This window comes from Oryctolagus cuniculus, chromosome 5 (genome assembly GCF_964237555.1).
Source record: "Oryctolagus cuniculus chromosome 5, mOryCun1.1, whole genome shotgun sequence".
NCBI classification, from domain to species: Eukaryota; Metazoa; Chordata; class Mammalia; order Lagomorpha; family Leporidae; genus Oryctolagus; species Oryctolagus cuniculus.
The window spans coordinates 31,662,841-31,734,929 of record NC_091436.1 but is presented as its reverse complement, the minus strand read 5'-3'; the positions used below and the strand labels follow the sequence as shown (position 1 = coordinate 31,734,929).

Below are 72,089 nucleotides of genomic sequence, written 5' to 3'. Positions count from 1 at the left end.
TCCATCCCCAGGTTCCTGGCCTGGTGCAGGAGGGCTCAGGTGAACGTGCAGGTACAACCTGACTTCTCCCTCATGGCTGCTGATTGACACAGCCTCTTTCACGAGAGGAGAAAGGAGTAGATTTGCCAAAATAACTGTAGATGTGAACCATGTGGCCCAAGAGGCAGCAAGTGGGTGAGAGAGGGAGAGAGAGAGAGCAGGAGCCCTTAGCTCTATCTCACTCCCACTTCCCCTTCCTGGTCACTGCATAGTTGGGTGGCGCTTTACTCCTGGCTGCTGGTGAGATTGCTTGTTTTCTCCCTTCCCACCTTTTTGGCATCTCAGTGCCTTTGGAGGAGTTTCTGTTCCTCACTACCAAAAGAGCCCTGCCTTAGAAGGCCGTGGAAAAAGGTACAATTAACCACGGAACCCTGACAAAGGAACTGACCCAAGAGTACGGTGTCATAGCAAAACTGGTCGAGATATTCAACGCTGTGACTCATAACACGAATATTGTATCAGTTAAACCCAATCCAATAGTTACAGCAAATCTTTAGACATGCAGAGAAGACCAAGTGCAGACAAGCTGAGTGACTTAAAGGGCACATTCTCAGACAACACTCACACACAACACACATACTTCTATTCATGCATATACACATCTACATAAATACACATATACACAAATGCAATCACACATCTACACACATACACATGCTGCTACATGCACATACATACTTGTAGATGTATACGCAAGTACATCCACACATACATACACGTCTACACAGATACACACATCTACACATGTACATTCATTTACACAAATCTACATGTGTACATACATTTACACAAATACTTGCACACATCTGCACACATACACATATACACACAAATGTCACCCCCTACACAAACATCTACATATATATGTATATACTTACGTATACATATACACAAATACATGCTCACATATACACGCATCACAAATACACTAATACATCTACATACACCTAGAACTACTTACAGATATACATGTACATACATTAATACAAATACATCCATAAAAACACACACATACTTACATATCCATGTTCACACATATACACATTCACATACATACAATTCTGGTGGTGATGCAAGCAGTTATTTATCAATGATGGAGAACATGAGAAAGAATTTTAGAAAGCTAAGAAAAAATAAGAAGAGACAAAGCAACAACACAGAGGACAATGTTAGTTAAATAAATAGAAGAAAAAATACCTCTTATCCATCTACCCGAACTTACCTTTTTCAGTGAACTGTTAATTATAAAAACACGATATACTAATTCATAGTAATTTTCCACTGATACATTTCTTCCTGTTTGGGCTCTATATGGGAAATCCGGAGCTTGGAGAATAACCAGTGCAGATCCATTAGCTTGGGTTATATTCACCACTGGAGGATCAATTTTTGCTGGAGAAAGAATAGGAAATTTTGACAGGTTATTTATGAATGTATTATTGTGCACATTATGCATATGATGCATCATGATTAAATTCAGAAATCTGGCAAAAATCAAGATGCAGATTCACTGATGACTGGGGCAGCCCAAATATCTGGGGTGTTTCTTCGAAGATACTTCTGTTTGCCGAGGATGGATGCTTTCTGCTTCAGCTTTAAGGCATTGATTAGTCACTTCCACAGTGCTCTGGATTCTTTTAGAAAATTAAACTTATGAAGTTATTTGCAGGGGAAATCTTAGAGAAAGGCCTTCAAGATGTGAAATTCCAAAGCAGCTTTAAGCCCATTTGAAGACATGTCACTATAACATAAATTCAACAGGATCACGTCATATAGTATGAACAACTGGAAGAATCAAAACTGAGAATCTGGTTCAGGCATTTTGTTTCTGATAACCAAGTCATTATTGACTAGGAAATGGGGTTATATAGTCACTTAAATTTTTTACATTTTTTAAATTTATTTAAAAGACAGAAGGGGACACACAACATACAGAGAGAGAGAGAAAGAGAAAGAGAGAGAGGGAGAGAGAGAGGGAGGGAGAGAGAGAGAGAGAGAGAGGTGGAAGAAGGGAGAGAGGGACAGAGATAGCACTCTGATCTGCTGATTTACTCCCCAAATGCCTGCAATGGCCAGGTATGGGCCTCTGTTAGAGTCAGGAGCTAGGAAAACAATTGAGGTCCCCACATGGGTGGCAGGAACCCAATTACAGGAGCCATCACCACCACTTCCCAGGGTCTGGGTTAGCCGGAAGCTGGAGTCATGAGCTGGTACCAGGAATCAAACCTAGGTGCTCTGATGCAGAACACAGTTTTCTCAACCACTAGGGTGAATACTTGCCCTGATAGCTGCTTTAATTGTTCCCATAATCACTGCGGTATTGCTAAGTATGGATTTTATTGTTGTTTTCTTGTCTGGTATTCATTGTAATTTTCAGTTTGTAGATTCATATCTTATCTTATAATTCTTCAAAATTAGGTATTATCTCTGTCTCCTCCTCCCCCCACCCCGCACAAGAGTTCTTCAAAATTTTTATAGAAAAAATGGAATTAATGGGGCCAGCACTGTGCCTTAGTGGGTAAAGCCTCTGCCTGCAGTGCTAGCATCCCACATGGGCGCCAGTTCAAGTCCTGGCTGCTCCATTTCCGATACAGCTCTCTGCAAAGACCTGGGAAAGCAGTAGAAGATGGCCCAAGTACTTGGGGGCCACCTGCATGGGAGATCTGGAAGAAGCTCCAGGCTCCTGGCTTCTGATCAGTGCAGCTCCAGCCACTTGGGGAGTGAACCAGAGGCTAGAAGACCTCAAAAATCTCACGGTGTTTTAATCTGTGTGCCCCTCAACAGTAGGAGCTCTTTCTCTCTTTATTTGTCTCTCTTTCAAACAAATAAATAAAAAGTAGAAAAGAAAATAAAGGAATAGTAAAGAAAAGAAAATAAAATGAGTCCTATCTGAAATCCTGCAATTATTTTTTAATCCAAGAAGTTCTGAGGTCAGATAATATTGAAATCTTATCGAGCTCTTTTAAGTTAAGTGACTTGGGTTCTGTTTTGCTTTGTTTTAAACTTCGCTTTGTTTCCTGATAGATTTCAGGAATCAGAACTTCATAACATCCTGCTGCTCAGAAACAGGCCCCAGGGGAGCCAACTTGGCTCCTTAGCTTGTGTCAAACTCTGGGAACACGCTGTCCTAAGACCCTGGAAGCATATTTTTTAAAACTGGCTTTTCAGAAAGCCTTAGGAGAGATTGGAGGAGAGGACAAAGCTAGAGGGTGAGGAGACAGATGAATGGGCAGGACTCCTAACTGTTGCTTCAAGAATAGCTCTAATTTTGACTGTTGTTTAGAGGAGGTTTCTTATTCTTCTACCAACAAGGTCTTGGAATAAAAAAGATTTTCAACACTGTCCAAGGCTTTTCTTTGAAAGTGAAGCTAGTCATAAAGAAAAAAATGCAAACCCCTCTGAACTTGACACTATACCAATTTACTTTTTCTTTTTTTTTTCTCTCTCTTTTTTTTTTTTTTTTTTTTTTTTTTTTTTTTTTTTGACAGGCAGAGTGGACAGTGAGAGAAAGGGAGACAGGGAGAAAGGTCTTCCTTTACCATTGGTTCACCCTCCAATGGCCGCTGTGGCCGGAGTGCTGCAGCCAGCGCACCGCGCTGATCTGAAACCAGGAGCCAGGTGCTTCTCCTGGTCTCCCATGTGGGTGCAGGGCCCAAGCACTTGGGCCATCCTCCACTGCATTCCCAGGCCACAGCAGAGAGCTGGACTGGAAGAGGAGCAACCAGGACAGAATCCGGCGCCCCAACTGGGACTAGAACCCAGTGTGCTGGCACCACAGGTGGAGGATTAGCCTATTGAGCCGTGGCGCTGGCCCCAATTTACTTTTAAAAGTCATCAATTTATTTATTTCAGAGGCAGAGACACAGAGGAACAGAGAGAGGAGAGCGAGTGAGCACACTATCATCTGTTGGTTCACTTGCCAGGGGCTGGACCAGACTGAAGCCAGGATCCAGAGACTCAATCCAGGTGGCTGCCAAGAGAGGCAGGAACCAAACTAGTTGAGCCATTCCCACTGCCCCCAGAAAGCTGGGATCAGACGCTGGAGCCAGAGATTGAACCCAGGTACTACAATGTGTATCATGGATATTCTAAATGGCTTCTGAACTGCTGGGCCAAATCCCACTCTCACCATTCCAGTGTAGAACAAAGTGACCAATGTCTTTGACTACTTTTACCTGACTGACCTAATGGAGCTGACAGGAGGAGGCTTTGTATGATAAGTAATTTTTAACTTGATCCCATTTCCAGACTGGAGTATGATAATCAAACCACTCTTGCAACTGCCCCTCACGGTGGCCATCAACTTAGTCATGCAAGCTTCTGCTAACTGGAGAGCCAGAAAACACAAACTGAGTTTTCTGAGTTCCACTGTGGTTAGCATTTTGGGCATGATCCAATTAGTTTGTCTCTAACTGGACATGCGCCAGTTAGAAGAGGTTTATGGATGAACTCCTGAGTATTGAGATCCAGAATGTGAACATTTCTGTTTCCATCTGAATGCACCCACTGGAAGGAAGTTTTTAAGAATTCTAGGTGGGGGTGGCATTGTGGTACAGTAGGTTAAGCTGGAGGGCCAGTATGTGTGCTGGCTACCCTGCCTATGCAGCTGGGAGGCAGCACTTGATGGTCCAAGTACTTGGGTTCCTACCACCCACATGGGAAATGTGGGTGGAGTTCCTGGCTCCTGGCTTCTGCTTGGCTTGGCTTTGGCTGTTGCAGGCATTTGGAGAGTGAACTAATGGATAGAAGACAGCTCTCTCTCTGTCTCTTCCTCTTCTGTCAGTCTGCCTTTCCAGTAAGTAAATAAATAAATCTTAAAAAAATATCTAAGTGGGTATGGAGTAGCAAGGGACCTAGAGGAGCCAAAACAATCTTGAAAAAAGGAGAAGAAAGTAGGACCCATATCTCTCATTTTCAAAACTTCCCACAAATAATAGTAATCAAGAGAGTGTGCTACTGGCACAATTGTACGTTGTATAAAATTATACAGTGTATAAAATTGAGTCTGGAGATAAACCATTCTCCTAGGGTCAACTGATTTTCAACAAGATTTTGAGTCACTCAATGACCACAGAATTGTCTTGGTACTGGGAAAACTAGATAGCCACGTGTTAGGGGGAAAAAAAAGACATGGAATCCCTACTTCACACCACACACAAACATGAACTCACAATGGATCCAAAACTTAAACATAAGAGCTAAAACTATAAAACACTTATAAGGAAATGTAATATAAATCTAAGAAAATGTGAATGTGCCACCAAAAGCACAAACAACAACAACAAAATAGACTGGACTTCATTAAAAAGAAAAATTTTTGTGCTTCAAATAATCTCACCAAGAAAGTGAAAAGACAACTCACAGAAACTGATAAAATAATTAAAAATCAAGTTAAAGATAAGGCACTGGTATCCATAATACAAAAGGAATTCATACACCTCAAAAATTCAAAGATAAACAATTCAATGAAAAGAACAGACATGGAGCAGGCATTTGGTCTAATGATTAAGATGCAGGTTATATGCTTTGTCTCATTGCCTGGCTTTGCCCTGACTTTAGCTTCCTGGTATTGCAAATCCTAGGAAGCAATGGCAGTGGATAAAATATTTTCCTTCTGCCACTTACATCAAAGACCTAGATTGAACTTGCAGCTCCTGGTTTTAGACCAGTCCAATCCCAGCCATTGTGGAAAGCCCCACCTTCTCGTCCTCACTTTCACTCTCCCCTTTTCTGCTTATCTATCTAGCTAGCTATCTACTTTCTCTCAAATTAAATTTAAAAAAAAGGGGCAAAGGGTCTGAACAGAATGTAGATTACTGGTTCTTTAGGACTGGGGATCTGGGGTGATGAAGGGATAGGATAGAGGATAGTCAAAGGGTCTGGAGTTTCTTTCTGAAGTGACAAGAATGTTCTAAAATTGACTCAGGGTGATATGTGTACCTATCGGTGAATATCATGAAGCCACTGAATTATATGTGCTATGGATGAACTGTAAGGTGTGTGAATTATTTCAATATAACTATTTATAAAATCCAGGTGGATGCAGTGACAGTCCATTTTCCCCAAGTCCCTAGTAACTGTATGAACTCATGAGCAAAAGCATCATGTAAAAGGGATGGAGGCTATATGGAGACTCAGCAATATCGAATTCCTCTTACCAAGGCTGGGCTGACATTGCTTCCCAGCAAGGAAGACCAAGACTGAACCCCTGATAAGTGTCATCCTCCAGGGGCTCTCATCAGGGTTTTTTGGTCCTTTCCAACAGGGAAGGGACAAAAGCACTAGAATAGACACTCTTCTGGCTATCAATTTTTTCTTCATTACTTCAGTATTTTCATTAACAGATTCCTCTCAAATACATGTACCCAGATGAGTGTGTGCCTTATTCATGAACATGGTACTCCATGGTACATTGTATATAACAACTAAATTAAGTTAATGTGGTAGAAATGAAGCAAGGTCTTGTAGGAGTATTTAGCTGTATCAAATACCTCATCCCTGAAAAATCCCTGGCTTTATTAGAAGGTGAAATGGACAATTGAAAACTCAGTTTGACAGGCAACATGTTGTGGGATGGTATGTGACTGGGTATATGTTCTAGGGCTTTGAACAGTGTATGTTGATATTTCTTGCATACACAGAACTTGCTGGTCTAGTATACAAGAAATGGAAGTGAGGGGGAGCACCATTCATACTCAGGGAATAACTCCTGAAATATTTTGTTTTCTAACTGCTTGAACTTTAATTCTTCTGTGCTGCAACAAAAATCGTTTCAAAGAATTGGAAGTTGGAGATGCCTCTCCACCATTTGGAGCTCCCCAATCCATTGAATCCACAAAGAGAAAATGAAGTTGTTCTGTCTGGGGTGATGAGTTCTGACCACCAAGGGGAAACAGAGTTAGAAGTACCACAAGGGTCAGGTAGAAGGATGCTTTGTGTACTGTGGTGTACTTCCTACAACTTCCATATTCAGTAAGAAAAGTTAGTATAAGATTATGTCAAGATGACACAGGAAAGGCCAAAAGGACTCAAAATTCCTCATGGATGAGTTCAGGTACTGGCTGAAAGGAGAGTGGACACTGAGTTAATAATGGGGGCTGAAGGGTCAGATACTCACTACAGCTTCATGATTAGTAGCAATTATGAAGCTTGCAATAAACACCTATATTTATTTTCTATTCTGTTATTCATATCATTACATGGATACCTTAAGCACCTTTTTTTCTCTTTTTTTATACAAGGTCTATTGGTAATGGTGAATTTTATAATTCATGTCTTAGATTATATTTTTCTGCAATTCTGACTAAACCAGAAGAAGAATAAACATTATTCAGAAATCGATATTGAGAGAGAACTTCAGTTCTCTCCTTTAGAAGGGGGTTAACTAGAAGTTATAATTTCCTCAAAAGAAAAATTCTTCTAGCATGAGTATTTTGGAGAACTTAACCCTCATATTTGGGGAGGTATTGGGCAACACAGCTTCTTTTCTGTTATCTACAAATGCTTGTTTTTAGAAGCTACAGTGTGACCACATGGTAGAGGGAAGGCCCTGCAGTTAGATGTAGCAGAATTTGAATCCTAATTTGCACAAAGCTGACCAAGAGACCTGGCCCCTGCACCTTGGTCTCCTGGGATGCCAGATGAGGGTATTAGAAGCTAAGTCCTGGAGCTGTTGAGGGCATCAAATGAGCTGCTGGTGGATCTCAGTAAGCACAGAGCCGGGTGCCCAGACACACTAGGGTGCCAAGGACAGGAAGAGAAAAGCAGAGAATGTCCAGGGCACTCACTTTCCCACAAGGGCGTGAAGCGCTGTGACATGCCCCAGTCTGAGTGGCTCCCAGGGCAGGCTGCCTGCACTCTCCCGTAATAAGGCTCCTGTAGATGCGAAGTCTCATTGGTCAGGTCACAGAAGAGTTCTCGGATGCCCCAGCAGTCCTGTTTGTCTTTCCATTCACTCTGTCCATACCTGTAGAAGGGAAAAGTCAAAGAGCTGACTTTTTGTTTCTCCAGCCTATTAGGTTTTTGACTTTCTTCTCTTAGTTGTAATAGTTGGGTGGAAACCCACCTTCTAATGCTCATATCAGCACCACTGGGAGAGCCTAGACCATTCTTAAATATCTTTAAAAGCATTGCTTCCTGTTAGCCCAAGCACTCTCTTGCTGATAAATATGCTCAACCCTGACATCCCCTGTAGCCCTCACATAAGCGTTTTAATTTTTTTTACTGCTCATCAGCTTCCATTGTTGAGTTCTCACTCTCCATGTCCTTAGCGCTTCTGAGGGTTCAGCTCCTTGTGGTTTTTCCCCACTTCTCACAGACTTGCTGTTGAGTAATCTGGCTGATTCTGAGAAGCTGCTACCACTTTTCCTCCCAGCTTATGCTTACCCAACACACAGGGTTAGTTCCGTCATCGAGAAATGAGTGGAAGTTGTAGTGGGGGCTCTAAAGGGAGCCCTGTGCCCAGGGGCTGGGCGAGAGGAAGGGTGGTTAGGTGAAGAGGCAGGCAGGTTGAGTCAGCCTGAGATCAGGAGATGGTGTATCAGCCTAAGGGAAAAGTGATGGCCTCACTTCCTTACCTGCTCCACAAGTCAGAGCACATTGCTGCCTGGGAAACAGCAGGAACGGGAAGCTGGGGAGAAAGGTTTCCCCGAGTACTTATTGATGGACTTGGAGTCTGACTTTGTAGCCGTGTAGTGGTGAATGTTGATGATACCTGTATTAGGTTATCTATATGATGGCCACAGTTCCATTGTGTCAAATTAAAGCAGAATTTGGAAACAAATAATTTTAAAAAGAATGTAATTAAGACACACATTTATTTTAAAAAATTGCTAGTTTGGCCCATATCTGCATCTGAGTTTTGGAATTTTTAAAGAAAAAAAAAAAAGCTGAGCTCTATTGTCTTCCATCTCATGTTCCATCTGTATCTCAAACTAGGCCAGAAGAGGAATATCCAAAAAATAAACAAACAAAAAAAACACTCCAGGAAATGTATGTGATGTGTAGAAAAGCCTGCCAGTTTCAAGTTAGGAGTGCCTGTTTCCAGGCAGGGATCCAGGAAAGGATATGATCCTATCTGAGTTTTTGCACCCATCCAACAGGAGTAACCGAAGATCGCACGAGAGGACTGAGCAGTGGCATGTTTGTCTGTGTCCAAGCTTGCAGTATTCATTCCGTTTTGAAAAGCATTTTCAAATCAGTAAAGCCACTCTAAACAACAACTAATTAAAAATATGTTTGCATACTCCTTCCATGTTTGCCACTGCTTTCATCTTAGTTGAGTATTGCTCTGTGCCAAACAAGTTGTTTCCAGCATTCATTCAACAATCAAGTAGAATGTTGCCCTTTTATCCATGGGAGATATAGTCTAAGGTCTTCCATGGATGTCTGTGACCTGGGCATAGGCTATGTTTTTGTCTTATAGATTTGTAACTCTGAAAGTTTCTAAGTTAGGCAATAACTGATAACAAAATAATATAATTATAAACATATGCTGTGATAAAAGTCTTGCCAATGTGTTTTCTTGTTCTCTCAAAATATCTAATCACCCTGTACTCATAATTCTTTCCACCTGTGATAATGTGTGATGAGGCAAAGCATATGGGATGTGATGAAGTGAGGTGTAGCCGTGGTGATACAGTCAGACACTGTGAGAGGATTACTTGAACATAAGCACTGCAATATTGCAGCAATGAAGCTGATAACCCAAACTGTTGTTAAGTGTGGAGCAGGTGGCAACATACACAGTGTGAATGCTCTGGACAGAGGGATGACTCACATCCTGGGCAGGTAGGAGCAGGACTATGTGGGATTTCACCATACTACTCAGAACAGCATGCAACTTCATGATTTCTGGACATCTTTGTTAAACATTTTCAGACCATGGGTAAGTGAAGCTGCTGTGTTGAGAGCCTACCATGTGCCAGGCACTATTGTAGCGCCAAAGGCTGGGCCTTTAAGAATTCAGTGGAAGTCTCTTTAGGCTGAGGTAGCTATTGGCCCCACTGACTGCAAATAGTCTTGCAATTTGGACTTCCTGGACAGCTTTCACCGGTAACAAGTCATTTCTACCCCAGCCTCTGCTTCTTCTCAACCTCTCTGAAAAGGGAAAGTGCTCGTATTTGAACACTCTTGCACTCTAGGATGTGTTACTCCGTGGCCTTCTCTATTGGGGGAGGAAGCTCAATTTACTTACATTTTGTGTTGCACGAAATAGACATTGCTGTTGCCAACACACATCCTCCCAGGCTGCCAGTGCAAAACATTGTGGAAATTTTTGGACTTAAATTGTACCTTCTGAGGCTTCAGAGATCCATGGACTGGCTGAGATCCTAAAATAGTAAGAGAGGGGAAAATATTGAACATTGCTATGGGCACCATTGTTAACAGAAGTTTTCAGTGTGATCAGTGCATCAGGGGTCCCTGCAGCAGCTACTATTAAGTGCAGGTGGTGGAGGTGGAGCCTCAAACTCAACATGTTGAACCTTCAATGACTATGATGCAGAGCCAAGTTTCAGAACAATGTGTGTTAGGCTATAAAAAAAAGTATGCACTACTAAGGCACATTCTGAGAGGTAGCAGGTAAAGGCTCAAGCATTTGGGTTGAGTTCCTGGCTTCTGGGTATTTGGGAAGTAAACCAGTAGGTGAGAGTTAGTTTCTCTCTCTCTCTCTTCTCTCTTTCTCTCTCTCTCCTAAAATAAATTAATACAAACAAAAATAAAAATAGATTTGACAGCCTTCTACCCTATTCCCCAAAGTTGCAGAGAAAGTAAACCTGTTGAAAAAATGTTGTCTTTAGCTCCTTCCCAGATAGTAATAGGCTATGATGACAGAGGTGACAGACCCACACCAAGACCACTTACCTGCCTTCCTAGGAGCCAGTACATAACCACCACTGTTATGCAGAGTCTGCCTGGAATTAATTTGGCTCCCAGAGTTCAGCCCAGCTCTCCAATCCCCTTTCTCAGTTTCTTGCTCAGTCTCCCTATCTTGCCTCCAGGTAGATCTGCCCTTGATGTCCCACTCCTGAATTGCTGTTCTTGTCTGCCTGGCTCTAAGTACTTAAGCACCCTACTGCAGAGGGACACTGCTCTAATCACTTGGCATGTATTAACTCAGTTATCTTCACAGTGACCCACAATCCCCATTCTATAGGTTAGCAAGTTGAGGCATGGGAGTGTTAAGTAAATCACTCAGATTTCCTAGCTAGTAAGTGGCAGAGTTAGAACCCAGATGCTGACAGCTGGTTGAAGTTTAGATACTGGTAACCATGATGCTATAATGTCCCTTGAAGGCAAGCAAAATTCTGCAGAGAGCAGTGGGTGGACAACTGTCCTGTATGAAGCTTCTTGCACACTCAGGAGTGCCTCCTTTGTAGTAGGTACCCATCAAGGACATGCAGAATTATGCAGACTGCAGACAGAACCTAATCCCATGCCTGCTCTGAGCCTTTGGAGACCTAAGAAACCTGAAAATTCGACAAAACCCAGAAAAGTACCACTGCCATTTTTAACATCAGCTCAAATAACAAAGCTAGAAATCATTAAAAAATAACAAGGCGCTTACCTCCTATACCAGTCAGGAAGAAATGGATGAGGAGGCCCAGGAAGCAGTGCTTAGGCATCATGGTCCCAAGTGTGACTGACTGCTCTGGCAGCCAGGGTTTCTTTCAATGGGAAGATGGCTCAGAAGAGGAAACTGAAAAATCCACAGCCCTCTCCTGGGTTCTTCACCTTTGGTTAAGTGGTTCCTTGAAGCAAATTTGTTACTTCATACTAAGAAGGAACTTCAAAATGTTCATGGAAAATGGAATTAAAGATGTTCATTCAGGTGCAAAGCTTTTTTTTTTTTTTTTTTTGAAATAAAAAAAAATCTAAGAGACCACTGTTGTGGCACAGCAGGTAAGCCACTCCCTATGTCACTGTGGTGCCAACATCCCATTCCTGGAATGCCAGTTCAAGTCCCAGTTGCTCTGTTTCTGATCCAGCTCCTACTAATGCACCTGGGAAAACAGCAGAGATGGTCCAAATGCTTGGGCCCCTGCCATCCACATGGGAGACTCAGATGGCATTTTAGGCTCCTGGCTTTGGTCTGGCCCAGACCTGGCCATTGCAGCCATTTGGGGAGTGAACCAGAGGACAGAAGATCTCTTTCTCACTCTTGCTCTCTGTCACTCTGCCTTTCTGAAAACAAAAACAAAAACAAAAACAAAACAAAACAAGAGAAGAATCCATGTATTTTTAAAAAAAATAATATACGTGAATTTTGAAGGTCTATCATATTATTTTAGGAGTACTATAAAAGTGTAAGAATCACTTCCAAAAGTGTTTGCTGTAAGTCACTTTTATAAAGAAGCTTGCTTTTTCTAGGGCTGTGTTAGCTGTGGAGAAGCAGAAGACCAAGGCTGGGCAGATTGTGCAAGTTGTATGCAGGTGAGTGAATGAAACAACTCAGGAGGCCCTGAGGGTATTTGGCCCAGCAGGCAGAGAGGCTGCCAGTGACTAAGACAGGGTAATTTGAGTGACGTGCTTGCAGCCCCAGATTTAGGACACCTGGCAGTGGCTCAAAGCAGGTGAGGCCTCTTGAGTCTTCCTTTTCCACCCTTTTTGATAGCTCTCCAGAGAACCTTCCTGGTTTGTCTCGTATCCCCTGATATCCTCTAGCTCTGCCCTGGCCACCTGGCTCGTGGTGGTATTGGGCTCCACCTAATGCCTCTTCCTTTTCATTCCTACCCCCTGTTTCCAGCAATGCAAAGAGTTTTGAGCCTATCAAATGAAATGATGGCTTACAAGGAGGAATGTGGGAGATAATCATTTGAGACTGTGTGAGATCTTTTTTCTGTTTCCATTGGAAATTGCATCTCTTCTTGGCCTATGCTTTATTATATCATTTTTCTTACCAAATTGTTTTTAGCCACATGTTTTTAGGGACAATCAATTTATACTTTAAAGCATGAGAAAGTAAAAAAAATACTTTTTGTTGTTATTAAAAAAGAGACTGTGGGGTCAAAAGAGGAAGTGCGTTCTGGTCTCTTTCTTTTTGTGTAGTCTCTTTCAAGTTCTTAGAAGAATAATCCCTTAAGTAAGGAAGAGTGATAGTTCTTGACCATACCTGTCCACCTGTCCATCCATTCATCCATCCAATAACATTTAACAAATATTTGCTTCCCTACCATGAATGAGGTATTGCTCTCAGTTGCAAAGACTTAGCAGCAAGTAAGACAAGATTTTTCTCTTGCCTTCCCAAAGCTTACTTCTAAAGGTGGAGAAGAAAGTGCTATGGCAGCACTGTAACTTCTATTTATCTCCTTATCTGTCTCTTCTTCTTCTTCTTTTTAAACATGTATTTATTTATTTTAAAGTCAGAGTTACAGAGAGGAAGAGAGAGAAAGAAATAGAGAGAGGTATCTTCTATCCACTGGTTCACTCCCCAGATGGCCATAACAGCCAGCACTATGCCAGGCCAAAGCCAGGAGTCAGGTTCATCATCCAGGTCCCCTATGTGGGTGGCAGGGGCCCAAGCACTTGGGCCATCTTCCACTGCTTTCCTGAGGCCATTAGCAGGGAGATGGATTGGAAGTGGAGCAGCTGGGACACAAACTGGTGACCATATGGGATGATAGCATTGCAGTGGCAGCCTAACACACTTTGCCACAATGCTGGTCCATCTTTTTTCTTTAAAAATATTTATTTATTTATAGTTATATATATCTATCTATCTCTATATATCTATCTACCTACAGAGAGAGGGGCGCGGGCGGATAGGGGGAGACAGGCAAAAGTTCCCATCTGCTGGTTCACTCCCCCAAACACGTATGATAGCAGGGATTGGGCTGGGGGCAGACTGGGACTAACTCTGGGACCCTGGAGCTGTACTCAGGTCTCCCATGAATGGAAAGGGCCCAACTACTTAAGCCGCCGTGTTCTGCCTCCCAGGGTGCACGTCAGTAGAAAGCTGGAATTGGGAGTGGAGCCTGGACTCGAACCCAGGCCCTCTGATAGGAGACGCTGGTATCTTAACTGACATTGTAACTGCTAGGCTAAATGCCCATCCTTATCTTCTGCTTCTTAAATAAGAGACAAACATTTTCAAAAGCTTGCTTGCCAAACCACTTTGCTGCCTGCTCCTAACCACAATGATTAGCCAAGACCAGACATGTAGCTGGCAGGGGGCATGCAGAAGAGCTAAGTGCTGCCGATGTGGAGGAGGCCGAGTCTGCAAGACAGCACGAGGGACGACCTCCTGTGCAGAGAAGCAAGCAGAGGGGAAGTTGTTCTCTCAAGGGCAGAAGCCACACTCCTGCATCTCCAACTCCATGTCCCAGCATCTGTAGACAATGATTCTAGATACTTGGTTGCCTGAGATTCAGAGGCCTTGAGTGGAGCTGAGGCCATGCAGGGAAAACCTCGTTTGTGGTCCAAGTGCCTTAGGGCAGAGACTGGAAGCCAGAAGGCCAGGCCACCACCGACATCACATAGCCAATTCCGCAGTTCTGTGAGGACAGCTGTGTGACGTGCTTTTTGGAGCCAGAGCCACATGGAGAGGGTCATGAAGAGATCACCAGAGCTTCCAGTGCCTACCTGCTGCATCAAACTTCAGAATCCAGCCTCCTTATCTCCACCACATGAAGTTTTCCTTGCTTCTAAGGAAACTCAAGCTTTTAAAGAAGAAACGTGCAGCATTTCACTTTCCTGGTATTCCATCCCTTCTAGACTTCTTGGCCTCCTCTTTCACTTACTTGCTGATGTTGCCCCCTGAACTCTAGGCTTTGCATAAATGGGGGGTGATAATCTGGTGTGGAACTGCTGGTTTGCATGATCTTCAACACCAGTAGATCTTGTCTTGAAGTGAGCTAATTGCATCAAGTTCCAGGTAGAAAAAAAGAAAAGAAAGAAAATATTCTAATTCAAGGTTTTATATATAGAACATCAGAAAATAAAATTGAAGTTTCTACTGACACTGTAGAACAAATAAGGAGAAATTAGGGAGAAAGGGGAAGACTATATGACAGTTAAGGACTGAACTTTCCAAAGATGTGAGCTTTTGTGTTGTGTTAAATTTCAGAAAGCAAACTGGGCCTGTCACCATGCAATGTGCTCCTTAATTGTGTAATATCACATCCTGTGTGAAAGCCAGCACTGCCAACAATGCCTCAGGGTAGATGAAAAGATAAAATAGATTTTTATTTTCCCACCAATTTGGAAGAGGAAGAATTTGTACATAATGGTGTCAAATGAAATGCCATTTGGTTTGAGAAGAAAGAAAATCATAGTTAATGAAGTCTCTGTCTTGCAGTAGTCATGAAATGCAGGCTCCAGACTCATTCTCTGCCTTCGGTTCCCTGCCCTCCTTCCCCCAGCTCCCTCCTCTCAGCAGGGACCTTGACCCTGACAGTGGATGCCTCCAATGATTGGGTCTGCTGAACACTTGACCTCAGGCAGATAGGATTCTTTTTCCTTCCTCCTTGTGACTTCCAGCCAACCAAAAATTTATCTAAGCAAGATATTTTTTTTATTTGACAGGTAGAGTTAGACAGTGAGAGAGAGACAGAGAGAAAGGTCTTCCTTCCATTGGTTCACCCCCCAAATGGCTGCCATGGCTGGAGTGCTGCACCAATCCGAAGACAGGAGCCAGGTGCTTCCTCCTGGTCTCCCATGCGGATGCAGGTGCCCAAGCACTTAGGCCATCCTTCACTGCCTTCCCGGGCCACAGCAGAGAGCCCGGGACTAGAACCTAACGCCCATATGGGATGCTGGCGCCGCAGGCGGATAATTAACCAAGTGAGTCATGGCGCCGGCCTGGCATAATTTTTGTTTTTAGGTGTGACATGGGATTTGGGTCACGATTTTTATGTTTTTAGAGATGCGTATTGGAGTACCATAGGTGAAGTAGCATACTGTCTGGGATGTGTTTTGAAATAAAAGCTGGGGTTAGGGAAGGGGTGACTGGCCACAAGATGACAACTGTTGAAATGGGAATTGCTCACACGGAGGCCCATTGAACTGTCTGTGTTTGTATATATTTAACTTTTCATAGCAAAAGACAAAAGATGTTAAAACTTCATCCAGGGACAAGTGTTGGGTGCAGATGTGAAGACACTGCTGGGGATACTTGCAACCGATATCTAAGTGCCTGGGTTCAAGTCCCTGCTCTGCTTCCAATTCCAGCTTCCTACTGATGCACACGCTGGGAGGCAGCAGGTGATGGCTCAAGTACTTGAATCCTGGCCATCTGTGTGGGAGACCCTGCCCTGCGTAGGTTTACGGGCTGGCCGGCCTACCTGCCTGCCTGCCTTCCTCCCTCCCTCCTTTCTAGTGTATATTATGTTTTTGTGTGTCTATCTCTCTACTTTTTAAATAAATGAAAAAATGAAGTAAAAAATATTTTAAAAAGCTTTATCTGTGAGATGCATTTTTTTTTTGTTTGACAGGCAGAGTCAGACAGTGAGAGAGAGAGAGAGAGACAGAGAGAAAGGTCTTCCTTTCTGTTGGTTCACCCCCCAAAGGCCGCTATGGCCAGCGCGCTACGCTGATCCGAAGATAGGAGTCAGGTGCTTCCTCCTGGTCTCCCATGCAGGTGCAGGGCCCAAGCACCTGGGCCATTCTCCACTGCCTTCCAGGGCCACAGCATAGAGCTGGACTGGAAGAGAGAAGCAACCGGGACAGGATCCGGCACCCCAATCGGGACTAGAACCCGGGGTGCCAGTGCTGCAGGTGGAGGATTAGCCAAGTGAGCCGCGGCGCCGGCCTGTGAGATGCATTTTTAGAAACTCATTTTGGGGGCCAGCGCAGTGGCTCACTTGGTTAATCTTCCACTTGCAGTGGCGGCATCCCATATGGGCGATGGGTTCTAGTCCCGGTTGCTCCTTTTCCAGTCCAGCTCTCTGCTGTGGCCCGGGAGGGCAGTGGAGGATGGCCCAAGTGCTTGGGCCCCTGCACCCGCATGGGAGACCAGGAAGAAGCACCTGGCCCCTGGCTTCGGATCGGTGCAGTGCGCTGGCCGTAGCGGCCATTTGGGGAGTGAACCAATGGAGGGAAGACCTTTCTCTCTGTGTCTCTCTGTCTATAACTCTACCTGTCAAATTAAAAAAAAATGCATTTTGACCATTGTAATGCCTTTTTAATGGTAACAATATCCACAAGATCTAGTAATTGTGCTGTCCTATGATCCTCACATGCATTATTATAGCTAGTCCTCCCAACAGGCAGAGCTTGGTGTCATTATCCCCATATCACAGATGGAGAGACTGAGGCACAAGAGGTGAAGACAACTACTCCAAGACTCTCTAGCCAGGGGTGACAAAATGAGGTGTGGAAGCAGGTCTGGCTAACCTTAGCATCCGGGGAATATTATAAAATCTCTGATGTTACTCTTTACTTTTTAAAAAAGATGTATTTATTAGAAAAGCAGACTGACGGTGGGAGGTGGGGGAAGAGAAGGAGAGACAGAGAGACCCTCCATCCCTGGTCCACTCCCCAAATGCTGTCAATGGCTGGGCTTGGCCAGCCAGAAGCCAGGAGCCCAGAACTCCATCTAGGTCTCCCATAAGGGTGGCAGGGGCCCAAGCACTTAGGCCATTTTCTGCTGCTTTCCCAGGTGCACTAGCAGGGAACTGGATCAAACTGGTGCTCTGATAAGGGATACTGACGTCACAAGGGGCCACTTAACCACCTGCGTCCCAATGCAGGCCCCTATTCTTGTCTTTTCATTATTATTATTATTATTTATTTATTTATTTATTTATTTGAAAGACAGAGTTACAGAGAGAGGTAGAGCCAGAGAGAGAGGTCTTCCATCCGCTGGTTCACTCCCCAAATGACCACAACAGCCAGAGCTGAGCTGATCTGAAGCCAGGAGCCAGGATCTTTGTCCAGGTCTCCCACACGGGTGCAGGGGCCCAAAGACTTGGGCCATTTTCTACTGCTTTCCCAGGCCATAGCAGAGAGCTGGATTGGAAGAGGAGCAGCCGAGACACAAACCGGCGCCCATGTGGGATGCCGGTGCTGTAGGCTGGGGCTTTAACCCACTGTGCCACAGCGCCAGCCCCAGCCCCCTATTCTTCACTTACAAGATTCATACCATCAAGGGACAGAATGATCTCAAAGAACAGTAGGCTGTTCACCACTGTAGTTATGTACGTACTTAAACAAATGCTCACTGGACATCCACTGGGTGCCAGCCCTGGCTGGTGTCAGGGATGCAGAGAGGAAAAGGCCAGCAGAGCCAGCCGTCCTGGAGCCCACATCAGTTCCTTCAGCCAGATCTTAGAAGCAAAGAGCCACCTGTTCCTTATGCTCCTACAGAGAAATGTTTACAGACTGGGGTGGAGTATTATGTGGTCAGTGTTTATCGTGGAAAGGAGTCTGAACCAGGCCCTTTCCCTCAGCCATGATTTAGCGAGCAGATGAGCATCTTTAAGATTCATTACAGGGGTGGGTGTTTGGCCCAGCCGTGGAGACACTGATTAGGATGCCTGTGTAGTGGAGAGCCTGTGTTAAATTCCCGACTCCAGCTTGAGACTCTGGTTTCCTGTTAATGCACACCCTGAGAGGTAGCACTGATGGCTCAAGGAATTGGGCTCCTGCCACATATAGGGGAGACCCGGGTTGAGTTCTGGGATCCCAATTTAGCTCTGGAGTAGCCCTTGGCTCTGTTGCAGGCACTTATGGGCTGAATCCACATATGGGAGTGTTTCTCTCTCTCTCTCTCTCTCTCTCTCTCTCTCTCTTCCCTTCCCTTCCCTCCCTCCCTCCCTCCCACCCAGCTACCCAGAGCTGCCGGGAAGTTTCCCGTACATGTGAGCAGGAATCAAGCTGGAATCAAGATGTGTGGAAGGGCAGGGTTCTCCACAGGTCCTTGTCTGGTTCTTTTCTAGATCCTACAGGAGGGATGTTGAAATAATGGGAAATCAGCAATTTTACAGACAGCATAGGTGGTTGAGGTAAAACCAATTCATTGAACTTGGCAAGCTGTTAATGCTGTTTTTTTGCTTTTGCTTTTGTTTTGGTCTAGTTCTTTTGCCATCTACAATGCCATTGCTTTGTTCTATATATTTTATTGATTTCTGGTCAGTTCTGGCTTGCATGAGTTTCTGTAATACTGCAGAAGTTTTCAAATTTTCTAGAATCACAGAAACAGAAATGTTTCTTTAATATGTTAGACAAATGATATAATAATATACGCTATATATAAAAAGTGCATATATGTGTCAAATAAATTATATTTTTAAAAGATTTTATTTATTTTTTTTGAGAGGTAGAGTTACAGACAGAGAGATCTTACATCCACTGGTTCACTCGTCGAATGGCTGCAATGGCTGGAGCTGGGTTAATCTGAAGCCGGGAACCAGGAGTTTCTTCTGGGTCTCCTACATGGGTGTAGGGATCCAAGCAATTGGGCCATCTTCCACTGCTTTCCATGCCATAGCAGAGAGCTGGATCAGAAGAGAAGCAGCTGGGAAATGAACTGGCATCCATATGGGATGCCAGCACCACAGGCCGGACACTTAGCCTATTATGCCATACCACCAGCCCCAATAAATTGTTTTTATAAATATTTTTATTTTATAAACATGCAGAGAAATTTACTTATATATGCTTATTTATAATTCTATAAAACATGATAAAGGAGCCAAACGGATATGGACAGATGTCAGAGGTGGCGATGGAGACGATCTGTTTAGCCAACAGAAGTTTACTGAGCCCTTACTCTGTGCCAGGCACTGTCCTAGGTGCTGGCAATATGACCATGGCTTAGATAAGTTTTTGTCCTCATTGCGCTGACATCTCAGAGTTCCTGGGGAACCAGGAGGCAGATGATAAAGCAGCAGACACAGCACCCTGTGTCAGGTGATGATCAAATGCTATGGAGGCAAGGTCCAGGGGAAGAGAGGGTGGTAGGAAGTTGCCGCTGCCAGTAGGTGTGAGGAAAAGCTTTGCTGTCCAGGAACTTGGGAGCTGGGCACTGAGCTGGGCCCTGAGCTGGGTGGGGCAGGGAGCCAGGTGGAAGGATGTCCAAGCAGATGGCCCAGCAAAGCCTCTGCTCCTGACTGCAGCTTCCTTTTAGTGTGCACACTGAGAGCCAGAGGGGGATAACCATGTGGGACACCTGGATTGTATTCCCAGATGCTGGCTTTGGGTTGGCCCAACACTAGGCATGGCAGGTGTTTGGGTGAGAGAGCTCACCAGTGGGTGAGAGAGCTCTGTGTCCTTCACCCACTCTCTCTTCTCCTCCCTCTCTAATAAAAAAACCCGCAAAATCTTCGTAGTAGTTAATATGGTATTGTGTATGTGGGGGAAACCAATGAGGTAGCACAGGTGAAGCCCTCGGCAGGGCACCTGGCACACAGTAATGACTCAGTATATGTTGGTTGTTATTTCTTTCTCAGCTCCCAGATTACAGAGCTTTCTTTTTTTTTAAATTTTTTTATTTTTATTTTTTGACAGGCAGAGTGGACAGAGAGAGAGAGACAGAAAGGTCTTCCTTTGCCGTTGGTTCACCCTCCAATGGCCGCTGCAGCCGGTGTGCTGTGGCCAGCGCATCCCACTGATCCGAAGGCAGGAGCCAGGTGCTTTTCCTGGTCTCCCATGCGGGTGCAGGGGCCCAAGCAGTTGGGCCATCCTCCACTGCCCTCGCTGGCCACAGCAGAGAGCTGGCCTGGAAGAGGGGCAACCGGGACGGAATCCGGCGCCCCGACCGGGACTAGAATCCGGTGTGCCGGCGCCGCAAAGGCGGAGGATTAGCCTAGTGAGCCGCAGCGCCGGCCTAGATTACAGAGCTTTCTAGAGAATCTCAGAGCATCTCCCAAACCCAAGCATTTCCCTTTAATAAGGAACTCAGTACTGTTTAGCAACCTTTCACCATCTCAGCGGCATAGACAATCATCAGATGCTAACCTCTGACTTTATCTTTCCTTATCTGCTTCACTCCCTCATCCTCCCCTTTAGTTTTTAGCTATCTCCAAAATGTTTCTATTTGGTTTATCTCGAAGCACAAATTAAGCACCCAGGAAAGCATTTTCTACCCTAAGCTCTCACTGCCACCAAACATGAGAACAGTGAATGTGGGCTGCTGAGATTTATTAGGAAAAGCGTGAAAGGCACAATCATCAGCCTCCACTCCCTGGGCAAGCGACTTAACTTGCTGAGCCTGTTTGTTCATTCACACTCATTCATTCCCCATGGGCAGCTCCCTTAGAAAGGGGTGAGAAGAGTTCTAGCTTCAGAAAGTGGGAGCACAGAAGGGCAAAACATAGAGAAGTATTAATTAATGCTCATAAATTAAGCTTATTTGGAAATATGGTCTCTTGGTACCTGCAAGGGATGTGTTCTTGGGTCCCTCTCAGATACTAATGTCCAGGGGTTCTCTAATGCCTTATATGAAATGGTGTACTATTAGCACTTGGCCTATATACATCTCTAGACTACTTGTAGCACCTAATACAATGTAAATGCTTTGTTAATAGCTGCTATATTATATTGTTTAAGGAATAATCACAAAGAAAAAAGTCTATGTATGCTCAGCACAGATGCAATTTTTTTCAATTATTTTTGATCTTTAGTTGGTTGAACCCTGGGATACCTGCACATATAGATGGCCAATTGCAATGTCTTTGCAGAGATCAAGTTAAATAAGATGGGGTCATACTGGATTAGAGTAGGCTCTCATCCACTGACTCATTTCCTGATAGAGACTTGGACACCAAGAAAAATAGGGAAGAAAGCCACATGACAAAAGAGGCCAGAAGGATACAGCTACAAATCAAGGAACGCCAAGGATGACCAGCCGACCCCAGGAGCTGGAAGCAAGCACTTGTTCCCTCCCCTGGAGCTTTCAGATAGAATCTGGCCATACCCAAATCTTGATTTCAGATTTCTGGTCTCCAGTGGTGAGAGAATACAGTTCTGTTGTTTGAAGTCATCCATTTGTTGTAATTTTTTTTATGGTGGCTACAGGAAACTGAAAGTAACAGACAAATCCCTACCTCATTCATATATGAACAAAAATCTGGATAGGAAAAACATTAAATGTAAAATGAAACCATAATCTCAAAATATCAGAAGAAAATGTGGATGAAAATTGGTATCTTCTTGGTATCTATGTTCCTTAAGAACATAAGGAAATGATGAATAAAATAAAACATTCAATGCAAGATATTATAAAATTAACATGTCTCTTGTGGACATTCAGGAAGACATAAGCAGCCCAGAAAGAAATGGACAAAGGACAGGATTAGTCAAGTCACGGAGGAAGGAGAATTACCTAGTATTGAAAACACACACACCGCGGCTGATGAGTAAAGAAGCATCAAGGCATTTTCCCAGTAAGACTGGTGTCAGCGCGGGTTAGCTGGGGCAGAACAGGTACTTCATTCGCATCTGGCAGAACACTCTGGCACAGTCCTCTTGGGTGGCAGCAGCTACTACCCTATCCTTGGCATTCCAATTCTTTTCATGTTTACTTTTTTCCCTATTGTAACTCATATACTTTTCATTAAAAGGGAGATTATTCTATCAAAGAGAAAGTTCTTTATGGGTTGTGATACATACTAGAATGTTGGCTTGAAACGTTAACTCCAAAAATACCTCCAAAACGAGAAAGACAGTTACACTGCAAATGACGTCAGTGTTGACTGCTTTTTATTTCCACTGGTAAGATAAAATTGGCACCTGATTTTCATTTCAATTCTTCAGTAAGGAGAAATACATTTTCATGGCTTATTTTCTAATTTACTCATTAAATTATATTAAAATTTGTTTTGCCTACAAACTCACATGTAGGATTCATGTGAGTCCTATCCTAATCCTTCTATCCTCTTAATAATTCCAAGAACTATTGTAAAACAGGTATTAACTCTTGGCTTGCCTTTCACTGGGATTCTCTTTTCAGACCACACACCTGTCAAAACTCCTCCAGGGACCTGCACTGTAGTGCAGTAGGCTAAGCCGCTGCCTGCAGCACCAGCATCTCATATGGGTGTCAGTTTGAGTCCTGGCTGTTCCTCTTCCAATCCAGCTCTTTGCTAATGGCCTGGGAAAGCAGTGAAAGATGGCCCAAGTGCTTAGGCTCCTGCATCCATGTGGGACCCAGAAGAAGCTCCTGGCTCCTGGCTTTGATCATCCCAGCTCTAGCCGTTGTGGCGACTTGGGGAGTGAACCAGTGGATGGAAGACCTCTCTCTCTCTCTCTGTGTCTCCCTCTCTCTATAACTCTGCCTCCCAAATAAGTAAATATATTAAAAAAAAAAAAAAACCTCCTCCATCCATTCCTGTGTATCTGATCCCCACCTTTATTTCAAAGACTCCTGAATCCACAAAGATTAGATATGAACACTTGAGAAAATAATTCTATAGGATGAAGGCATGGAAACAAACATTGGAGAAAAACTATTCTAGTCAGCTTTGAAAGACTGCCTGAATGTGAAGTAAACAAACACAAAAATAAGTTTTAGAATTTTTTATTTAACAATCTCTAGACATTCCATAAAAATATATACATGTTCCTCTTTACATCCTCTATTAGTTTGCATTTGAAACCCAGTTTTGAAAAGCTTTCAGGATTTCTTCCGAAATTAGTCATCTGAAAATACTACAAATGTACATGTACAAAGCCGAATCCCATGTCGAGGCACAGAGACTGAAAGCTCCCACTGTCTCTTCACACGGTGAGAAAGGACCCTGGGACATGACCTCCAGGGGTACAGGGGTCCTGGAGCACGTTCACGGTTAGTGCAAACTCATCTAGGGAGGAAGGCTCGGAAGCGATAGTGGCGATTTTTCTAAACAGTGTCTGTAGTTTGCAGACCATATGGGACAGTGCACAACAGAATGCTTACATATTTCTCCAAAGCCAAACAGGCCGTTTGGTTAACAAGGACTAAGATACAGTTTCTGAGTTCATTTTTTTTTTTTTTTTTTTTTTGGTCAAGAAATCGAAGCAGAGACACTGTCCAGGAAAGCCAGGTCCTTCAGAGCTGGTGTGTCTTCACGGATCTTACGAGGATTCTTTGGCATCTGTTGCGAGTCTGTAACCAATCAAGGCCTCCTTAGGATGCTCTCCCACAAGCAGGTCCACCATCACATGTGGTTTGTCGTAGCCAAAGGAGCTTGGGCCGTTTCTCAGTGGTAGGGCCTCTTGTCCTTGCGGCTTTATTTCAGGTTTATGATTTGTGGGGAACTCTGAGTCTGACAGACTCCCTGACCCCGCAAGGCCACTGTCAGAGGCATTTCGGGAGTGATACGAGTTCAAGGCGACGCTGTTGGCTGCAGACAGGTCGCTACCTGAATGGAAAGAATTTTCTCTCTCTGGTGGAGTCAGGGGCCTGGCAGGGGCCACATCCGAAGCCACCTCCTCCACAGCCACCACTTCAGCAAGGTCTCCCGTGTGCCCAGCTGATCCTGGGCAGTCTGCTCCGTGCGGGCCCGGCCCTTCCTCTGGGGACAGCTGCTCTTCACAGAGCACCTTCTCGTCTTCCGGGACCAACGGCTGGCAGGAGGTGACAACCGACATGTATTTTGAGTCTGGTTTCGTCTCCGATGTGGCGTTTCTGACCACAAAGAGCTAAGGGTAGAGAAATCAATTGGAGAGAATAAATTGTTAACCTTCAGCAGATCAGCCAGCAGTAAATTTAGAGTAACATTTCTGAATGCCAAGTCTTGTTTTTTTTAATGAAAAGAACCAGATTAAGATCAAAAACTAAGTTTTAGGATTTTTAAGAGTGATTCAGTGTCTCACCAACAGGTGTTGCTTTTCATATATGACCTGGCACGTGGATGCATGTTATATTTGTAATGGAAGCACAATTACTTGTTTTTATACACTGTTTTCATTATCTGTCTACATGATTGTCATTTTTGGTGGCTGATCTTATTTCTTTACACTGATAATTTCTTCAATAGATATTAATGTGTTCCAATGTTTACTAGTTACAGAATGTGCTGAATATTTCATGCCATTGTAAAATGCCTTTCCCAGAATGAACTTTCCAGAGTGCAGGAACGGCAAAGGGCCCGCGCACGGCTGGCACTATCACACTGTGTGCGCATGTATGATCATCTTCCCCCAGGCTACATTCACACCGGGTCACACGAGCCATACTCCTGCTGGCACTACTAATAGTGTGAGTTTGCCTTCTCTAGTGAGTGTAAAACTGTATACTGTGAGGTGGCTTCATGTGCAACTCCCAGCAAGGCTGTTACCATTCATACATGAATTGCTTGTTAACTGCTGGCAGTTCTCATCCACTTAAAGACAATGCTTTTACAGCAAATTTCACTGCACCCTTTGAACCTCATAGATACTATCCTTGCCATATTTGATTCAAATAATTATCGTTCTGTCACCTTTGAAATGTCAGACATTAAAATGTCAGACTCCTGTGTCAGTCTCATTTTTGGCCATTTTCCCCTCTATCCTCCAACCATAATAAAGCATTTCTGGCTGGCGCCATGGCTCACTAGGCTAATCCTCCACCTGCGGCGCCGGCACACCGGGTTCTAGTTCCAGTCGGGGTGCCAGATTCTGTCCCAGTTGCCCCTCTTCCAGGCCAGCTCTCTGCTGTGGCCAGGGAGTGCAGTGGAGGATGGCCCAAGTGCTTGGGCCCTGCACCCCATGGGAGACCAGGAGAAGCACCTGGCTCCTGGCTTTGGATCAGCGCAGTGCACTGGCCATGGCGGCCACTGGAGGGTGAACCAATGGCAAAGGAAGACCTTTCTCTCTGTCTCTCTCTCACTGTCCACTCTGCCTGTCCAAAAAAAAAAAAAGCATTTCTGTGTTTGCAGATCTTCAAAAGTCACACTGTATGGGCTCTGAGCCTGAGCATACACTGTCCCTCAGCACCTGAACAAACTCCTGGCTGTCCCTCAAGCCTGACCCAACATCATCGCCTCTGGAAAAGCCACGACCTCCCTCCTCACCCTCACCACGTCTTTACTGGCTCCGACAAGTGTCCATGTCCATCGTTCATGCATCACACTCTGTACCCCTGTACACTGATCTTTTCTTACCAGCCTTGTCTGTGCTTTTGCCCTGAGAACAGAGACGGTACCTGGTGCACAGTACAAAGTGTGTGGTTTTGGATGCGTGGTAGATGGAGTGATTTAGGGCAGGTGGGATGCTGCTGACCATCATTCCACTCTAAAAACAAAATCTCAGGACCTGCCCCCAAAGGTTCAACTTAACACTTAAAATATATTCAGGTAACTACAGAAAACCACTGTAACACATTACCAAGGACTTGGGTAACTTTATGTTTGTCCGCTTAAGTGGACTGATCTTCTTAACGCGATAGCATGCGAATACCAGGATCACTATTACAAACAGCAGGACAGCAGCCCCAACAGGAATCCAAATAATATCTACAGAGAGGGAAAAACCACAAATGAGAATTGAGAAGAAACACTGCTATTATTTCTATCAAAAACTCTTGGTGTTAAGAGACTCGCTGCACACTGAGACCGGAGGCAGGCAATCTGAAGGAGAAAACAAAACAAAACGAAACAGGTATTTGTCCTAGAAGGGCTTCTGAGTCTCCCCAGCCCTGTCGTTCCGTAACTCCTTGCGACTGTTTGTCATGACCAACCCAACACAGTTAAAACAGGCTTTTCATAACAGTTTCCTTCCAGCCTCAAACATAGGGTGTTTCCAGGGTTATGCTTTCCTCTGAGTTAAGAAGGCAAAAAAGAACTTAAAAATCTCCCTCTCCGGGGGTGGGCATTGTGGTGCTGTGGGGTAATCTGCCACTTGGAACTCCCATATTCTATACTGGAATCCTGGGTCCAATTCTGACTCCTGCACTTCTGATCCAGCTTCCTGCTAATGTACCTGGGAAGGCAGCCCAAATACCCCAGTTTCTGCCACCCACGTAGGAGATCTTGGTGGAGTTCTTGGCTCCTGGCTTTGGCTTGGAGGCATCTGGGAGAGTGAACCAGTGAATGGAAGATCTCTCACTATCTTTCTCCATCACTCTGCCTTTCCATTAAATGAATAAATAAATTAAAAAAAATCTCTCATTAAAAATAAATTCAATGTTTATAACTCCTAAAATAACTTGGCCCCATTCATCAGATTTTTCAGTTATGCTGATTTATTTCAAGATTACAAATACTTATATAAAGATGCACAGGTGCACACATGTGCACACACACTCACACAGAGACAGGAATAAAGTCCCCTTGATTGCAAGTGAGAAACAAGAATAAAGTAAAACGGGGAAAACTTACATCAGAGCACACACTTCTATAATCACCATTGTGTGTTCTGCCCTGATGCTGCTTTTTATTTTCACAGTGCAACCTTCGGTGTGACTTCTTCCTCAATTCTCTCTTTCAGATTAATAGCACTCCACATCCTGGGGCACTCGGCCTCCCTGACGGCACTGTAGTGTCTCTAATTTCTCTAATTCCTATTCCAAAGTTACTTCTTTGAGATAGGCCCTGTAGACATGACTACTTAATGAATGCTTATTTCACGCTTATTATAGGACATGAAAAAGACTTAATCCTTACAACAGTGAAAGATAAAATGACACAACTCAGAAGAATAATATTCGAAGTCCCACAGGTTAAGAAAGTATAGGGTGTAAGGCACTGTGACAGGCAGGCAGGGAGTGCTGTCACCCAGCCATGGTGGTGCCACCTAGTGGCCATAACACAGACCTGTTTAAAACTTAAAAAATAAATAAATTTGGGACATTTACATTATTTTAAATTTTGCACATTAAGTAGGATTTTGTTTCAAGCAGCATAATTCCAATAAGCACAATATATACTGTATTATCTTAAAACAATTATTTGGTTTTTAAAAATATTTAGTTGTTTATTTGAAAGGTAGAACTACAGAGAGAGAGAGAGAGAGAGAGAGAGAGAGAAAGAGAGAGACAAAGAGAGGCTTCTCCATCCACTGGTTCACTCCCTAAGTGACTGAAATGGCTGCAGAGGGGCCAGGCGGAAGCCAGGAGCTTCCTCCAGGTCTTCCACAAATATGTAGGGGCCCAAGCAATTGAGCCATCCTCCACTGCTTTCCAAGGTGCATTAGCAGGGAGCTGGATCAGAAGTGGAGCAGCTGGGTCTCTAACTGGCACCTTTATGTGATGCCGGCATTGCAGGCAGTGCCTTAACACACTGTGCCACAGTGCTGTCCCTGTTATTTGAAAACTTCCTATAATGGCTGAAAAGTTATTAGCATCAAATTTTAGGTGTTTGGCCAGATTTCTCAGTCTAGATTTCAGTCTTTACAAAGTAATGTGTACTATAAAATTTCAGTACATCTTTTAGCCTTGGAAAAACATTCAACAAACATCTTAACAATATACAAAGTCACCAAAGCATGATTTATCATGGTGAAAACCTATAAATAATCTCTAAAGTCTAAAAGCTGGGGAACATTCAATAAAAATAATACAATTTACATATTGAAATAATCTAGATGAGCATGTGAAATCAATGGAAGGATTTTTATAATATACGCTTACAGCACTACACAAAATTACATACATATAACACTAGGACCATGGTTATATAGCAAAACTAAAGAGAAACAGTATGGAAACAAAACACCAGGGGTAGGTGCCTGGCATGGTGTTTAAGGTGCTGCTTGGGCTGCCTGAACCCCATCTGGGAGAGGCTGGTTCAAGTCCTGGCCACTTTGCTTCTGATCCAGCTTCCAGCTAATACACATCTTGGGAGGCAGTAGACAATGGCTTAAGTATTTGTGTCCCTGCCACCCATGTGGCAGACCTGGACTGAGTTCAAGGCTCTTGGCTTGGGCCTGGCTCAGCCCAGGATATTGTAGGTATTTGGGGAGTAAAACCACCAGACAGATGGAAGATCTCTCTCTCTCTGTTTCTTTCTGTCTTTCAAATAAAAAGAAAACAAATAAATCCAACAAACTTTGTACAATGGGTTATTATTTTGGTTTTTTTTTTTTTTGGATAGTGGAAATACACATAATTTTTTTTTTTTTACATTTCAAATTGTTTATATTAAAGATCTGAATTTTCAAGCATTTCAGTAATTGCAAGAAAAGTCCAAAGTCTTTTTAAAGGTACCTACCCACTTGAGAATGCCAGTTCTAAAGGTCTATTAAATGTATCCTCCCAGGGCTGACGCTGTGGCTCACTTGGTTAATCCTCCGCCTGCAGTGCCGGCATCCCATACAGGTGCCGGGTTCTAGCCCCGGTTGCTCCTCTTCCAGTCCAGCTCTCTGCTGTGGCCCGGGAGGGCAGTGGAGGATGGCCCAAATGCTTGGGCCCCTGCACCTGCATGGGAGACCAGGAAGAAGCACCTGGCTCCTGGCTTCAGACTGGCACAGTGCTGGCCATAGTGGCCATTTGGGGGATGAACCAATGGAAGGAAGACCTATCTCTCTCTCTCTCTCTCTCTCTCTCTCTCTCACTGTCTATAACTCTACCTGTCAAAAAAAAGAAAAGAAAAAAAAGAAATGTATCTTCCCACAAAGAAAGATAACACAATAAATGATTTAAAATGTTATAAAAGTGACCCGTAATTCAATATTCAAACTGTTCTGTATTTATTTCTGGATATTAATTTCTGTTTTTTGTGAACAGGATTCATAATGTTTTGCAATGTTGATGTGACAAACTGAATTCTGGCTACTCATAATCCTGAAATTATGTATACAGTTTTATGTGTCTGTTACATTGTTTTCTTTCCTGGGTCAAAAGTCTATCATAGGATTTTCTGTATTGGTTGTTTTGGATTTTTTAATGCCTGAGAAACTATTCTTTTTTAAAAAAATAGATTTATTTATTTATTTGAGAGGTAGAGCTACAGACAGGTTGAGGGAGAAACAGAAAGGTCTTCCATTTGCTGCTTCACTCCCCAAATGGCTGCAACAGCCATAGATGAGCTGATTGGAAGCTGGGAGCCAGGAGCTTATTCCGGGTCTCCCACATGGTGCAGGGGACCAAGCACTTGGGCCATGTGTCAGTGCTTTCCCAGGCCATTAGCAGGAAGCTGGATTGGAAGTGAAGCAACTAGGACATGAAACGGTGCCCATTTGGGATGCCAGCACTGCAGGTGGAGGCTTAGCCCACTGTACCACAGCACCAGCTCCAGAAACTATTCTATTTTTAATGTTGAACATCTCTGAGGAATGGAACTTCTGAATATTTTAGAAAGGAATGTATTGAAATTGCAGATAAATTTGTCTCTTTTCCACATTACTCCATTTTAGCTGTCATTCTCCACATATTTTTTTAAATGGCAAGAACTTACCATTTATACTACGATTGAAAATGGCAATACAGACTTCTTTAGACTTCTCCGTTGTAACATGCCACCTGCCTGAGACGCCTTCTGCTGAAATGCAATACTCGGCGTTCAGCGAGGACACTGGTATACTTAACTCACACTGGGTCTCATCGCAGGGGTCGCTAACTTGTTTTTTATCTGTGTTCTATATGGAAAAAAAAGAAAAAAAGGCAATGAAAATGCATGGCTTCTTTCAATCTGAAAACAAAACAAAACAACAACAACAACAAAACAACAAACAAACCCAACACCATATTTATCCTGGTCAAACACCTAAAGAAAACACGGATGATGAATACTGAACATGACTGACAACAGCTTTGCCATCAGACAAGAGGTTCAGCACAGCATGATGACGTGTATCCATCAAAATCTTCCTTGCAGGGACTGTGAAGTTTAACACCTTGAGGAGCAGGGATATTCACTGCAGCTGTTAAACCAACAGACGTTCCTTCGTCCAGAGACAATGGCTGTTGTGGACCCAGGAGGCCAGATCTGAGTCTCCCAGGCCATGCCACGGAAGGGGAGTTAGAAGTTACTCTGCAGCCACAGAAGATTCGTGAGCCGATTTGAAGCAGTGGAGTAACATGAGGGGCTTTCTACTCGAGGACGACCCTGCTAGCAACCAGAGTGATACTCTCCGGTCTAAACCAGACGGCACTCTGCTGCTCACCTCTCTCCAGAGGTGCCACATCTCCCTGGGGGTTCAGTGAAAACCTGGCAAGCCTGCAGAGACCTACCCCAGTGCGCCAGCCCCTGCCCTCACTGCTCGCCGGCCCTGCCCACTGGCCTCCCTGCTCCACCCCTCCCAGGTGGGCTTCGATCCTCCAGGGTCTCTGCTGCGGTGCTGGGCCGAAAACGCCCTTCTCACCCATGTCCACGGGGCTCACTGCCAGACCTCCTGCAGCCACATCTCCAGTTAACGCCCCCACCTGCGCTGCCCAGCCCCTTCCCTGCTGATCATCTTGTCTGTGTTACTCCCTGCTGTCCTCCCGGTGCCCAGGAGGCACACGTAGGCGCCTGAGAAGTATCTGTTACATAAATGAGTGGCAATGCCATGGAGAATTGATGGAACAGAATAGCTCTCATCACCAGTGCCGGAGTAATGTCATTGTACCCCCACAGCTGTAGAATTGACTTTTTCTTTCAAAAATATTTATTCAAACTACAGCTGCCTGTTATTTTACATCACCACCATTGAAGAAGAAGAAAATTCAAATAGCCTCATCTCAGCAGTGGAGAAATGGAGGCACACAGGGTACAATCCTGCATTACGGCCACGTGCTAAACGAGGCCAGGAAAAACTGAACACTCAGAGTGACTCAGTCCACACCAGAGCCTTCTAATGACATTCCAACATACTTTTCTCTTACCAAAATCTACGCTTGCCTGAATTTTCAGAAATGACTTAAGCTAGCTACAGACTAATTTTCATTTTGGAAAAAATGAAAGAGAAGCACATACCTCACTGCCCTTCACTCTTATATACACATGGTACTCAAATGCATAGCAGGCACTGTCCTCATCATACATGGCTCCCAGCGTTTCTCCATTGATAACAATTAGAGGATGAAATATATTAATAGCAATGTTGTTGTCCACCTTCCTAACGTTGAGTGCAGGTGGTCCAATCTTTCCTGGGGGAAGGAGGGGTGGTATCATTAGTGCTGGCCTTGGAACTTCAGAGAACATTTCACAGGAGAATCAGAATCAGTGACTCAAACTACTGATTTTTCATTTCTGTTGTTCAACAGCAGGACTACATTTAAACCACTCTCCACAAAGATCTAGAAGATATTTTAAGTATCCTTAGTAAAGAAAACTTTAATGGACTTCAGGCCAGAACCACTCTCATCTTAGCTCTTCTTTAGAAGTTTAATTTCATTTCTAGTTCTACAGGAAAACAACCGGTCATAAAAGTCAGGGGCTTGATATAGTAGGCGCTCCATCAAGTAAATTTTTCCTTTATCCCTGTTTCTGTAGATTAAGAAGCCTGGTTTCTATATTTAAAAAAGTCTTCAAAAAGGCATTTGGTTATCCTCCCTCACTAAAAGTTCTATAAAAGTTTACTAAACGCAACTTTTACTGTGAGAACCAGAGCTAGATGTTAACGTATCTGACAAATTTTTTTTTATGTCTTTGACGTGTAGGGCTGCGTCACTGAACCATTTATTTGTCACATATGTACTGCACCCCTCCTGGGCATCCTCAGGGCCTAGCATGCTTTCTGGCACATACTAGGCCCTTGATACATCTCTGTGGGAGAAAAATGACACAGAGCTGATGTGCTTATGAGACGACAAGGGCATGGAGTCTGGAGACTAGCAACTGGTGAAAGGTAAGGAGAGGAAGGGCCTATGGCAGAGACGGAGCCAGCACAGCCTGAAAAGCTGGGTGAGCACTGGCAAGGCGGCGGCTGAAGGAACAACGCAGGGAAGCTGAGGGAGGAATGGCGTGGAGCTGGAGGAAAGGCCCCAGAGCCCTAGACCACTCAGGAGCTGTCGAGTGCCTGAGCTTTCTTTTATCCAGGAGAGAGAGGCTGTGGCCCGGGAGGGCAGTGGAGGATGGCCCAAGTGCTTGGGCTTGGGCTCCTGCACTTGCATGGGAGACCAGAAGGAAGCACCTGGCTCCTGGCTTCAGATTGGTGCAGTGCCGGCCGTAGTGGCCATTTGGGGGGTGAACCAATGGAAGGAAGCCCTTTCTCTCTGTCTCTCTCTCTCTCTCACTGTCTAACTCTGTCAAATAAAAAAAAAAAAAGGAAAGGAATGACAGAGAAAATTGTGCATGAAAGGGTGGTGCAGAGGACAGCTGGCCAACACTGATCTGGACTTGCACGCAGGGGCCATGTAATGCTTTACAAGGGGCAAGGCAATTGCTGCCTCTTAACCCTGTTCTGTGGGGCTTGGAAGACAGGAAAGATACTGATGGTATTCCTCCAGATGTTTCCCTGGCTTTGTGATTATCTTTGGTAAGTATGAACAAAAGCAAAAATATACCTAGGACATGTACAAGTGCTTTCAAATTTCAAATTTGCATGTGTATACATTCTACTTACCTTGTTTACATAAAGTGAATTCCTTTGACTCTGCATACATGGATTCCCTTTGTCCGACCCTAGCTTTAACTCTGGCCCACAGAGGACTTGATGGATCATCAATTTGGTGAAAAATATTACAGTAGTGATGAGAGATATTAACGCAGGCATCAAGCCACACTGCACTCCTAAAACAGAAAGGAATACACACAATAGTAGCTTTTATTATCGTATAAACTTGAACATTCCGTCTGTGCTTTGTTCATCATTCAGAGCATGGAGCTGGTATAAAGAGCTGAATAAGAACAGGATGGAGAAGTTCACACAAAGTAGGAAGTCCCTGCTCTTTGGTTAGAAGTATAGATATCTTAAGCAATTGGGGGTTATGGCCATCAGATGCCACCAGTGGAAAATCTGAGGATAATCTGGATTCCCCCCAAAACTTAAGTACTAATAGGTTACTGTCGACTGGAAGCCTTACCAAGAGCATAAATAGTTGATAAATATATATTCTGGGGGCCGGTACTGTGGCTTAGTGGGTAAAGCTGCCGCCTGCAGTGCCAGCATCCCATATGGGCACCAGTTTGAGTCTTGGCTGCTCCACTTCCGATCTAGCTCTCTGCTATGGCCTGGGAAAGCAGTGGAAGATGGCCCAAGTCCTTGGGCCCCTGTGCCCATGGGGGAGACCTGGAAGAAACTCCTGGCTCCCGGCTTCAGATGGCACAGCTCCAGCCACTGTGGCCATCTGGGGAGTGAACCAGCAGATGGAAGACCCCCACTCCCCAGCTTCCGCCTCTCTGTAATTCTGACTTTCAAATACATAAATAAGTCTTAAAAACAAAACCAGATATTCTGTGTTATATATACTTTACAGTGGCTAAAAAAATGTGAAACCATGAGAGGTCACTTTTTACCAAGATATACAATTTAGAGAGATGAACTGCTCAGAGAATGAGTGCTGTATACTGTTTTAGGCAGCTACTCAGAGTGCTAGAGCTTACCACAATAGCAATAAGAAGTGGCTATGAAATTATGACAGCAGTACAGTAAACCATAAGGTAATTTTATGTAGTTCCCACCTAGTACTGCATCTTTATGTGTGTTCACATTTCTCTTGACTGTTAAGGGCACCATGTGTGGGCTAGAAAGTGCAAGTGAAAATTTTGGTAAATTTTAGCTTTTTTAATAGACTTGTGCATATTTCGTGGTAGTAAATTATAAGGCAGACTATATTTGATGCACTTATGACATACCTCACCTTTTCCTAAGTTTTCCAACTAGGCTACATGGTTCCTCTAGGAGGTTTTTCAAATTGTTGAAAAAAGTCCATGTATTGGCAGAATCATGCAGTTCTAACCTGTGTTGTTCAAAGGTCAACTGAAATACAAACTCCTTTACAATGAAGGTGTTCAATTCAAAATATAGGTCTTCTACAAATCATATCTGTTTTTAAAACTGCTTTTTAAACAACTCTAGATTGCATTAGGAGAGATATTACTTAATTATAGAATCAAACACATTTCAAAGACTCCTAACAGTTTTAAAAATTTTTTGTTTGAATTTTATAGCTTTCTACTAAAAAACATACACCCACACACACACTCTCCTACACACTCACTAGAGGAAGATGACATCTTGCCTATCAGCTTTGTTTATCATGCCTTAAAATTTCACAAGTTAGTGGTGCTTCTCTACTTGGATTTTGACAGGAAGAAGAAATAGGAGGCAGGAAGTATTGTGCAAGATGTAATTACAACTTTACCAATCTGGAATTCTGTAAGTAGTTCAGGAAGTTCTGCCACATGGGAGGGAAGGATGATGGGAGGACCACAAAGAGTTGACAGAATAGGTGAGGGCTCAGATAGAAGCACAGGCATAAAAGAGCAACACTTACTCATAGGTCTTCACTTGAACAGTAAAAACAGGGGTCTTTGGCATGTTCTGGTACTCCCAATACAGGACTGGGTTCAAGTTATAGGACTCAACTGTAACACTGGTTGGCTTAGGCACTGCAAGAGATTCAAAAAGCAAAATGGTAAGAAACTATTAACATTACAAAGCCTTATTGTAAGATGCTATTTTAGTCAAATTTGTGTATGTGAAGAAATGTGGAATTCATGCTAAGATTATTTAAATTAAGAATGGATTCCTAGAAAATTATTTTATTAAAAATATATAGAAATGTGTTGATTCATTTTAAATTATAGAAGCATCATTGTGATATAAGGGAAATAAATGCATGTTACATTCCTTTATTTGAAATGCTTATGCACTGAAATATTTGGGCATAGCTGAGTATTCCTAATCTGAAAATTTGCAATCTGAAATTTTTCAAAATCTGAAACTTTTTGAACTGTTGCTCAAGAAGTTTTAGTTTTCTGAGCATTTCAGATTTCTTACTTCTTGATTAAGAATGCTCAACCTGATGCAATGAATTTCCAGAATCTTTTAGAAGTTTTTATAAATAAATGCATTGCTTATTATAATAATAATTCTCAATTCACTTAATCACTACAATCTTTCATATTTGATGCCACATACTATATCCAATGCCTAAAGAACTGGCTATGACAAGGATGGGCCAGTCTCATTCTTAAATATCAACAGGCTCTCAACCCTATATCTAGTACTATTATATCTTGAAGGCCCTGTTGATAGCACAGCCATAAATGTCTAAAGATTGACTGCAAGAGCCTTTGACCATTTCAGTTGTGTCAAAATTTTGCTCTTTGAGATATTATAGGGCTTTTTATAAAACATCTTTCCTGTCTTTGTTCTTATAAACTATTTTGGAAAATCTTTGTTGATGAAACTTGGAAGACTCACTAGGGAAGAGGTAGAAGTCATTTTAACATCTTTAATCAGACACTAACAAAACTATAATCTACTTATCAAAAGCAGCCATTTTCCTCTGTTCGTCCACCACTTCTTGCAAAACTGAACACACACATCTCACCCCTTCCCTTCATTTCTTCATTAACAAGAAGGTGTGGACAGAGTTAGTCATAGGACCCCAAATTTAAGGTCATTCAACCCTACCAAGCTGGAAAATTTTATTAAATATGATTTACTGATGTAAAAACGAATAAATAACTGGCAATGTAGCCAAGCATAGTAGTTTCTAAATATAACTTATCATCATCCTCAATAATCGTGAGAGCACCAGAATTTTATGTATTTTTTTCATGCTCCTTGGATGATAAAAATGATTGCAGGTTTCTAACAAGTGGACTGCTTTAGTGAGAAAAATATTTCTTGAGTTGGACATTAAAAATCCTGGGTACTTTCCTGATTGTATTAACATCATATATGTAAGATACTGGCTTCCTGTTGATGGCAACTACACTTGTCCAAAAACTAAAGTTCTAATTGTCAAGTACACACTGGCACATTGCTTTAGTTTATGGTTATTTAGCATATGTATTATCTTTTCAAAGCAGAACGTGAACCAAGAATCATCCATGTAGATAACGTGAACTATATACAAATTTTTTTCTAGTAATTTTTTTTTCTCCTTTACGGCAGTGGTTCTTGGCAAGGGTACATTAGGCAATGTCTGCAGACATTTCTAGTTCTCACAATCTGGAGGGGGTTGGTAAGACTGACACCTAGAACATAGAGGTCAGGGATCCTACTAAATATCCTACAGGAGACAGAGCAATTCTCTACAACAGAAAACAGCCAAGTCGCAAATGCCAACAGTGCCAAGGCTGAGAAATCTGGTTTTTGACAGTCATAATTTAAGGGGTGTGTTTCTGTATCTATGTATTTAGAGGGAAAGACTATTTTAGACCAATACTGTGTATCTCATGCCCCCCAGATGAGATTTGGTTACTGCCAAAATACCCAACTTCCATTTTATTTACCAAAGTAGTAGAATAATTTGCACAAAAAAGGTTGAGATTATGAAGCTGGCTGGGGGTGGGGGTGTCTCCTAGATTCAAATATTTTGCACATTACTGACTGGACTTTTCTGTGGGCAATAACCAGACACTTTTCTACTTAGGTTTCCTAAAACACTGCTGATGACTGTTGGTGCCTGTTACCTTTGGTTCTCTAAGCATCTTCCTTACAGGTGAACTACAAAGCCCTGGTCCTGCCAGATAGCCCTGGCTCCTCTCTTCTGGTTTTGATAAGAGTTCCTATAGCCATACATAGCCGTGGTATGTATGCATACCACTGTGGTATGTTTGCACGTCAATTTCCTGTAACAATCTAGTCCCCAAAAGTTCACAATTCATAGTTTAGGTAGAAATAAAAACCACTTCCGACTCTAGGATTCAATTCAACATTAATAGAAAATAACACTCATGCAAATAAATATAATTTTGCTACCAGATTAAGAGCAGACATCCAAGCAGAGGAAGCACACAGAACGCTAACAGGACCAGAAAAGATCTTAGCCATGACACACTGTAGTCAAACTTTCAACAGTAAAACAAAAAGAAAAGTTTCTAAAATGTGCACAAGAGAAGTGCCAGATTATGTTCAGAGGATCTCCAATTAGACTCACAGCTGACTTCTCATCAGAAACCCTACAAGCTAGAAGAGAATGCAAGATATAGTCTAAGTCTTAAGGGAAAAAAACTGTCAACCCAGAATACTGTTCCTGCAAATCTCTCATTTATTAATGAAGATGAAATAAAGGCCTTCAAAAACAAACAGATATTAAAAGAATTTGTCATCGCTCATCCAATACAAAAGATGCTTAAGGATGTGCTACACACAGAAACACAGGAAAATAACCATGATTATAAAAGACTGTGAAGGCAGAAAATCCTCCAGTAAAAGTACAAAAGAAATGCAAAGTAAACAACAGGAGTATTTATGGAAAAATGGCAGGGCCAAGTTGTCATTTATCAATACTCACCTTGAATATAAATGGCCTCAACTCTCCAGTTGAAAGATACAGACTGGCTGAATGGAATAAAAAACAAGATCCATCTATTTGATGCCTATAGGAAACAGATCTCACCAACAAAGATACATGCAGACTGATGGTGAAAGGGTAGAAAAAGATATTCCATACTAATGGAAAGCAAAAAAGGGCAGGTGTTGCCATCCTAATAGCAGACAAAATAGACTTTAACACAAAACTTGTTGAATGAGACAAAGGGCACTACGTAATGATTAAGAGATCAATTCAGCAGGAAGATCTGACTATAATAAATGTATATTCACTCAATTACAGGGAGCCTGGCTATTTAAAAGAAATGTGAATGAATTTATAGAGAGACACCAATTAAAAAAATACTGGAAGCTTCAACACCCCACTTTCATCAGTGGACTGATCAACTAGACAGAAAATCAACAAAGAAACAACAAAGCTATTCTAGACTATGGACCAAACAGCCTTAACTTTTCACTCCACAGTAGCAGAATACACATTCTTCTCACCAGCACATGGAACTTTCTTTAGGACAGACCTTATGGTAGGCCATAAAGTAAGTCTCAGCAGATTCAAAAAAAAAATCACATCATACCATACTTCTTCTCTGGTCACAATGGAATGAAGCTGGAAATAACAATCAAGAATCTCCAGATCATATGCAAACACATGAAGACTGAACAACATGTTCTTGAATGAACAGTGGGTCATACAAGAAATCAAAGAATCAAAAAATCTTTTGAGAAGTCAAAAAAATTTCTGGAAACAAACGAAGATGACAATACATCATATGTAAACTTATCGGAGGGGGTGGCGCTGTGGCATAGTGGGTAAGCTGCTGCCTGCAGTGCTGGCATCCCATATGGGCACTGGTTTGAGTCTTGGCTGCTCCACTTCTGATCCAGCTCTCTGCTGTGGCCTGGGAAAACAGTAGAGGATGGCCCAAGTCTTTGGGCCCCTGCACCCATGTGGGAGACCTGGAAGAAGCTTTGGATTCCCGCAGTTCTGATGGTTGCAGCTGTTGGGGGAGTGAACCAGAGGGTGGAAGACCTCTCTCTCTCTCTCTCTCTCTCTCCCTTTCTTTCTCTTTCTCTCTCTGTCTCTGCCTCTGCCTCTCTGTAAATCTGCCTTTCAAATAAATAAATAAATCTTAAAAAAATAAACTTACGGGATACAGCTGAAACAGTATTAAGAGGGAAGTTCACAGGAATTGGTACCTACATGAAGAAATTGGAAAGGCATCAAATGAATGAGCTATCAATGCATTTCAAGGACCTACACAAACAACAATAAACCAAACCCCACATTAGTAGGAAGAAAGAAAAAATTAAAATTACAGAAGAAATAAAACAAAACTAAAACAAAAAACATAAAAAAAATCAGTGAAATGAAGAGCTGGTGTTTGAAAAAATAAATGAAACTGATATACCATTGGCCCAACCAGCCAAAATAGAGGGAGAAGAACCAAATCAACAGAATGAGAGATGAAAAATGAAATGTAACAACAGATACCACAGAAAGAAAAAGAATCATCAGGAATTACTATACCACAAAGAGCTGTATGCCAAGAATTTTGGAAACCTAGAAGAAATGGATAGATTCCTGGACACCTATAATTTAACAAAAATGAGTTTTGAAGACACAGAAACTGAAATGGAACAATAAACAAGATGGAAACTGAATCAGTAATAAAGACCCTCTCAATAAAGTAAAGCCCAGGACCAGATGGCTTCACTGCTGAATTCTACCAGTCATTTAAAGAAGGACTAATTTCAGAATGGCAGATGCCCTAAACAGCACTCTGGCCTCAGAATCAGCCCTTAAGGCACTCGGATCTGGCTGAAGAGCCCATGAGAGTATTTTAGGCATGGAAAGCCAAGACAGTCTGGCAAAAACGAAAAACAAAAACAAAAACAAAAAAACAAACAAAAAAACACCTAAATGAAAAATCTCTGAGAGTGATATCCCAGTAGAAAGAATGGGCCATCAAAGAAGGAGGTAGCTTTCTCTGAAGGGAGGAGAGAACTTCCACTTTGACTATGACCTTGTCTAAATAAGATCGAAGTCAGCGAACTCAAAAGGCTTCCACAGCCTTGGAAACTCATGACTTGAGGAGATTTCTGATGCCATAAACAAGAGTGTCAAATTGTTTAGTCAACAACAGGAGTCACAGTGTACTTACTCCTTATATGGGATCTCTGTCCTTAATGTGTTGTCCAATGTGAATTAATGCTATAACTAGTACTCAAACAGTATTTTACACTTTATGTTCTGTGTGAGTGCAAACTGATGAAATCTTTACTTAATATATACTAAATCGATCTTCTGTATATAAAGAGAATTGAAAATGAATCTTGATGTGAATGGAATGGGAGAAGGAGTGGGAGATGGGAGGGGTGCGGGTGGGAGGGGAAGTTATGGGGAGGAAAAAGCCATTGTAATCCATAAACTGTACTTTGGAAAATTATATTTACTAAATAAAAGTTTAAAAAAAATAAAGAAGGACAAATTTCAATTCTTCTGAAACTGTACAAAACAATTCAGAGGGAGGGAATCCTCCCAAACTCCTTCTATGAAGGAGTAATTCCTAAACAGAAAAAAAAAATACAATAGAGAAAGAGAACTATAGAGCAACATCCCTGGTGAACATAGATACAAAAATCTTCAATAAAATACTAGCAAACTGAATTGAACAACACATCAGAAAGATCATTTACTTGGATTAAGTGGGATTTATTCCTGATATACAGGGATGGTTCAACACTTGTAACTCAGTAAATGTGATATGTCACATTAACAAACTGAAGAACAAATATCATAAGCTTATTTCAATAGATACAGAGAAAGCATTTGTTAAAATACAACATCCTTTCATGATGAAAACCTTAAGCAAATTGGGTAGAGAAATAACATTCCTCAATACAATCAAGGCAATTTAAGACAAACCCATGGCCAGCATCCTACTGTATGGGGAAAAGCTGGAAGCGTTCCTACTGAGATCCCCAACCAGGCAAGGATGCCCACTCTCACCATTGCTATTTAATTTATTCTTGGAAGTTTTAGCCAGAGCCATTATGTAGGAAAAATAAATCAAAGGGATACAAACTGGAAAGGAGGAAATCAACTATTCCTATTTGCAGATGACAAGATTCTATATGCAGAGGATCCAAAAGACTCTACCGAGAAACTATTGGCTCACATAAAAGAGTTTGGTAAAGTGGCAGGATATAAAATCAATACATAAAAATCAGGAGCCTTGGTTGAGAAAGAACTTTTAAGATTAGCCCCATTCACAATAGCTCCAAAAAGAATTAAATACCTTGGAATAAATTTAACCAAGGATATCAAAGATCTTTACGATGAAAATAACAAAACACTAAAGAAATAAATAGAAACACAGTAAAAAATGGAAAAATCTTCCATGTTCATGGATTGGAAAAATCAACATCATCAAAATGTCCATACTATTAAAAGCAATCTAGGGCTGGCGCCGTGGCTCACTAGGCTAATCCTCCACCTTGCGGTGCTGGCACACCAAGTTCTAGCCCCGGTCGGGGCACCGGATTCTGTCCCGGTTGCCCCTCTTCCAGGCCAGCTCTCTGCTGTGGCCAGGGAGTGCAGTGGAGGATGGCCCAAGTGCTTGGGCCCTGCACCCCATGGGAGACCAGGAGAAGTACCTGGATCCTGCCATCGGATCAGCATGGTGCGCCGGCCGCAGCGTGCTGGCTGCGGCAGCCATTGGAGGGTGAACCAACGGCAAAGGAAGACCTTTCTCTCTGTCTCTCTATCACTGTCCACTCTGCCTGTCAAAAAACAAACAAAAAGCAATCTAAAGGTTCAATTCAATCCCAATCAAAATACCAATGACATTCTTTGTAGATCTAGAAAAAAATCATGCTAAAATTCATATGGAAGGCTGGTGCCGCGGCTCACTAAGCTAATCCTCCGCCTTGCGGCACCGGCACACCGGGTTCTAGTCCTGGTCAGGGCGCCGGATTCTGTCCCGGTTGCCCCTCTTCCAGGCCAGCTCTCTGCTGTGGCCCGGGAGTGCAGTGGAGGATGGCCCAAGTACTTGGGCTCTGCACCCCATGGGAGACCAGGATAAGTACCTGGCTCCTGCCTTTGGATCACCACCGTGCGCCGGCCACAGTGCACTGGCCGCGGCGGCCATTGGAGGGTGAACCAACGGCAAAGGAAAACCTTTCTCTCTGTCTCTCTCTCTCTCTCACTGTCCACTCTGCCTGTCAAAAAAAAAAAAAAATTCATATGGAAGCACAAGGGACCCTGGATAGCTAAAGCAATCTTATACAACAAAAAGAAAGCTGGAGGCATCACAATACTTAATTTCAAGACATACTACAGGGTAGTTATAATCAAAACAGCCTGGTACTGGCACAGAAACAGTCAGGTAGACCAATGGAACAGAATAGAAACTTCAGAAATCAATCCACACATCTACAACCAACTTACCTTTTACAAAGGAGCTAAAATCAATCCACGGATCAAGGACAGTTGCTTCAACAAATGGTGCTGGGGAAACTGGATCTCCATGTTCAGAAGTATGAAACTAGACTTATACCTTACACCTCATATAAAAATCCACTCAAAATGGATCAAAGACCTAAATCTACAACCTGATACCATCAAATTACTAGAGAACACTGGGGAACTCTGCAAGACATTGGCATAGGCAAAGATTTCTTGAAAAGTCTCCAGAAGCACAGGCAATCAAAACCAAAATTAACAAGTGGGATTACATCAAACTGAGGAGCTTCTGCACTGCAAAAGACACACTCAGGAAAATGAAGAGGCAACTGACAGAATGGGAGAAAATATCTGCAAACAACACAATTGATAAAGGGTTAACATCTAGAATCTATAAAGAGCTCAAGAAGCTCAAGAATAATAAAACAAATAATCCAGTTAAGAAATGGGCAAAGGACTTGAGCAGGTATTTTTCAAGAGAGGAAATTAAAATGGCCAAAAAACACTTGAAAAAATGCTCAGGATCACTAGCCATCAGGGAAATGCAAATCAAAATCACAATGAGGATTCACCTCACTCCAGTTAGAATGGCCCTCATACAGAAATCAACAAACAAAAATGTTGCTAACGATGTGGGGAAAAAAGTACCTTAATCCACTGTAGGTGGGAATGCAAACTGGTAAAGCCATTATGCAAGAAAGTATGAGGATAACTCAGAATTCTGAATATAGACCTACCATATGACCCAGCCATCCCACTCCTGGGAATTTAACCAAACCAAAAGGTAATCAGCATCTGAAAGTTATCTGTACTCCCATGTTCACTGCAGCATAATTCATAATAGCTAAGATATGGAATCAACCCAGATGTCCATCAACTGTTGACTAGAGAAAGAAATTATGCTATATATACACTATGGAGTACTACTCAGCTATAAAAAATGAAATCCTGTCTTTTACAACAAGATGGTTGCAACTGGAAACCATTATTCTTTGTGAAATAAGCCAGTCCCAAAAAGACAGATATCACTGTTTCCCTGATTCAGGGTAACTAATAGAGTACCTAAAATATAATGTTTAGAAATGAAATGAAATGGATATTTTGAGATTTGATAATTGTTTGCAGCCCTTGTCTCTTCTGTGGAGGAATAGTGTTTTTTTTTTCTTCATAATATTTGTTAAGCTCTTTTACTTAGTGTAGGGTTAACTATACAATCATTAAGTAAACTGAAACCTTTGAAAAAATTAAGAGTTGGTATGTGAGAGGGAAGAGGAGAAGGATTGGAGCTTGGATGAGAGGGAGGGTAAAGGGGAAAGTATCCCTATGTTCCTAAATCTGTACATATGAAATACATGGAACTTGTATAACTTAAATAAAAATTTTTAAAAAAGCAGAAAGTAGGGCCTTCACCACTTTGTCTGAGCTCTTGGGAGCTAGATTACAGCTCATCAGGCACATTTTCTACATGCCACAATACAATATGGCTATGAAGGCAATAGTGTTGCCAAGCTTTCTGCTACTACAACACAAGAATGCTCATTCTTCCAATTTTCAACAATAGCAGCCCTTCACTTCCTTTTAAGCCCCTCTTTTAAATTATTCCCAACAGAAATGACTTTACAATTGTATATACTTGCCGGCGCTGTGGCTCAACAGGCTAATCCTCTGCCTCGCGGCGCTGGCACACCGGGTTCTAGTCCCGGTTGGGGCGCCGGATTCTGTCCTGGTTGCCCCTCTTCCAGTCCAGCTCTCTGCTGTGGCCAGGGAGTGCAGTGGAGGATGGCCCAAGTCCTTGGGCCCTGCACCCACATGGGAGACCAGGATAAGCACCTGGCTCCTGGCTTCGGATCAGCGCGGTGCGCAGGCCGCAGTGCGCCGGCCACATTGGCCATTGGAGGGTGAACCAACGGCAAAGGAAGACCTTTCTCTCTGTCTCTCTCTTTCTCACTGTCCACTCTGCCTGTCAAAAAAAAAATTATTCCCAATAGAAATGACTTTACAATTGTACATACTCAATGCTAAATTCCTTTGAGAAAAGACCAACAAAAGCCAATCTACACAACTGAATATCAGATAAAGTGCATTTGTAATTAGGAAGCCGCCCTTGAAACATACCTTATAAAGCCGCAAACAAGCGGAGACTTGTGCAGTATTACATTGGTGTTTAAAAGGAATCCAATTGTGTTTCCCATTATTTAGATAAAAGTCTGACAATGGTTAGATTACGGCAAGGACAAAAATCACAGCTTTCAAAACAATCAAGACAGATGGTAGTAGGACAAAGAGGCTTCAGTGAATTATAGCAGACAGAAACAAGTACAGGATTAAAAGAGAAACTTTTGGTTATTTACCCCCGTAGATAAAACTTGTGGTTTTAATGTTACCAGAAGAAAAATCATGCAGTTACTAGACATGTAGCTGGTTGTGGTTGCCTTTGCCAAAAATCACGTGATAAACACATGAGTAACTTTCCCATTAAGTTTCTAGAATTTTGTTAACTTGAAGTTTAAATAGTTTCATATTCAGATTAAGCTAATTAAGGATTACAATAAACTTCTAATCATATAATTACATTGTATAAGTAAACATATTTGTGGAAACAGCAAATATCTGTGGAGTTTACAGAGAGTGATTTTGTAAATAACTTTACAATTTTCCAATTAATTGTAAATGCTCAGATGCAGTTTCATGTAACTCATGCTGCTTTTGTAAATGGGTTCAGAATTACTTGGTGTATTTTATCTGTACACTTTAAGGTCTAATTCACAAAACTCCAGATCTCACAGTTGAGGATTTAATAGAACCAAACACGGGAAAGCAGAATCAGCTTTTCCTAACATTCTAATTACATTGTGGAAAAGAAGGAGAGTTCTGGGAAGAGCCACGTGTTCTCTCAGCAAGTTGGTAAGCCAGGAGACACAGGATATGAACAAAGAGCAAGGGAGAGGACAGAGAGGATGGGTGAAGATCAGCAGGTGATGGAGCAATGTGACAGCCAGGACCACAGCAACCCACACAGCTCTGCAGTAACTGCTATGAAGGGAGGGGACAATCGACAGACACCTGTAGATTATAGTCTGAAGACACAGGCGATTTGCTCTGCTTGGATGGGGGAGCATAGCGCTGTCACCTGTGCGCCACCCCACAACCTTTGACCCAGGGGTGAGGAGTTCATTACCTACTTTAACTCACAAACATACAAAGACTGTACACATATGCAGAATGGAGCTACTGACGACAGACCCCGACAGGGCAATCTGCTGCCCAACATCTCTATGGGAAGAACTAACTGAGGGAGCACATAGAAGGGCAGCAGGGCCAGTCACTAAGCTGTTCCTCTGGGTTAAGTCGTCTGACTCTACAACTCAAGGGGGGTGGGGGTGGTGGCGTTCACCCTAGGTGTTGAGATGCTGCCTAGGATGCCTGCTGCCCATATCAGAGTGCCTGGCTCTGAGTCCGAGCTCTGCTCCAGATTCCCGTTTCCTGTTAATGCACATCCCGGGAGGCAGCAGGGGATGGCTCAGGAGTGGGTCCCTGCCACCCATGTGGTAGACCTGGATTGAGTTTCAGGTTCCTGGCTTAGTTGGGTAGCTCTAGCTGTTGTGCACATCTGGGTTGTAAACCAGTAGATGGGAGTGCTCACTCTCATGTACTCTCTCTCTGCCTCTCAAATAAATAAGTAAAAATTTAAAAACAAAAATGCTCCCGATAGAAGTATCTTGGCCCTTTTCTGAATGAACAACTCTCAGAGAAAAGCTCTAACATCTGTCCCATGTTAAAGGTATGGGGCCATGTGCATTTTCACAAAAGGTTTTTTTTTTTTTTTTTTTTTGATACTACAAACTAAGAAAGACATGAGTAATCCAGACAGAAAACCTGAAAACTATCAGATCAGGGTTTTTGTGGCTTTGTTATAATACATGAGTATTTACAATTACAATATGAGTTATTGTCATCCTGACTGGCTTGATAGTGCTGGTGAAGTGATATTTAAAAAAAAATGCTTTCCAACTTTCATCTTAGTAAGGAGAACATTCCCCCTGGATTTAAGATGAATCAGGACATTCGATCATTTTTACACATGATGTTCCAGATATTCCAAGACTTTAACTGATATATCTTATCATTTCGGAGCTTTGAAAGGAATTCTATGTTGACCATCTTGTGAAACAAAAGGAAAAACAGTCCGTTTCTACTTCCTTCTACTATTTTCATGTATCATCAGAAAAAGGTAGGTTCAAATCCAAGGGTTTGATGAGGGTGCCTGAAATAATTCAGGTCTCTCTCTTTTTTTAGATTTATTTATTTACTTGAAAGAGTTACAGACACACACACACACACACACATATACAGAGGAGGGGGGGGAGAGAGAGGGAGAGAGGGAGAGAGAGAAAGTGAGTCAGTCTTCCATCTGCTGGTTCACTCCCCAGATGGCCGCAATGGCTGCAGTGGCTGGAGCTGGGCTGACCCGAAGCCAGGAGCTTCTTCCGGATCTCCCATGCAGGTGAAGGTCCCTGAGCACTTGAACCATCTTCTATTGCTTTCCCAGGCCATAGCAAAGAGCTGGATCAGAAGTGGAGCAGCCGGGACTCAAACCAGCACCCATGTAAGATACCGGCACTGCAGGCAGTGGCTTTACCTGATAAGCCACAGCACCGGCCCCTCAGGTCTCTTTCTTACTCTTTATCAAGGTTCCACAGCTGGGTCAAGATCCCCAGAGTGGAGCTTCAGTCTTTGGACTTCAGGCCCAGTTTTGGTTTATCACTCACTCTCTTTCTTTCTCTTAAAATGTGGAGCCCAAAAGTGATGCAGGAGATGTAAATGAAATTCTCTCTCTCTCAAAACTAGGCATACTGAGGGTTTACACTGACCTGGGAATGAATTAACTCCCGCCCCTTGCCCCTTGCAATATCTTTCAATCAAACCACCCCCAAGCTAAGGCTTATCAGATACAAATGTGCTCTGATACTTTTTCTGACCTGAAACCCAGCATTTTATTCTTGCTCCTATTAGTCTGATTTCATCTAGCTTGGTTTGGTGTGACATGGACTCTGACTGGACTGGACACTCTAGTTCATGAAATAGGTAATTTCCTAAGACTAATTCCCTGTGGACTAATTCAAAGTTGAGACATAGTTTAGGAATTAGAAAAACAAAATTAGAGCTTTGCAGTTTACAAAAATAGGAAAAAGGTGTTAGACTACATTAGCTGTTGAGTCTATTTTAAAGTTCTCATATTGACTTACATGAGTTTGTTTTTTAAAAGGCCAACACTTTCTCCTATATATCTAAAACAATTTAACATTTAAAAATACATTTGTTAAAATAATGGTGCAAATTATTAAATGATAATCACTGACATATATTAAGCATTTACTACAGAACATGCAATGTGCTCAACTTTTTATTAATTATCTCAGAAAATCACCATAAAATATCATTATACATATTTCACCAATGAGAAAACAAAGGCTAAGAGAATTTATATAGACTTGACAATATGCTAAGTTTCCTTGGTTTGATTAAGAAACACTGCTTAAAGATCTTTGTGATTTTTAAAATGTTTTATTTATTTATTTGAAAGAATTACAGAGAGAGAGAGAGAACTTCCATCTGCTGGTTCACTTCCTAGACGGCTGTCATGATTGGAGCTGGGCCAGGTGGAAGCCAGGAGCCAGGAGCTTTTTCTGGGTCTCCCATGTGGATGGCAGGGGCCCAAGGACTTGGACCATCTTTGACTGCTTTTCCCATGTGCGTTAGCAGGGAGCTGGATCGGAAGTGGAGCAGCTGGAACTCGAACCAGCATTCATATGGGATGCTACCATTGCAGGCGGTGGCTTTACTCTCTACGCCACAATGCCGGCTTCTATTTGTGATCTTTTAATAAGAGGTAAATAACTGTCATAAATAAAGTGGAGTGAAGATAACGCTTTTTTTTTAAGATTTATTTATTTGAAAGGCAGTGCATCAGAGAAAGGGAGAGACAGAGAAAGAGAGACAGATACATTGAGGGAGAGATCTTCCCTCTCTGCTGATTCTCCAAATGGTTTTAACAGCCAGGTCTGGGTCAGGCCAAAGCCAAGAGCAAGGAATTCCATCCAGGTTTCCCATGTGGGTTCAGGGGCCCAAGTACTTGGGCCATCTTCCACTGCATTCCTAGATGCATTAGCAGGGAGTTGGACCAGAAGCAGAAAAGCTGGGACTTGAAACTGTACTCTGATATGTGATGCAGTGCCCCAGGGAGCAGCTTAACCCGCTGTGCCACGATGCTGCCCTGATACGACTGTTTTCTGATGACTTCATTGTCATAAGCATCCGCTTAAAGTAATGCTGCCTGGTTCGCATACACTGTCACAATTTTGTGTTGGCCACTGCAAAACCTGAACAATGGATTACAATAAATAATCCCTCTAAAGCTAAACAGATACCTCGCATTCTGATTACTACGCAGTGGGATGACTGAAAAGAAAGACAGCTCCTTAATAAGAAAAGGAACCAACCTCTTTCAGTCAGGAATTCATCTGATTCTGGTTCAAATCATTCTGATTCTTTCTCCAACTAAAACAGAGCCTTTAATTATTCATCGAGTTTATAAAATAATGAAATATTGCTGTAGGCTGCCTAATGTTGTGATAGTTCACTTTTTTTATATAGAACCAAAATATGGATCTTTCAAAGTCTGTATGAATCAAAAGAAAATGAAAAAAAAAAAGTAATGCCCTATTCACTAACTATGATGAAAACGCATGATCTTAGGTACTTTGAATTTCTGAAATAAAACCGGAAGCCAAAGGAAACAAGGACAAATGTCATCTCTGTGCAGGGCATTCTTCCAAAGTGAGAGAACAGTGTAGAAGCGGGTCTGACACAATACAGAAGTCAGTCAAGCGCCCTATGGGAAGGAAGGCTCTTCAGCTGTACCCAGAGTGCAACTGCAAACTGGAAGCCACAGCTACGGAAAGGCAGTGAAAAATCTAGGGAAATGGATGTGCGTGTCCTTAAACACGGCATGAAAAATATGTAGTATGAAAAAGCTATGCATGGATTTCAAAATTTTTTGCACCAAAATAAACTTATTTTTTAACCTCATTTCCCCCACAGACTTTCTGCAGTTCTCTTGTATTGCAAATACACGATCAAAACACGGACACCTGTGTTTAATAAAATGCTGGCTAGCAGAAAGCCACTCCCAAGAGAGGCAGGCAGGCAGGCAATCCCACTCCCAGGACAGGCTTGAAGGACAGGCAAAATTCCGGTCAACAAGGAGGGCCGTGAATTCAGCAGGACGGGCCAGATGCTTGGTTTAGCTCTCTGCCCACCCCAGAAACCTAAGTCATCCTTCCCCTACCTGCCCACGTGCCGTCAACCAGAGCCCTGCTGCCTCTGCCTGCTGAATACGCCTTCAGACCGCCCTCTTGGGCGTGTCAATCCGTACTGCCGCCTCCCCCGCAGGCAGCGGCCTCCTAATTGGCCTCCCTCCTTTGCATGGACCCTCAAACTGTTTCATGAGACAACTGGGGTTTCTCAGTGGCATCCTGCATCCTGCATAGCATCATTTCCCTTTGGGAAAGCATCCAGTGGCTGCCTAATGCCTTGCACAAGGCGTCGCGGGCACAGTCCTTTGGAGGCTCAGCTCCTGTCTTCTTTCAGAAATACCTCTCCTCTTCCGCCCTGCAGGCATGTCTTTCCCTTGGGAGCCGGCACCCGAACCCAGCAGGGCAAATCAGAATCTTGCCTTGGAACTTTGTTAGGATGGAGGAAGCTGCAGTACGTTAAAATAAGCAGCTCTCACCGTCCACCGATCCTGCTGTCAACACCCAGACAGTGAGAAATCAGAAATGGTGAATTCTGGCAGTTTGAGTCCTGGTTCTAGCTCCCTGAGGCCCTCTAGTTTTCTGCTTAGCAGCTCTTGGATTCTCTGAGCCAATACTTTTGTCTTTTTGCTTCCGTTAGCAAGAGCTCTGCTCCTTTCCCTTACTGTGGTATGCGAGGCACTTCACTGTTTCCTATCTGTGATCTGTGCAGCTAGCCCAGTTTCCTTGCACCCTCACTCACTTGGTCTATGAGACAATGCTTAAATACTCCACTCATCCAACATGCTGCTTCCCACCTGTAATCCTGCACACACAAATCTCTCTGCATCCGGGGTACCAAGGTTGGGGTCACCTTCTTGGTGAAGTCTTTCCTGATTCCCCGCCCCCATCCCCAACAGAACCAAGCACTCATTCTGCTTTCCAGTAGCCTTTGCCCAAGTTCAAGTTCTTATCTCAACGTCTTTGCAACGGCTCACGTGAACAACTAACCTGCCCTACGTGGCAGATAGCTGAGCAGTTAAAACGAACTTAGGATGCCAGAGTCACACCACCGAGCTTCCCACGGAACAGCAGTGACCCCTGCTAGCTGGGCACACCTCTCCGAGCCTCCAAGGCTCACGCATAAGCAGAGATATCCATAGCGCCGACCTTTCGGGGTCGCTGTGTTCAGCACTTAGAAGAGTGTGTAGCACTGACAGCGCTTGGCTGCTGTTACTGTGATTCTGGAAACCAGGAACTTGGTCATCACGATGCGCTTCTTCCCAGCACTCCACGACCCAAGGAAGGGCTGGGTGTGACCGGGGCACTTGGACCAGACGCTGAAGAAGAGGCCACAACACAGATGGTCAAGGCCTGGAGTCGGCCAGGATTAAGGAGGCCGGGCCTCCCGGGCAGCTGCTACTAACTGGACACTGAAGATGACACTCCAGCCTGAGACAGTGTGCACGTGCGAGACACAGCGCATTCACTGATTTCTCCCGAGCTCCGCGCCACGCTTACCTCCCAGCGTTGGAAAAGCCACCTGGGCTCCGCTTCCCGGGAGCCTAGGGGAGCCTGAGGGGCTCAGCGCCGCGCCTCCATAACGCACTAGGCGCGCACGCATTCCCGCACCCGCAGACTCCCGCAAGGCCACCGGTGACCGCCCCTGTGGGCCCGCGACACAACACACCTGTCTCCCGCCCTAGCATTCGGGTCCACCCCAGGGACAAAGCACTGAAGCTACGAGCTGCGCCCATGGGGTCAAGGGCGGAGGAGGAAATCACCGGTCACAAGCACCGACGGCACGGAAGCCCGCGTCGCGCCGCGCTGCGCTGGCAACCACCAAGGGGCGAGCGCCAGGTGGGCAAACCTCGGGACCCCGCGCAGCTTCCCGGCGGCCGCCGGCGCAGGGCGGGGCTTCCCGGTCGGGGCGGCTCCCACGCTCCCTCCCGTCTCCACCCGGCCGCGAGTGACAGTACCCGAGGACGGCTCCGGATCCGCGGTGCTCAGCCCAGCGCTGCTCCCGGCCGCCGTGAGGAGCAGCAGAAGGCCCAGGAGAGCCATTCTGCCAAGGACGGACCCCGGGACCCCCGGAGCGCCTGCGGGAGCCCGGCGGCAGGGCCCTTCGGCCTCGGACTCGCGTCACTTCCGCGGCCCAGTACCCAGCTGCGGTGGGAGGCGGGGCTGGGGCGGCTCGGCGGGGGCGTGGCCAGGGCGGGGCGTGCCCGCGGGGGTGGGGTCAGGACGGAGGGGCGGGGCGCGGGCGGGAAGACAGCGGAGGAGGGCTCCCACGAAGCAAAACGACGTGGGGTCGTCCCCTGGGCTCCGGGGTAGGTGAAGCGCTGGGGCGCAAAGGGAACGTTCTTTCGACTTGGGTCTGCCTTCCACAGTTCCTCTTCCTGTTTTTGCAGTGCCCTGGAGTCGCAGAACTTTGCCTAAAACACAATTGGGCCACAATCCTTGTTTGGCCCTATTAGATGTCCAAGAGGTCTCTGGACGCCCTGGAGCAGGAGATTTTAGGATAGGAATGGTCCTCAAATTCCGCCTCCAATCCCTGCATTTCCCCCGCCCCTGCCCCCCGGAAGCTAAGGCGTCACTAGTGAACCCGTTTGTATAAACTGGCATAACCCAGATCAACTTTATAGCTGCTTTATTCTTCTCAGCAGTTAACTGTCGAACAGAGGATCCTGAAGCAGCTCTCACTGAGCTCTTGCACTCTTGCCTCCGACCACATTTGCTATTCCGGGTCTCTCCCGCTGCATGCCAGCGGCCTTGGCTCCTTGCCCTTCCCAGTTCAATGGGTGCTGTACATGCCTATGACAAACTACCTCACCTACTTCAGTTCTCTGCTTCTCACAGTCTTGCACAAACTAGCTGCAGCCCACTCTCCCTCACCCTGCCATGCTGTTTTTTCATGGCACTTTCCACCTTCCCCAGTATCAAAATATGCATATTAGTGTCAATTTTCTCTCCCTTCTAGAAGGTTCACTACCTAGAGCTGAAATCATTGGTATTCAATTAGTACTTGATAAAAAATCCATGATTACATTAGCATTCAGGAAAATTCTAGAGAGCAGAATCTTATGAAGACACTATAAGCTAGCGAGGAATTATCAGCTACATCACACTGTCTCTTTTAAATATTTATTGATTTGAAAGGCAGAGTTACAGAGAGAGAGAGAGAGAGAGAGAGAGAGATGGAGAAATCCTCCATCTTCCATCTGTTGATTTCACTCCCCAAATGGCCACAACAGCTAGGTCTGGGCCAAGCCAAAGCCAGGAGTCAGGAGATTCTTCTGGGTCTCCCATGTGGGTTCAGGGACCCAAACATTTGGGTCATCTCCCATTGCCTTCCCAGGTGCATTAGCAGGGAGCTGGATAGGAAGTGGAGTAGCCGGGATTCAAACCAGATTCATATAGGATGCCGATGTCCCAGATAGTGTCTGCCATGAATATTTTCTCTGATGTTTTTCTGATATCCATTATGCAAAAGGCACCTTGTAGTCATTGCAAGAATAAATAACTGATCCCTGCTGTTTGGGAGGTTCTGGAATAATACAAGACCTGATTTTCCGTTTGTGGACCTCTTTATAGTACTCATCACGGGTTGGGATACCTGAGAAGCAGATTCAGAAGTAGAGATTAAGGTGCAAGGCATGTATTAGGGAATGCTGTTAGGATAAGACCCCGGATGAAAGGGAGATGGAGGGAGAGGAGCAGAGGGAGAAGGTGATCTGTGATGCCAGCTCAACCAAGGCTTCTGCAGGGGCTCTGCACCTGGGATGGCCTCATGGAGGTGTCCTAAGTCGGTGTGAGGGGCACTGGTGAGTCACTGAGTGCAAACTGCCCCTGGAATGAGAAGGAACTTGGGGTGATCCCTTTCCACAAAAGAAGGCTGACAGCAGAGGGTGTCTACTAGCAACACTGTCAGCAACAATGAGGGCATGGGACTACGTCTTCTGTTCCTAAAGCAGAATCTGCAAAGCTTTACCATTACAGGGTCTGCCACAGCACCTGTTCATCCAAGGTTCTGTGCTAGTTGTTTGGAGGTCAACGCTATTTGTTTATAAATTCACTAATTATTGAACATTGCAGCATGTGTCAGACATTGGTAGATACTGAGAGATACATCTGAGCGAGACAGACATGGTCCCTGCCCTCAGGGAGTTATGGTCTACTGTAGCAGATAGGCATTAAATAAGATACTGTATAAGTAAGTACTAAGATTGTGGTGACTGTTCCCAAAGAGAGCAGCACAAGGAAAGGAGCATAAATAGGGATGTAACTTAGTCTAGGTTTTAAGGCAGTTCTAAAGGAAATAACAGTTTTGTTGTGACCTGAAACATAGGGGAAATTAGCATGGATACATGTGAGAGATGTGAGTATATGGGTGTATCACATAATCCTAAGAGAGGTGGTAGGGAGAGCGATAAAATATATTTTAAAGTCCAGTATAAGTCCAGTATTTAAGTCTTATATAGCTAACACAGAAGCAATTGGTAAATTTTCAATTTTTAATGACTGGAGAATATCCAAGTATATGTTGGTTCCCACATTGGCCTCTGATGAGTTTTTAAAAATCAAGAAAACAAATGTGGGGGCCGGCGCAGTGGTATAGCAGGTAAAGCTGCTGCCTGCAGTGCCGGCTTCCCACATGGGTGCCAGTTCTAGTCCTGGTTGCTCCACTTCTGATCCAGCTCTCTGTATGGCCTGGGATAGCATTAGAAGATGGCCCAAGTCTTGGGCCCCTGCACCACATGGGAGACCAGGAAGAACCTCCTGGCTCCTGGTTTCGGATCGGCGCAGCTCCAGCCATTGCAGCCATTTAGGGAGTGACCCAGATGATGGAAGACCTCTCTCTCTCTCTCTCTCTCTGCCTCTCCTTTTCTCTCTGTGCAACTCTGACTTTCAAATAAATAAATAAATCTTTTTTTAAAAAAGAAAACAAATGTGGGGTGAGAGGTAATTCCAAAGCCAAGTGCCCATTGCAGTGCTGTTCAGGAATAAGGCTGCATTTTGAGTGCCACACTCAACACAGGCCTAGGGAAAGCTCACAGGCCATAAGTAATTTAAGAAATTACAAATCTTACCCAATAAGAACAAAGACCGGGTGTGCATACATTTTGACTCCAGGCGCTGTACATTTCCTTCCTCCTTTTCTCAGGAGCAGAAATATCTGTTTGCTTTCCTTTAAAGGGGACAGCTGAAATTCTGTACCTGAAGCACATAGTTTGAATTCAGCTGATTATTCTGTGAATTACAGCCCATAAACTTGCTCTCCTCCTCTCTGCCCTTGCCTTCACCTCTGCACTGCCTTTTCCTTACCTTCCTTTCATTAAAGCACTTTTTACCATCTGGAGAGTTTGTTGGGAACTTCATCTCCATATAAAACATACTTCATATATATTTCATATCTCCATAATTTTGAAATACATGCATTTTTTCATAATAGTCATTTCCCACTAACTTTTAAAGACCCCTTGGTATGCATGAATTTCAAAATTTCTTTCACTGAAATAAATTTCTATCTTTAAATTCCATCTCCGGGGCCCGGTGCTGTGGCGCAGTGGCTTAAAGCCCTGGCCTGAAGTGCCGGAATCCCATATGGACGCCGGTTCTAGTCCCGGTTGCTCCTCTTCTGATCCAGCTCTCAGCTATGGCCTGGAAAAGCAGTAGAAGATGGCCCAAGTCCTTGGGCCCCTGTACTCACATGGGAGACCCGGAGGAAACTCCTGGCTCCTGGCTTTGGATCGGCACAGCTCTGCTGTTGTGGCCAATTGGGGAGTGAACCAGCGGTTGGAAGACCTCTGTCTCTGTCTCTACCTCTCTCTGTAACTCTGTCTTTCAAATAAATAAAACAAATCCATCTCCGTGTACTCTTTGAAAAATCCTTTATAAACATATGGATATATAAAATTCTTTTCAGTTGCCTCTGTCTTCCACTAGAAAATAAATTCCTTGTTTTCCTCTTTGTCATATCCCCTGCACCCAAGCAAGTACCTATCTTTTTCATTAAAACTTACTGAATACATATATGAATAAACTAAATAAGCTTGTAAAGAGATGTAGAATTGAAGTGGTATAGTTCAATTTATGATTCATTAATCTGCAACTGGGTTGGTGATGAAAATTTAGAGACCTTTCTTATGGACATCATACTGCTACTAAACAAAGCCCTGCACACAGACTTCTTCTTAGCTGTCATGCTGACATCCAATCACTTCTGTCTACCCCACAGGCAGCAAAGCCTCTCAGTAGATAACTTTTCTCTGAGTACTACCTAAAGTAGATGCTCCATGCTACAGACACTGTTCTTAACTGGCTGCAGGTGTATTTCTAAACCTCCTTCTTTCCTCATTGTTCCCACTAGAGAGCCTGTAAAAGCTCAGTATTCATTTTTATAACTTTTGTGGCAGCTAAGTGTAGTCATGTGCCTTAGTTTTGGCCAATGAGACACAAATTGTGATCTGTCCATCTCTGTGAGTGTGTGTGTTTGTGTGAGAGAGAGAGAGAGAGAGAGAGAAAGAGAGAGATTGGGAGGGCATTTGAGGGCATTGTGGGAGAACATTTTCTTTCTCATAGAAGAATCAGACACAATAGGAGAGCTTGCTGGCCTTTATCCTTTTCTAATCTTCTTGCCTTGAATGTGGCATAATGATACCTAGTTCTGCAGCAGTCAATTTGAAAACAAGAAGCAACAAGATTGAGAATGCAAAATCAACAGATATGAATGAAAGAGTCCTAAGATTAAAAGCCTGAGTCATCAGTGTCAGTATTGAGCAACTGAATCAATCTCTGTGTCTGGACTTCTGTTATGGGGGAAATAATAAATTCTCATTGATATAACCCATCATTAGGTTGGTTTTCTGTTAAATGTGCTGAATTTTTTTCTCATTCAATGTCAGACCAACCTAGGTCACTTCTCTTTCAGAGAGTTATAAATCACAATGAGGAGAAGAGGGTGGCTGGGAGAAGGGAAAAAAGCAAACAGAAGAAGCCATAAAGTCGAGAACAGAAGGTGGAAGTGCAGAAGAGTATGCAAAGAAGAGCCCTTACACTGGGGAGAATTCGAGGCCCAGTGCAGCTGCAGCGGCACCAGAGACCTGGGGGAAATGCCCTGTCACTCACCAATGCTCCCTTACTGGGGTCCCTGAGGACCAGCTCACTGGTGACTCCTCGCTCCTCTGATTTTCTCATTAATCTCTGCCAAGATCCCACCCCTCAACACTGTTACAACAAGGACTATGCTCCAACAGACAAACCATCACTGTAATAATGGGGGAACAAGTTCATTTATCAACAACAGTATTTGATAGCTGTAAATGTAATCTGAATGTCTGTTCCTTGCATTTGAAAGAGTCCCACTATTACAATTCTTAGCGATGTGTGTGGTCAGTCTCCTAAAAGACAACTTTGTTTCTCAGCTCCACACAAAACCCTCAGCCAGAAAATCTGTAGCTAAAAAGAATGAGCAGCCCAAAGAAGCATGTGCTTTGTCTTCAGTGTCACTTCCTCTTTCAGTGCGTCTTCCCCTCATCTACGTGCTGCCTCTGTCTGCACCAATGCCCACTGAACTCTAGCTGCTTTTCAGACATCTGCAGTCCTCCTCTGAGAATACCTAGAACAGCCCTGATTCACAAGGCTTAAGGCTTCTTTCCATTCTCATCTTCTGTCAACATTTAGGTAGACACTTCTGCTTTTAGGGATAGCACTGAGCAGTTTTCTTACTCCACTTGCTACAACAAAATAACTAAAATTGGGTCATTTATAAAGAAGACGGAGGGGTCTATGTTGCTGACAGTCTTGAAGACTGAAAGTCTTGGACAGGGCGAGCCCCTCGGGCTGGATTGTGAGACTGTGAATGGCATCACGAGGAAGGACCATGTGTGAGAAATGCAAGTGGCACATGCGGAAGAGACAAGACACCAGGGGGTGATCTTGTTTTAGAACTGATCAAGAGATAATAACCCACCCCCACGAGAAGAGCCTTAATAATTAATCAGGAGTGGTGGCTCCATGACCTAATGGTCTCAAATATCCCACCAACTGTCAATGTTCTTACATTTAGGACTAAGCTTCAGAATGACTTTTTGTGGGGACTAACCATGTTCAAACCATAGCAGTAATACTAGGTGAATAAATTATTGTTAACAATAGTATTTGATAACCGTTTTGGGCTAATTCTCTCAAGCATTTTGGTATTATAACAGTTCCAATGGTGCCACTGGAGATCTTGACAGAAAAGTAGAGAATAAGCTATTTTGCACTGGATAAAGGGTCTTTTGGTGCTTTTCAAATCATGACCTGAGAATGCATCTCCCCAGAGGCATGACATACCTTATCCTAGTAAGTACAAATCAGTAGCTCAGAGATTGAATGAAGCCAACAGAAAAGTTTTATTTGGTCAATTGGGATAATTTTCTTTTTGTTGGTTGAGGCAAGGCCTGCATTCCTGCGATGTTTTTGCTATCTCTATGTACTACTAGTAGCATAAATGCCAACACTAGGTTTCTGAAGCAGAGCAGAATATTATTTATTTATAGGAGATAATCATATCTGCTTCCCTTTGTTCTAATTCTTATCCCCATGGCCATGCAATGAGAACCATATGTGTCATCTGACATGTACTGGCATCTACTGCAAGCAAAGGCACCCTCCCAAAAGAATCTGTCATTTCCACTTGATAAACAAGCAGCTTCTTCCTCCTCTGAGATACAAAGAGGAATCATGGTTGCAGGGGTTGGCACATCAGCTAAAATACTGCTTGAGATACCTTCATCAAACTTACATCCCCTGAACTGGAGTCTTGGCTCTACTTCCTGTTCAACCTCCTGCTAAAGCACCTAGAATGCAGGTGATGACTGAAGAATTTGGGTCCCTGCAACCCCCATGGGAGTCCTAGATTTAGTTCAAGTTTCCTGGTTTCATCCTGGCTCAGCCTAGGCTGTTGCAGGCATTTGGATTATGAACAAGCAGATGGGATATTTCTTTGTGTCCAGCTCTCTCTTCTCTCTGCCTTGAAAAAATAATAAAATTAATTAATTTTTAATTTTTTAAGAAAGAGGAATCTTTTGATCCCTAGAAGAAACAAATTTTCCCTTAGCACACAGAGAAGTATCCTAGGTGTTTATCTTCAGAATGTAAATAAATTTCTCTCCTGGAAAGTTAGGGCTGGAGTTGTCTCCATGGTGCTGGGGAGTTCATTGTTATTTGAAATGACAAATATATACTTGTGGGGGAGGTAAGCCTCTGAAATTCCCATTAGCTATTTCCTCAGGAATTCACTGCCAGGCTTGTTCTTTTAGCTCAGACCCCAAGTCTCAGTCACATGTGCTCAGAGAGCCCTACCCAGGCAAAAGTGGAACTGATTTCCTCTCTGGGATGCGCAGCTCACCATGTCAGTCATCTCACATGCTGTCTTTTTAACCTTATCACCTTGGTTCTTGCATGTAGGCATTTGCCAAGATGATCCTCAGGTGCTGTCACTGGAGAAAAGCCGTGGGAGCTGTGGGTTCTTGTTTTCCTGCAAGAAGGAATTCAGGCATGAGACAGAGTGTGAAGTAGTAAGGATTTACTGGAGACAGGGCATCTGTTAGAATGGAAGGCATAGGGAGAGAGTGCCAAGTCATGCCAGGAAAGCAAGTACATGCACACTGGGTGTGTGTTATTCACTGCACTGCCTTCTCCCACCTCCCACCTCCCAGGGATTTATTTAAAAAAGAGCTTTTTCTCTGATGGTCAAGGGATGAGAAAAGGAAGGAGAGGGAGAATGGGTAAGAAGGAGAGAGAGGAGTAAACTCAAAAGGGTATTCTGGCTTCATTTATCTTGTAATAGAAATTTGTAGCAGCTCAGAGGAGAACCCAGCAGAGAGAAGTCAGTTCTCCATGGGGCAGGGAGTGGTCAGGAAATTCTTTATAGCAGAGGAGGGGACCTTTGAACTAAATCTTGAAATGATTATAATCTCACCTTGGGTTCCTAGCAACTGCCAAATAGTGATAGAGAAAAAAAATAGAAAAGCTTCATGGTAGGTTTAGTGATCAATAAGGAATTACTATATTTTTGAAGAACAAGTTTGACTGCTTTAGATTTCAATGTCAGGTCCAGATCCCAACCCCATCGTTTGTTATTTGTGACCCTTGATTAGTTCTTATAGCTTTTTCTGCTTCATGGAGCTCATCTTTAGAATAGGTGTGATAGTAACACACACCTCAGCAGAGTAGATCCAGGAATCCAGGGAATACATATAAGTTGTGCTGTGCATGGGACAAAGTTCTAGCTAGATCATGGCTGGTGTTTCTCTTTACTTAGGCTCCTCTGGTCATAGTTTCATCCTCTTCTGGCTGTCAGTCCCAGCACACTTCATACACAAGCCCACTGTACTTGGACATATTCTACTTGAACTTTGGCTATTTCATGGGCCAAGACCGAGACTGACTGGTGGTTGGCAAAGCCACCTGCTGGAGTTCCTCAGAGTGCAGGCAACAAGCCAGCAAGCCCAGTGATGGTCACAGATTATTGGGGAATTTCTTTTTGTGAAATGGATGAAATCCTGAAATAGATGCTCAATCTCACCCTCTGATTTAAATGGCACAAGGAGTCATTAGAGATGACCTTGAACCCTGTTTGCCATGGAAACTTAGTTAGCCACTTAGAAACTGACATGAGGGAGGCTGCTGAGAAGTTGGCCTCTGAGAGAAAGCCACCATGTGGATGAAGTATGGCAGGGTGAGCAGCAGGGATGGGCAGTTAGTGAATGCCAGTGGCATCATTCATAGCCTAACAACCTGCTTTCTGTACATTTGGGTGTTAACTCAGTGTTAAGGTTTCTTAAGTTTTGCCTGCTTAAGGTAGTGTTATAACAAACACACACTATCTTTCCCAGACTGCTACATGACTAAAATTCTGCAAACACACTTTGTGCAAGGCTTTAGTTGGAAGGGAGCTGGCAGAGGTGCCATCCTGTTGATGCAAGATAGTGGCCAAGATCACTGATTCTCTATTATATTTGTCTTTCTCCTCTAGGCCTCATTTTCTTCCTAATGGAAACAGCTGTACATGGCTCCTCAGAGTCTAGAAACTTGCAAACTAAACAGATGAACTAATAGAAAGTATTGACTCTTCAGTTGGAAAAAAACTGATATGTTAAGGATAGGGCTGGGGAAAATTGGATTGTAAAGTTAGCCTTTGAGACAGATACGATGTTTTTCAGAAGGTGGAAAAAAATTTCCAATCAAGTAGCACTTATATTCCAGGAGTCCTCATCTGAGGTACTGTCAAAGTTAACACCATGGTATGGGTTGTGGGGGTGAGGTGGGGTAGTGAGTGGAGGGCTTGCGTTCCTTTGTTTACTTTGGTTGTTTAGGAAGTCTGAAGCTGTTGCCTAATCCTGAAAGAGAGAGAGAGAGAGAGAGAGAGAGAGAGAGAGAGGCTTTCAAAACCTCTCCCAAACAGCTGGTATCCTGGGAAGTACTGGGACTCTGGTGAGAAACAAGAGTGCAAATGGACTCAAGCAGACTGAAGTTCTAAGGAGAGACACACTCACCAGGGAGCATTCTGGAAGGGTGGCTCTCTGCAAGCACAGCAATTCTAGCACAAGGCATGAGAAAGCATACAGGTGCATCTCTACTCAAATTCGCTGTCCAGGGGTTAGAGCCATTATTGAGACCACCATGCAATCTTGGGTAAGTAGTGAGGATTGATTGGTTCACACAAATGAGCATGCTGGTACTGGACCTGAGGGTAGCTTTAGTGCTGATTCACACAGCTCTGCTTTGCTTCTTTTGTCCCTTCCTCTTCTTAGGGCTGACTTCCTCCTTGTCACAAGGTGGATTGCAGAAGCATGCAAGCCTTTTGACCCCTTTCTTCCCACTTAGATAGAGAGAGAGGACATTTTCCACCAATTTCAAAGTCTCCATGATCAGTTTCTGTGGGCAGGAAATAGTATAGGCAGTAGTGTCCTGGGCCTAAATTACCAATGTGGTCCTACCTAGTGTAAAGGGTGGGGTCCACTTTCCCCAAACCCCATGACAGCTATAGAGTAGGGGAGAGCTGGGCTGGATAGTGCAAGAGCCAAGCCAGCCAGAATGTTTAGAGGGGATCTCAAAACTCACCAAGGCATGGTCCAAAATAGCTAGCAGCAAAGACCTTTAAAGCACCAACATACCTCGTGAGATATTAAGAGTAATTGTATAAGTCAGGGTTCTCCAGAGAAACAGAGCCTATAGGATGTATATATAGAGAGGTTTATTTTAAGGAATTGGCTCATGAGTTCATGGAGTCTGACAGTCCCAGCTCTGCAGAGTGGGCTGGCAGGCTAGAGACCCTGAGAAGAGCTGGTGTTGCATTTCAAATCTAAAGACCTCTGCTGGAGGAATTCCTTCTCATGCAGCTTTGGGGCACTGGTCTCAGAGTGAACCGAGGAAGGAGTTGGCACAGAGCTAAGCTCCCAGGAGCAGGCCTGGCAGCATAAGAGAAGGCTGGGCTATCCTGTTATACAGTTGAACTTGTCCCCAACTACCTCTTGGAGGCAAAGCATCAGAGAAGGGCCAATGAATTGGGACCTGCTCCAGGAAGGAAACATTGGTGTCCAGCACAGTTCTCACTTGTATTCTAGGCATGGGGCTTTAGGAAGATGGGAAATCTGAGACAGAAAAGAAATTCAATCATTGAAGAAGTTAAGGGAGATGATGAATTGTGTCCTGAGCTTGCCTTGTAGGACGTGGGCATCATTTCTGATTGGGTGAGGCTGAAGACAAAGTCCCTAAACATGAAGCAGTTGTTGTCTGTTCTCAAACTTTGAGAAACATTCTTGCCTTATCTCTTATCAGTGCCTTACAATTATCCGCTCCGTAGTCATATTATTAAAAAATTATTGTGATTAAGCATTGTATTAAACTTAAATTACTTTTATAATTCTTTTAAGATAAGGGAATAAAATTACAGAAATAATAACATTTTGGGGATGGCACTGTGACATAGCAGGTAAAGCCACTGCCTGAAGTGCCGGCATCTCTTATGAGTGCCAATTCAAGTCCCAGCTGTTCCACTTTTGATCTAGCTCCCTGCTAATGTGCCTGGGAAAGTAGCAGAAGATGGCCCAAGTCCTTGGGCCCCTCTATCTGTGTGGAAAACCTGAAGGAAGCTCCTGGACTCTGGCTTCTGACTGGCTCAGTTCTGGCTGTTGCAGCCATTTGGAGAGTGAACTAGTGGATGAAAGACCTCTCTTTCTCTCCTCTCTCTCTCCCTCTCTATCTATCTCTCTCTCTCTACCTCTGCCTCTCTATAATTCTGCCTTATAAATAAATAAATAAATACATGCATCTTTTAAAGAAAAGGAGAAATAATAATCTTTTGATGGTAGAAACATTCTCATTTTCTTGTCCAAAGAGTTTAGCTAGCTCTAATCATGACTTTCCTCTTTAGCAGATGTTAAATTCTAATTATTATTTCATTATTAGTCCAAAAGATGTGTATTTTTCAGCTGTGGTTTGAGATGTGAGAGTTCATGTGTCAGCAGGGGAGAGCTGCTAGGGAATTTGCTGGGCTATAATCATAGTTTTTAGCTAGAACACTCACTGTAAACGTTGTTTTAGTTCAAAATAATAAGAGAGGATTCTTTTTATTTAGTGGAAGATTTTGGAAAAAAGAAAGCATGAAAAAAATGGTCATCCAACTTATCTTTAAAAGGGTAAGATTTGGATTTTAACAAATCAGTTCATCCAGTCTAATCTGTAGATTTGGAAACTAGAGTAAAAGATTTAAAGGCATTTTGGTTTTTAACTATTTATTTCAGAGGAGGCGAAGAGAGAGAGAGAGAGAGAGAAAGAGAGAGAGAGAGAGAGAGAGAGAGAGAGAGAGAGAGAGAGAGAGAGCTTCTACCCTCTGGTTCCCTCCTCAAAATAGTACAAAGGCTATTGCTGGGCCAGGTGGAAGCCAGGAACCAGAAGCCAGGAACTCAGTCCAGGTCTCCCATATGCATGATTAGAACTCAACCACTTGAGCTGTTAGCTGCTACCTCCAGAATATGCATTAGCAAGAAGCCACAGTCAGGAACCAGGCACTCAAATATGGAATGCAGCTTTACCACCAAGCCAAACACCCACCCCTAAGGAGATTTTAACAGTCCAAAATTTTGCACTATTCAAAGTGGTAGCTACTAGATGTATGTGTTCTCTGAGCACTTGTAATGTTTCAGTCCAAATTCAGCTGTCTGTAAGTGTGAAATATATACTAGATCTGAAACACTTAGCACAAAAGAAGAATGTAAAACATGTCACTAATATTTTTAAATATTGATTACAGGTTGGAAGATTGCATTTTGAAATATTGAGCAAAATAAAATGTACAAGCAAAATTAATTGCAGGTGTGTGTTCTTTATATTTATTTAAGGTGGTTACTAGAAAATTTAAAATTACATATGGGACTGGCATTGAAATCTGCTGGACTAAAGAAGATGCCCTTCATTTCTCCCCATTTCTCTATGTATCTTGTGGTTGCTGGGTGGGTCTCAGACTTTTTTGCATGGTCACCACAGCCTGCCATTGGACACAGTGTTCATGGCCTGTTTGATTCCATCACATGTTGTGTATCTCACTGGTCAAATCTTCCCCAATCAGAGCACTACTGCTGTGCTTAACACGGGTGATGAGCTGGCACTGCTAAGCACTAGATTTCAGATCCTTTGCCGGCCTTCCGTTTCATCATTGTGAGGCTTTCTAGGAACTGTGCCTAAAACAAGAGTGCTTTGAAATATTCACAGAAAATGGAATTAAAAGATAAGGTTATTTTGGTGCCACAGATGTGGAAATTCATGCCTAGTTTTCTCATAATAGCATTTCCATAATATTTTAAAATATTGATTTATTTTAACTGTGAGGGGGGTGGAGAGAGAAAGAGAGAGAGAGAGAGAGAGAGAGAGAGAGAGAGAGAGAAACATACTCCCATCTACTAGTTCACTCCCCAATGCCAACAACAGCTATGGCTGGGCCATGCTGAAACCAGAGCCAGGAGTTAAATCCAGATATCCCACTTGGGTAGCAGGAACCCCAAGTACTTGAGCCATTACCTGCTACCTCCAAGGGTGTGTTTTAGCAGGAAGCTGGAATCGGGCATCAGAGTTGAGACTTGATCCTAGGCATTCAAATATGAGCTATGGACACCCCAAGTTGTGTCCTAACTGCTAGGCTAAACGCCCTTTCCCTCCATGAACACTTTGAAAACTCTTTCTACTTCTTTTGATGTTTCACATAGCAGGTGGCCTGGCCATCTCTTAATACTGACCTTTGATCTAACACTAGTTACAGAAACTTGTCATTTGCTTTACAGTTTAGGAAGCTCTTTTAAACAACCATTGTGTTATTGGATTCCTGTAACTGTAAGCTATAAGTAATATCAAAGTTGTTTTGATCATTTTGTAGATGTGGTAAGAGAGAGGCAGATCAACTATCTGAATTGCTGGCATCCCAAGCCGTGTGACTTGGTTGACTCATCCTGCAGCCTGGACCCTGGAACAGGTGTGTCCAACACTCTTTCCACCCTTGTGCACTTCCTGTCTGCATGTTGGCTGAGGAAAAGTCCCCTTGGCTCTGACTGTTGAAAGAACGTTTTGTATTTTAAGCTGTCCATCAAAGGCATCGAGTCATGGGAAGGGAGAAATGTCCAGTTTTGCAAAGGAGACGAATCATTGTTACAAGACTGAGGAAGCAAAGATTTGTATTTGGGGAATTTTTTGGGAGGAGGACAAGATTTTTGTTGTTGTTGTTGGTGAAACAAATGATCGGGGAAAGAAAGAAAACATTCCAAGTTTTTGTTTTCCCTTCTCCCTCTTAGTGTAAGTTCTTCCATTTTATTTCCCACAGGCCACATTTCTTATGAATTTTAATAACTTTATATTAAAATACTCATTGGTTAAAATGATTTTCATTTTTTCCATGTTATTGCTTTCTAACTGTGTCCTTAATTGATTGCCTCTGTATGAGTAGCTGGTACCAATGCTCCAGAATTTTTGAGAATTCTTTCCTTTCCTTTCCTTTCCTTTCCTTTCCTTTCCTTTCCTTTCCTTTCCTTTCCTTTCCTTTCCTTTCCTTTCCTTTCCTTTCCTTTCCTTTCCTTTCCTTTCCTTTCCTTTCCTTTCCTTTTCTTTTTTCTTTTTTTTTTTTTGACAGGCAGAGTGGACAGTGAGAGAGAGAGACAGAGACAAAGGTCTTCCTTTGCCATTGGTTTACCCTCCAATGGCTGCCGCGGCCTGCGCGCTGCGACCGCACTGATCTGATGGCAGGAGCCAGGTACTTATCCTGGTCTCCCATGGGGTGCGGGGCCCAAGCACTTGAGGCATCCTCCACTGCACTCCCGGGCCATAGCAGAGAGCTAGCCTGGAAGAGGGGCAATGGGGACAAAATCCGTCGCCCCGACCGGGACTAGAACCTGGTGTGTCGGCGCCGCAAAGGCGGAGGATTAGCCTAGTGAGCCGCGTCAATTTGTTAAGTCAACAACAGGAGTCACTGTGCACTTACTCCTCATGTAGGATCTCTGTCCTTAATGTGCTGTACATTGTGATTTGATGCTATAACTAGTACTCAAACAGTATTTTTCACTTTGTGTTTCTATGTGGGTGCAAACTGTTGAAATCTTTACTTAATATATGCTAAACTGATCTTCTGTATATAAAGAGAATTGAAAATGAATCTTGATGAGAATGGAAGGGGGGAGGGAGAGGGAAAGGGGAGGGTTGCGGGTGGGAGGGAAGTTATGGGGGGGGGGAAGCCATTGTAATCCATAAGCTGTACTTTGGAAATTTATATTCATTAAATAAAAGTTAAAAAAAAGAATTCTTTTCTACCCATATTCATGGATGAACTTCATCAAACAAACTCTACAGAGGTTGCTCATTCTTCTCTTCCTTTTCTGCTTGTCTGGTCTCATCCACCTATTCTCCACTCATCTGAAAGAAAGGCTTATAGAAAGTGTCCTTACCAAAATCAACTCAAAATGGAATAGGAGACCTAAATCTATGATGTGATACTCTCAAATTGCTAGAGAACATTGGGGAAACCCTACACATCATTGGCATAGGGAAAGATTTCTTGGAGAAGACCCCAGAAGCACAGGTGTTCAAAGCCAAAATTAACAAGTGGAATTACGTCAAACTGAGGAGCTTCTGTACTGCAAAAGACACACTCAGTAAAGTGAAGAGACAAGCGACAGAATGGGAGAAAATATTTGCAAACAATGCAACTGACAAGGGAATAACTTACAAAATCTACAAAGAGCTCAAAAAACTCAACAACAAAACAAACAATCCAATTAAGAAATGGGCAAAGGAAATGAGCAGGCATTTCTCAAGAGAGGAAATTCAGATGGCCAATAAACACATGAAAAAATGCTCAGGATCACTAGCCATCAGGGAAATGCAAATCAAAACCACAATGAGGTTTCATCTCACCCTTTTTAGAATGGCCCTCATATAGAAGTCAACAAACAACAAATGCTGGTGAGGATATGGGGATAAGGGTACTTTAATCTATGGTTGTGGGAATGTAAACTGGTACAGCCACTATGGAAGACAGTATGGAGATATCTCAGAAATCTGAATATAGACTATACTACCATATGACCCAGACATCCCTTTCCTGGGAATTTACCCAAAGGAAGTGAAATTAGCATATGAAAGAGTTATCTGTATCTCCATGTTCATTTCAGCTCAATTTACAATAGTTAACATATGGAATCAACCCAAATGTCCATCAACTGAATACTGGATAAAGAAATTATGGTATTTATACACTATGGAATACTACATGGTGGTAAAAAAAAATGAAATCTATCATTTGCAACAAAATGGATGCAATTGGAAGCCATTATACTTAGTGAAATAAGCCAGTCACAAAAGGACAAATACCATATGGTCTCTCTGATCTGTCGCAAATAATAGAGTACTTAAAATGTAATCTATAGGAGCAAAACTGACACTTCGAGATGAGATGATTTTGAATAGCCCTTGCCTTGACTGTAGGGGAATAATGTTTTTCTTGTATGTTTGTTTGTTCATTCTTGTGCTTTGCTTCTTTTTTTCCTTCATACTAATCCATGAACTCTCTACCTGGTTTAGGGTTAATCTTATGAGTATAAAAATTAACTGAAAATGGATCTCTGTAAAAAATAAGAATGAGAAAGATAGAAGGAGGAAGAAGAAAGGGGGGGTACGGGTGGGAAGGAGGTGGGGGGGAAAGAAGCATCATGTTCCCAAATCTGTATATATTAAATGCATGAAGTTGTATTCTTTAAACAAAAAAAAAATTTTTTAAAGTGTCCTTACCTCCTTCCAGGAAAAAAATGACATCGTATTTTCTCACTGTTAGAAATGCATAGATGAGTCATGTTCAGAGCCTAATTATTTTCTGTAGGTTCACTAAACGTTTTATTGCCAGCCTTCAAGGTTTTTACAAATATTTAGTACTATCTGAGAGGACTAGTATTAGGTCCTCTACTTAAAAAGACAAAACAAAACAAAACACAGTTGCCTGCTATGGTGGAATGAATTAAGTTCTCTACCAAGAAAGTAGGTTCATTGGACATTGTTATTTTTGGGGCCTAGTTTTATGAAGGGTTTTAAGATCTTTAAAATATCCAATTTTATCTCTTTCTGGGAAGAGAACTATAATACTTTAAAATTTTTTAATGAATTCTAATAGATATAAGGAAAAGTACACATATCAGTAACCAGCCATCAGTATTTAGACAAGGCCATAAGCAAAGTACTCTCCTCCTTTCAGAGAGAAGTACCTCCTTCTTTGATGGCCATCTCTTTCCACTGGGATCTCACCCACCAAGATCTTTCATGTAGGATATTTTTTGCCTCAGTTTCTTGGTTTTCCATGCCTGAAATGTTCTTCTGGGCTTTTCATCCAGACCAGAATGCGTTAAGGGCTGATTTTGAGGTTGGAGTGCTATTTAAAGCAATGGTCATTCTGAGTCTGCTGTGTGGACTGCTTCCCATGTTGGAACATTCACTCCTTTTTAATACTATCATTATTACTAGACCCTTAATCCTATCCATATGATCACTTTAACACTTAAGATGCTCTTTTTATCACCCAGAATAAGGGGATTTGGGGGTCTCATAGCAAATTTTTAAACTGTACCCTTAGAAGTAAGTCCATAGGAATGTATGTAGAATTATAGAGCTTTATAGTTACAAACTTCATACACTTTATAATTACAACTTTAGGAAAATGGTGACTCTTTCCACCATGCCCACCCTCCCATCCATACTCCCAAACCCTCTTCCTTCTCCCTCTCTTATTCTCACTCTTATTTTTTTATTGAGATATTTTCAGTTAACTTTATACGCATACGTTTAACTCTGTGTTAATTAAATAGTTCAACAAATAGTACAAAACAAACAAACAAACACAGCTCCTCAATAGTCAAGACAAGGGCTGTTCAAATCATTGCTTCTCAAAGTGTCAATTTCACTTCTACAGATCACCTTTTAGGTTCTCTGTTAGTTATCATAGGTCAGGGAGAACATGTGGTATTTGTCCCTTTGAGACTGGCTTATTTAACTGAGTATGATGTTTTCCCATTTTGTTGTAAACCCATTTTGTTGTAAGTGACCAGGTTTCATTTTTAAACCACTGTGTAGTATTCCATAGTGTACATATCCCATAATTTCATTATCCAGTCTTCGGTTGACAGGCATTTGGGTTGATTCTATGTTTTAGCTATTGTGAATTGAGCTGCAATAAACATGGGGGGTACAGATAACTCTTTCATATACTGATTTCATTTCATTTGGGTAAATTCCCAGGAGTGGGATGGCTGGCTGGGCCATATAGTATGTCTATATTCAGATTTCTAAGGTTATCTCCACACTGTCTTCCATAATGGCTTTAGCAGTTTACATTCCCACCAACAGTGGATTAGAGTACATTTTCTCCCAAATCATCACCAGCATTTGTTGTTCATTGACTTTTGTATGAAAGTCATTCTAACTGGGGTGAGGTGAAACCTCATTGTGGTTTTGATTTGCATTTCCCTGACAGCTAGTGATCCTGAGCATTTTTTTCACGTGTCTGTTGGCCATTTGGGTTTCTTCTTTCCAAAAATGTCTGTTTAAGTCCTTGGTCCATCTCTTAACTGGGTTGTTTCTTTTGTTGTTGTGAGTTTTCTTGATCTTTTTGTAGATTCTGATTATTAATCCTTTATCAATTGAATAGTTTGCAAATAATTTCTGCCATTCTGCCAGTTGCCTCTTCATGTTCCTGAGTGGTTTTTTTTTTTTTTTTTTTTTTTTTTTTTGCCGTACAGAAGTTTCTCAATTTGATTTAATCCCATTTATTAATTTTGGCTTTGATTGCTTGTGCCTCTTGGATCTTTTCCAAGAACTCTTTCCATATGCCAATGTCTTGCAGTGTTTCCCCAATGTTCCCTAAACATTTGATGGTGTAAGGTCATAGATTTATGTCTTTAATCCATTTGAGTGGATTTTTGTGCAGGGTGTAAGGTATGGTTCTTGCTTCATAGTTCAGCACATGGAAATCCAGTTTCCCAGCACTATTTGTTAAAGAGACTGTCCTTGCTCCAGGGATTGATTTTAGCTCCTTGGTCAAACATAAGTTGGTTATAGATGGTTGGGCTGACTTTTGGTGTTTCTATTCTGTGCTATTGGTCTATCCATCTGTTTTTGTACCAGTACCAGACTGTTTTGATTATAACTGTCCTGTAGTGTGTCTTGAAATCAAGTATTGTGATGTCTCCAGTTTTGTTTTTGTTGTATAAGATTGCTTTAGCTATTTGGGCTCACCTGTGTTTCCATATGAATTTCAACATCATTTTTTCTATATCTAAGAAGAGTGTCTTTGGTATTTTGGTTGGTATTGCATTGAATCTATAAATTGCTTTTGGAAGTATGGACCTTTTGATGATATTGATTTTTCCAATCCATGAACATGGAAGATTTTTCCATATTTAATAACTTCTTCTATTTCTTTCTTTAATGCTTTGTAATTCTCATCACAGAAATCTTTGATGTCCTTGGTTAAATTTATTCCAAGGTATTTGATTTTTTTTGTAGCTATTGTGAATGTGACTGTTCTTAGATGTCTTTCTCAGCCATGGCATTGTCTGTGTATGTAGGGGCCAGCCGCACCAGTCGAATGGAACCTGATGGAGGAAGTGGGAATGAAAAGAGGGACAAGGGCACAGAGAATGGAGCCAAGACAACAAAGCTGATCAAGGCTCATTTATTCCAGTGTCTCAGAGATATTTATGCATAACCAGCTGCAGCTCAACGCAACTCAGAAGTTAACAACACGTGCAAGCAACTTATTGGGCTTTCTGCAACACAGTCATAACATAGTTAATTTTAGCAGAGTGCATCTTCCTTCAACATGGGAGTATGTGACTTTCTCATCCCAGGAATTCTACAAGCAAAGACTAACCTTGACTTGTCTATGACTTGTTTATGGGCTGCCTACATGTGTATGCAAAGGCTATTGATTTTTTGTATATTGATTTTATATTCTACAACTTTACCAAACTCTTCTATTAGTTCCACTAGTTGCTTAATGGAGTCTTTTGGATCTTCTCTATATAGAATCATGTCATCTGCAAATAAAGGTAGTTTGACTTCCTCCTTCCCAGTTTGCATCCCTTTGATTTTTTTCTTGCTTAATGGCTCTGGCTAAACCTTCCAGGGCTATATTGAATAATAATCATGACAGTGGGCATCCTTGTCTGGTTCTGGATCTCAGTGAGAATGGTTCCAACTTTTCCCCACTCAATAGAACACTGGCTGTGGGTTTGTCATAAATTGCCTTGATTGTGTTGAGGAATGTTCCTTCTATACCCAGTTTGCTTAGAGTTTTCATCATGAAAGGGTGTTGTATTTTATCAAATGCTTTCTCAGCATCTATTGAGATAATCATATGGTTTTTGTTTTTGTTCTTAAGTTTGGTAATGTGATCTATTACATTGATTGATTTGTGAAATTTGAATCATTCCTACATGCCAGGGTTAAATACCATTTGGTCCAGGTGAATGACCTTTGTGATGTATTGTTGAATTTGATTGGCTAGAATT

General features: G+C 42.9%; 2 protein-coding genes across 4 annotated transcripts in view; both read right to left on the bottom strand.

Annotated features, from left to right (window-relative positions):
• Positions 1-12,437, bottom strand: part of IL22RA2 (interleukin 22 receptor subunit alpha 2) — a 14,273-nt gene extending 1,836 nt beyond the window's left edge. Inside the window, exons 1-4 of one of the 2 annotated variants that reach the window (XM_002714759.5) lie at positions 11,606-12,437; positions 10,235-10,370; positions 7,827-8,005; positions 1,262-1,431 (exon numbers count right to left, since the gene is read on the bottom strand). In XM_002714759.5, the coding sequence (XP_002714805.1) occupies positions 1,262-1,431; positions 7,827-8,005; positions 10,235-10,370; positions 11,606-11,666 (546 nt within the window). In that variant the 5' untranslated portion in view covers positions 11,667-12,437. Of the gene's footprint in view, positions 1-1,261; positions 1,432-7,826; positions 8,006-8,104; positions 8,369-10,234; positions 10,371-11,605 lie in introns of those variants that run through there. The other variant, XM_051854303.2, reaches the window with a different exon arrangement.
• An 11,041-nt stretch (positions 12,438-23,478) lies between these two features.
• On the bottom strand, positions 23,479-52,218 carry IFNGR1 (interferon gamma receptor 1). Of its 2 annotated transcripts, none has more exons than XM_008263570.4 (7): positions 51,987-52,218; positions 35,237-35,351; positions 33,364-33,530; positions 31,773-31,945; positions 30,273-30,453; positions 26,266-26,393; positions 23,479-24,597 (listed from the first exon to the last, which is right to left on the bottom strand). In XM_008263570.4, exons 1-7 carry the CDS (start codon positions 52,069-52,071, stop codon positions 24,031-24,033), a joined length of 1,416 nt encoding a protein of 471 aa, XP_008261792.2. In that variant the 5' UTR covers positions 52,072-52,218; the 3' UTR covers positions 23,479-24,030. The 2 variants fall into 2 exon arrangements, with proteins under 2 accessions (XP_008261792.2, XP_051710261.1); XM_051854301.2 differs by lacking the exon at positions 51,987-52,218 and adding an exon at positions 51,698-51,908.
• Positions 52,219-72,089: the final 19,871 nt, after the last annotated feature.

Excerpts from the sequence above, each read along its gene's own strand:
- IFNGR1 (XM_008263570.4), bottom strand. The coding sequence starts at position 52,071 with ATGGCTCTCCTGGGCCTTCTGCTGCTCCTCACGGCGGCCGGGAGCAGC. Across the intron at positions 33,531-35,236 it reads GTTCAAGTGAAGACCTATGA|GAGTGCAGTGTGGCTTGATG; the intron begins GTAAGTGTTGCT and ends TTTCTGTTTTAG. Across the intron at positions 24,598-26,265 it reads TAAAGTTACCCAAGTCCTTG|CTCTTTGTGGTCAGAAACGC; the intron begins GTAATGTGTTAC and ends CTCTACCCTTAG.